We start from the raw sequence: 72,089 nt of genomic DNA on the forward strand, positions 1-72,089 counted from the left end.
CAGCATGGCAGCCACTGCCAAAATTATTCAATACAGTGCTGCAAATTCTTTCACCAATTTTTTTTTTTGTGAGCTAAATTATTCTGTTTTTAAGGAAGGTGGTGTAAATCGAAGACTGCAACAAACAATACACACACACCCACTTGATTTTATTTTGCTGAATGTAGCAACAAATATAAGAACTCACATCTGTGAAATATGCTACATGGACAACAAGAAATTGCTTTTCATTCTTTTGAGTCTTTAAATAGCCGTGAAAGAAATGGCACAATGGAATACACTGAATACATAGTAATCTACTTATTGAATGAAACAGCCCTTCCTGCCTATGTGAGTATATTCATATACACAGAGACAGACAGTAAATATATAAATAGATCTGGGTACAGGCAGAGCTATATTGGAGAGATAAACAATAAGTATATGTAAAATAGATCTGTATATACAGCTACTGCTCACCATCAAATAACCTCTTAGGTATCTCTTGAGTCACAGATGTAGCTACACTTCCTATAGGGCTGTGTATACAGTATGGGAACAGCAATCAATAGATACAGGAGGATATTTTACATAGTACTTGGGTGGCAGATAGTTTATATAGTTTGAAATTTAGCTAATGCAAAAATTTACTACTTCCAAATCTAAAATTATAACGTAGAAAAATAATCTGCCATAAGATTTGCTGGGTGGTCTGAGGTGTAAGGGTGATTATTTACAGTGGTGGTCAGTGCGGCATGTACAAATGCCAAATGAGGAAATAAATATACACATAAATATTTTTTAAGAAAAAAATGACTGACAACTTTAAGTTCCTATTAGAAGCAACAGAGTTAAACAGAAGCAGTGAGGATTAATAGGGGAAAAGAAAATGGAAGCTTTGTCCTCAAGTGGAAGGATAAGATGCAAAATTTCAAAATCGGATGGCTTGGTCGGTGATTTCTTTCATTTAAATGAATTGATCTGTTACTAAACTGCTGCTCTTGTGCCAAGAAACCTTTAACTCTTTCGGCTCAAACCCCATCATGTTTTCTCTTGAGCATGCCACTATTCGATTAGAAAGCAGAAAATAAAAAGAAGGGGGAATTAAAAAAAGGGGGGGATTAAATCCGCGAGCACATGCAGCACACAAAAGAGCGACAATATGGAGAGCACCCATGTTTCGTTAGAACTTCTACTGTATAAACAATGTGATTATTGTTCTTACAATGTTGCTAAAACTTGGAATGGCGACAAAAAGGCCTTCACAATTTATACTTACGGAGAAAACTTAATGGCAAACCCATCAGAAACGGGGTTTGCAGCAGGAAAAAAAAAACCAACAGAATCCTGACCTAGTCCATCGTAAACATTCACTTACCGAGAATGCCTTAAGCATTTTCCAACAGAACCCCCTTTTCTATACGTATTCACCTAGGTGGAGAAAAAAAAAAAGCTGTTTTGGTAAAATTTGGGTGAGAGTTGCTAGTGCTTTTCCGATTTGTTTTGGGTTTGTTTTTCCCACAAAAAAACAAACAAAAATCAAAAATAAAATAAAATATACTTGTTTTGTAAGTAAAGTTAATTCCAGGGGAAAATATATAAGTGCAGAACAGGAAAAAAAAAATATACATATATATTTCCCTCCCACTTTCCAAACTCCGTTGCAGTTCCTCCTAAACTGCTGCTTGCTCCAATCTGGTGCCTGCTTAACAACGGAATGACAGGCAACATCTGTTTGTATAGAAGCCAAGATCAAGCCTTCAAAATTTTTCTGGCTCGGTTTCCTTTTTTTCACCCCCCTCCTCTCTATGGAAAGCTTTAAAAAAAAAAAAAAAAGCGCAGAGCAAGATTTTGAAAGCAGCTCTGGTGAGGCAGCAAGAATTTTCCCTTGAGTTATTTCAAGGTATAGCATTTCTAGGGTAATTCATTCACCCCCCACCTCACTGAGTCCTATCTTCTCCTCATGCTATTAACACAGTAACACACAACTTAAAAAAAATATCCAACATACCTTGATCACTATAAGGGCATTCCTTCCTATGGGGGCGGGGATGGATTATTCTTCAGTAGTCAATCAAAATTTTTTACTGGGGGCAAGAGAGGAATGAGAGGACAATTTTGTCCCTCTTCTCTTTTGTTTTACAAATGCTGAAATACGTACATAAAAAAATGAAATTGAACCAAATAAGTTTCACTGTCGGGCTACTGCCAATTCTGTGGCAAATCAGGAGAAAGCACAATAATTCCACATGCTGAGATGTGAACAACTGGAAAGAGACCAACTCTTCAGAAGTCACAATGAAAACTACCAGGACATCCACTCCTCCCCTTTTACCCCCCTCCTGGTACCTTCCCCTCAATAAAATAAAATAAAATAAAATAAAATAAAAATCGTGCCACCAATTTAAACAATTAATTTAACAAAAGGAAAATGGAAAGAAAAAAAATGAGGCTTTTTTAAAACCGGAGGAACGTTTTATTCACTGGTGAACTGGGGCACACACACAACATTAAAAAAATTCAGACAAGTTGCTAAGGAGACTTGTGTAAACTCAGAACACAGGCACATTTCTTGGCCTTTTCCCCTATATTCCATCTTGTATTCTGATCACGCACCACTGCGACACCACTGCACCAATCCACTGCATTAATCTTAGCCTTAAACAGGCTGACTGGCAGAGCAAACTGTGTGTATATATCATCTTTCAAACTTAACAAGTTACAGGGCAAGAGGGTGGTGGTGGGTGGGGACGGGGGGGGCGGGGCGGGACAATTCGTTCTGAATATAAAAATATAGGACCTGAGCTTAGTAAGGGAATTTTAAAGAAGAAGGGTTACAGGGGTGTATGAAGAGAGCTGCAAGCCTCCCTTAGCTTTCTTGTGTGTGTCTCTCTCTCCTACTCCTTATAACAGAATCCCACATCCCCTGGCAGATGTCTGAGGCATCTGAATCCCTGCCAGATCTAACAATGTCGGACCCAGTCTATGCCTCCAGGTGACCTGTACCACAAAATACCTCATTTTGTCAGCTTAGTGGGGCCATACATACATATTAAAAAAAAATTTCTTTTCCAATGTGCAGATTCATACACAGCATTTTTAATATAATTCATTTTTATCCTTATTTTTAAGAGAAAAGAATGTTCATAAATAAATATGGGCATAGAAGGTAACTTTTCTCCTGCCACACAATCCATTCTCTTCTACCTTCCTCCTCCCCAATCCCATCACACACCTTAAACAGTAGTTGGCACATGTTCACATTGGGTTTGGTGAAATTAACATTCTAATTCCTTTCCATAGGTGCAGATAATACATTTTTTGTTATTTAAAAGACAATACCTGAAGAAATAGTTTCTTTGTTTGTTTTGAACCTGCTGCCTTATTAATTTAATTTTGTGACTCCTACTTCTTATGAGAAGGAACAAATAACACTTTATTTATTTTCTCCATTGTTTTATAAATCTCTGTCACATCTCCCCTTAGATGCGAGCTAACACAAGGACTCAACGGCTACGTCTACACGTGAAGCCTACATCGAAGTAGCCTATTTCGATGTGGCGACATCGAAATAGGCTATTTCGATGAATAACGTCTACACGTCCTCCAGGGCTGGCAACGTCGATGTTCAACATCGATGTTGCGCAGCACCACATCGAAATAGGCGCAGCGAGGGAACGTCTACACGCCACAGTAGCACACATCGAAATAAGGGTGCCAGGCACAGCTGCAGACAGGGTCACACGGCGGACTCAACAGCCAGCTGCTCCCTTAAAGGGCCCCTCCCAGACATACTTGCACTAAACACCACAAGATCCACAGAGCTGACAACGAGTTGCAGACCCTGTGCATGCAGCATGAATCCCCCGCTGCAGCAGCAGCAGCCAGAAGCCCTGGGCTAAGGGCTGCTGCACACGGTGACCATAGAGCCCCGCACGGGCTGGAGAGACAGCGTCTCTCAACCCCCCAGCTGATGGCTGCCATGGAGGACCCCACAATTTCGACGTTGCGGGACGCGGATCGTCTACACGGTCCCTACTTCGACGTTGAACGTCGAAGTAGGGCGCTATTCCGATCCCCTCATGAGGTTAGCGACTTCGACGTCTCGCCGCCTAACGTCAAAGTTAACTTCAAAATAGCGCCCGACGCGTGTAGCCACGACGGGCGCTATTTCGAAGTTAGTGCCGCTACTTCGAAGTAGCATGCACGTGTAGACACAGCTAACATGTCCTCCTAATATCCTGGGGCCACGAATTATTTTATTTTACTTTAAGTTAACTTCAATTTTGAAACATTTTTTTTCAAGAATGACTCCACCTCATGTAGAAAATGTTGAAATATAGCATTTCAACAATTTTGAACTTCCCTCCTTTTCCAAAATGAAACTGACATTTTCCTGCTGCATTTTGGTTTTGACAAATGGACATTTTCTGACAAAAAGTATTTTTTCTGCCCTTCCCACCTCTAGCAGCTCTACTTTGGATGCAGAGCTTTGGAAAGGGTACTTTTCACAGGGAAAAGTTTGCTGAGATAATCCCTCTGGCACTTTTAAAACCCTGGAAGGGTAACAAGGTAAAACATGAGCACATTTTGAAATGAATTCCTTGCAGGCAAAGAACTACCATAACCCTGCTGTAATATTTTACCTGTTTGGTTCACATGCCTGCAGTGGGGGGAGAGGAGGTCTATGGCTAAGCTTTGAAAAAAATCAAGTCTCCCTGCAATCAGATGCACGCAGAATGGATTCAGCTGTGTGTTACTGTGAGACAAGCTGACCCCCACCCCAGCCAATTTCTTGGGTTTGTGTGACAAAGCTGATGAAAACGCCAAGAACCCAAAGAACAAGGGCACTTTTCTTTAGGGATCCCAACTTACTACAGGGGACATGCACTCTGAAGGAGGCAGTCCTATCAGTGGACATTTTTGAAGATGAGAGTCAAGAGACTTGGCTTTCATTCCTCATTTTGCTGTTTATTGACTACTTGGTCTTGGGTAAGTAGTTTAACCTGTTTGGATATAGCTACACTGAAATTAAGACCCTTGGCATGGCCACGGCTGTTCCAGGTCAGCTGTCTTGGGCTCCTCTCGGGTCCCAGAGCTTGGGCTCCAACTTACCACAGCAATTTTACATACCAGAAGCCCCATGAGCCTGAACCCTCTACCCTGAGGAGGCACAGGTGTTTAATTGCTGTGAAGCTATATCCTGTCTGCCTCATTTTCCCTACACATAAAATAGGAATAATATTACTTACTCACCTTTGTAAAGCATTATAAACTCTATAAATAAGATTACTACCTAATCTTATGGGAAGTGAAATGGACACTCGACTTTCAGTTTGACTGCTGGGGCACACACAAGAGATGCATTATTTGTGAGCTCCAGCTGAGGACTGAGTTCCTTCTTTTCTTTCTTGTATTCCGGCTTTGCCTTCAGGCTCAAGATTTCCACACCCTGACATTCAAATAAGGTATCTCCTGTTAATTTCAGTTACTATTACTACTGCTACTACTTAATCCTTGTACTCTGTGTGGAACATAGGTCATCTACAAGTCTCCTCCACTTTTCTCTGTCTTGGGACAAAACTTCTAGCTGGCTCTAGGAGTACCCCACTTGTTGTCCTTCAATCTCAGTAAATCATCTCCACATTGTCTGAGGTCTTCCTCTTTTGCATTTTCCCTGTGGGTTGCATGCGAGAGCTTGACCGACTATGCTATTTGATGGTTTTCTGAGAGTGCAGCATAGCCATCCCCACTTTCTTCTCTTGATTTCAATGTAAATTGGTTCTTGTCCTGCTCTGTTCCAAAGCTCCATATTTGTGATGAGTCTTGCCATTTGATTTGAAGAATGTACCTCAGGCATCTGTTTCTGAATGTCTGTAGCTTTTGATTTGAAGACTTTTAGTACACCAGGTCTCGCATCCAAACAAGAGCACACTCTTCACATTTGTGTTAAAGAGACACAGTTTCATCTTCACAGATATTATCTGTGGACTCCACATGGGATGGAGAGTCCTGAATGCAGCTGCTGCTTTCCCTATCCTGGCATTGATATCCTTATCTGTTCCTCCATCTATGCCCATAATACTTCCCAAGTAGATAAACTGCTCCACGTCTTCCAGGTCATCTCCTCCCTGTGTGATGGTGGTGTTGTTGGACTGGTTGATCCTCATTGTCTTGGTCTTACCCTTGTTAATGCTCAGTCCAGTCATTGAGGCAGTTTTGTCTAATGTTGTGATCTTTTCTTTCTTGCTTTCATGTTGGTGTGAAAGAAGGGCAACATCATCAGCAAAATCAATGTCCTCTAGCTGTTTGAAAGGTGTCCACTGAATGCCTCGTTGGTGGCCATCTGCTGTCCTGTTCATAGTCCACTGTGATCAAGAACAGGAAAGGTGAAAATGGGTACCCATGTTGCACTCCTGATAGTATGCTGAAGGATTCTGTCAAGACACTATTGTGAACAACTTGGCATTTCAAGGGTTCATACGTTGAACAAATCAAGTAAATAATTTTGGATGGGATGTCATGGTGTTGCAGCAGTTTCCACAAAGTGTCTCCATCAATGCTGTCAAAGGCTTTTTCAAAGTCTATGAAGATTATGTACACAGGGGAGTTCCACTCGAGTGACTGTTGTATGATCACTCTGAGAGTTGCTATTTGGTTAGCACAATATCTCTCACTTTGGAAGCCAACCTATTCTTCCCTGAGCTGTCCATCGATTTCTGTCTTCAGTCTCTCCCAGAGAATCCGATTGAACACTTTCCATGGAATAAATAGCAACGTGATATCCCTCCAGTTCTTACATTCCTTCAGGTTGCCCTTCTTTGGAAGCTTGTTAAGGTAGCCATGTTTCCAGTCTTGTGGGATCTCTTCAGTGTCCCAAATTTTCCCAAATAGATTATACATCACGTTGACTGATATCTCACTACCTGCCTTGACTGCTTCTGCATGCATGTTGTCTGGACCAGGTGCTTTTCTGCTTTTGAGATGGGCAATGGCTTTTCTGATTTCTTCTTTTGTAAGTCTGCTCCTGTTAATTTACAGTGGTATATTTGCAGAGGTAACTCACGAAGTTCCATGTGAGCGAGGCGGTTCAGTATCTCTTCAAAGTATTGTATTCAAATTTATTCAAAGGGGAATGTTGAAAGGTTCAGGGTTTTGGCTCCCTTTGGCTAAAATATCTCCCCCAAAAGTTCTAAACTTCACTGGCCATGTTTGTTTTGTGAATCTTGTGAGATCAGAAGAGGCTGGTCCCAGCACTTTGATGTTTTTATTTCCTATTGTGGCTGACACCAGAAAGTCTAGAAGTTTGATTATTTTTATTTTTTTAAAAACATCACTGAACTTTCCTGAACTTCAAAAATTTCTGCATCCAATCTAATTCAAGAAACAGACACAGGTTCAAGACAGGTGTTATTTCCTTCAAACCATATTTATGAAGCTTAAATTTTAAGGTCACATTAAATTGTTATGTACATTTCCTGCTTTAGAAATGTGATGAACTGATCACTAGAGAGAACTATATAGTCTTTAATTCATCCACAGTAGGATACAACCTGGGCAGCAGCGGCTTCTCCCATATCATTCTGCTTGTGTGTCTAGACCTTAATCACAAAGGACCTTAGGAAATTATGGCAGTTAAGCTTCCATGTACATGCAATCAGTGGTATCATTGCCAGTAAGAGGGCCATTTGTGATGGGTGGTTGGACTCTACTAGAACAAGCAGACTTGGATTATCATTGTGCCACTCACACTCTAGAACTCTAAAAGCCTCCAGCTAGTAATGCCTTAGTGTTATAGATGCCGACTTCCTCACTAGCTGGGGCTGTGTGACATTCCTCTCCACCCCAGCCTCTGCTCACCACTCCACCCCTTTCCCCAAGCCTTGGCCCTGCCTCTTCCTGCCCATGACCCACCTCCTTTCCCAAGTGCACTCCCACTCCCTCCCAGAGATTTCTGAAGGCTCCAAATCAGCTGTTCGCGGCACTCCAGAAGTGCTGGGATGTCAGGGGAGGAGTTAGTCAGTAGGGCCACCAGCAGGTAGGAAGGGACAGAGGAAGGGAGCAGCTTGGCAGCCAGTGGGTGCTTAGCACCCACTAAGTTTTCCCTTTGAGTGCTCCAGCTCTAGTTTCGGTTAACATTTTCCAAGCTGTTCACTGCTCTTACCCCTTGCTCTGAAAACACTACCGCCACTTCCTCCTCTACAGGTTAGTGAATGCAGCAAAGGTGTAGTTCTTAGTCCAGGGATTTCAATGTGGTTTGGACCAGGACCCAGAAATAGGCACCATCTGCAGAATGTTTTAATCCCTGAATAGCTTTAATGACTTCAACGTTTAGTTTTTTTTGTGAACTTCATGATATTCACTCAATTCACAAGGATGTTTTACTAGTAATGGTATTCCACAGCAGAGCCCAGAGGCCGAAATAACATCAGAGACCCATCACAGGAGGCACCACCCATCACTTAAACACAGACACACTGAATTCTGGGTCATGTTTGTGTTGCACTTTCAACGCGGTGCTAGTGTTTCTTAATCTGTGGTGTGACTGAACCAAGACCATGTTTTCATTTCGGTTGTGAGCTAAGGCAGAACTTTTAAAAGCCACTCTATTCCTTCTAAAGGCCTCCAAACATCTGTTTCTATGCAGCTAGAGGAAAGCAGATGTTTAAAACTTCCTGTTATAGGACCTAGTGAGAGGTATATCATTATTTTAATGTTATTCTTTGCAGTCACACATATATTTTATTGTCATTACACGTATCATTAGCTACATGTTTGAACTGTGTAATTTGAAGATGAGGGGATAAAACCCCCACAGGGGGTCTCAGGAGAAACTCCTCATGGGCAAAGCTTTTGGATAATACATGCCATGCGGTGCAAGCTGATGCATTCCAACAGCAGACACAGAGATGTGTTTATTAATCATGGATAAAAGCCATCCAGCAGCAGAGAAGGTTTGCAAGTACCCAACATGGGAGGATGAGGGAAAGAGAAGTAGGGAAATACCCCCCACATCCCCAGCTTTGTTTTTAAGTTCTGATTGTCTAGAAATGCTGTAAAACGAGATCCCCTGCCTCCACCAGAAACAACATATAATTAACAAAATGTGTTCTAAAATGGGAGAAGAATGCAAGGCAACTCTGAATTATTCCATACAAGCTGGTACCCAAGTATTGGTGGTGCAGACCATTTACCAATGTTAAAGTGATCAGCTTGAAAGACGCAGGAGAACATGAAGGGTTTTTTTGGACAATGCTCCTCATGACAAGCCTAATTATACAAGATGCCAGGTGCTCCTGAATGGTCCCATAAAGTTGACAGGAATTGAGGGTGCTCAGCCCATCCTGAACACATGTATAGTTACAGGCAAGTTCTAGAGCCCCACCCAAGGTTTAGATCTTGAGCTGCCACTGCTTGCAATGTGCCTTGCGGGAAGAATGTACACACCTACGTGTGGAATAATGCAAAAAGAATGTATAGTTCCCCCTTCTGAGCGTTTATTCATTGGAACTCCATTAAAAAGAAATAACTCCATATCAGTGATATAGCTATAGATACAGACAGATATGGAAATCTGATTGGATTCAAAGAGTAGATTTAAATAATGTAGAAAAATCATACCCTAATGCTCTTATATTTCTGGATCTATAACAATTACCTAAAATTAGTACAACGGCTGTGTATATTATTCTGTATTCAGTGGGCTAAAACTAGTGAAAACTAGTGAAAATGGGAGTACAAATAGCCTGTAAAATTGGCCTCTACTCACTGACTTTTTCCCAAACAGCAAATAATTTAAGATAAATAATAAATATAACATCCATGTTATTTGTCTTCCGTTTTCTCATCTTTAGGCAACATATTTCCAAGACCACAAGGGCTGGAAACTTTATAATGCTTTACGTGAAAGCTGAGATTCTTGCATAATGAAGCTTCAAATGTTATGAGACTCATGATAAATCTATGAAAGGTGACAACACTGTTTTCAAATGGAAGCACAGAAAGAACAAGCCTCTTTCAGAAGGTCCAGGAAGTGTGCAACAGGTCCAGGAATTTATTCCAGGTCTCATAGTTCCAGTATAATGTTTTAATCGTAACATACCTCACATACTGACAAATGCTTCTATTCTTATGAAAAGTGTCCTGAGACCCTGTTTGGTAACCGAGATGATCTCTGATTGCACAGTTTGGATTTGGATTCAGATCTGATTGCCCCAAATTAAGGATGATTTAGGACCTGTGTTTTACCAGAGCCATCAATTCTAGTTTTTAAGGTCTTTTCTGAAAGTCCCACACACCATAAATACATGGCATTGTGCTTCAGGTGTATGCAAGACTATGTCAGTTTTTTGAGATTTGAATCATGATCTTTTTCTTTCTTTTTTACCTAAACCATTTCTTGCACTGCCACCTCACAACTACCTAGGCACAGGTGAAGAATTGTCTATGAAAACCTTTGCCCTCATATTTTAAGAAAATGCCTATGAAAAAAACGTGAACAGGATTGCTAAAGTTTTTGAAAAGGAAGGCCAGATTCCATATCAACTTTAAAATGAAGCGGAAAAGGGACTCTACTGATTTGAAGGTTTCTTTGGGTAGGTATAAAAATCATAGCCACTGCCTCCCTTTTCCACTCTGAAAGTAAAAGTGAAAAGAATGCGTTGATTTTGATAGCAAGAGTGTTGGCTGAGTGATCGAGTCACGTGCCTACACGTTCTATACCAAGACAGGGAGGACAGAAACAAAAGGGATGTTTTTAAAAACTACTTTTAGGAAAGAAAAAAATCACAGAGTCATTTCTACAGCTGCTCTTGGGACTGCAATGGAAGAGACAGAAACTGAGTACACCAAAGGTGAAACAAATGGGGTCAACAGGACTTAAGATAAGGAACTGTGTAAAGAAAAGGACTAAAATCTCTTTTTCTTCCATGCAGCAGGAAGAGAAATTGCCTCACTGCTTAGCTTTTGGCTTCGCATCCCTTTAGAAGAGAGCGCAGCGAGTGTCTCATCTCATCTCAGCTTTCGAAATGTAGGTCACTTCAATTTATGTCTGTGCTGCCAGTGACACCTTCACAACTCGTCTCATTACAGAAATGCCTCAGCCAGAGACGCTGGGGATGGAAGCACCAGAGATGCTGGCACAGGATTCCTGACTTCCACAAGGATCTCATCTAACTCCTCCTCTTCTCAGCCTACAGACTAATGACCTATGAACAACTAAACCACAAGTGTGCATATGAGGAAGGCATCCGTCACACTGAGGTGGGTAATGATCTACACCATGCTGAACGATAACACTCAGCCAGCACATGAATATTCTGGCCCCTGACCTTTGTCAGAGGAGACTATCTCAGTGAGTCTAAGACAAGGCTTCACCCTTTCCTCTGAACAGTAACCAGGCCAGACAGCCCCTTGCAGTCTGGATAGAGGATCATTCACTCTCTTTCCAACCAGATGTCACCTACTTAGGACTCAAACTGGACCACAGTTTAACTGGTCCCCTTTAGAATACAGATTGAACCTCTCTAGATCAGCACCCTCAGGACCTGACCAGTGCCAAATGAGACAATTTGCTGAACCACAGGAGGTCAATATTGTCCAGGAGCATTACCATCACTTCCACTGCCTACTGGGCTCTTAGAAGACATGTAGGGGTAAATTAGAGCTAAATAACAGCACAGAACACTGAGATCCAGGATGTGGTGGCTGTAAACAAACTTTATGGGTCCATGAGAAACTTGATCACACCCATGAGAAGTGGTCATCCAGCTAACTAAAATCATGCTGGATTAAGGATGTTGCTGGACAAGAGTGTGCCTGATTAGAGAGGTTCAACCTATACTTAAAGAAAAACACCACTGCCTGCACTACCTTGATCCACAATCTAGCAGTGACCTCCTGGGAAACAGGGGTCAATAACTTATGAAGTTCAGTCCTGGCGACAGTATTCACTACAGCAAAATACCAAGCAGTAGCATACACATCTTGCTGATTCCATGGTGGATACCGCTACTCAGATCATCAGTGAGTGACTTAGCTACTGCTGTTCAGATCTCATTTACACATGCTAGCTTACCTTTCTCCCCCAAAACTTTGATGAGATGCCTCCACCCTATTCATTGCACAGAGAGCTTTGACAGAGGAAAACAACCTGCTGTGCACAAGGTTGACACAAGGGTGTCAACAGGTGCAAATAAGCAACTGAACACTGCCCACAAGAAACTCCACCTGTCTCCAGAAGAAAAGACCTTGGGCTGCAGCCCATGGTGATTGCCACAACTGACTTAGTGCCCTTTTTGGATATACAATGGCACATTAGGGCTGAGAGCGAAATCCTCGCGAAGTACGATAGCACTAACTTAGAGAAATGGGCATGCTGAGGAACTTCAGAATCTCCAGTCCGGAATACAGATGCTGGACTAGGCTTAACAGACTGTTGACCGGAACGTGGATGTCAAAATGCAGAGATTTGCCTTTCCCCAAACTTCAGCCGCACTGCAGGGCATGGACGTAGATGGCCAAGTGTGTTGTAGAGGAGTGAACAACCAAAAGACTGGAGAGTGGACTGCAACACCTTGCTAGCCTTATGGCAAGCAGCTTGATGGCTCAGCATTCTATATATCAATGTGAGAAGCATTTGAAAGAAGAGCAAGTCCTGTGATGCAGCGTTGGTGGAAACAGACTCAGAAACAGTTTTGTCTGTGCTCTCATTTCAGGTAGGCAGAACCTAGTTAAGGGGGTGACTCTCTGCTCTTCTTGCAATGTAGTCCCTGCAAACTCTTCTCGTGAAGAACCACTCTAAGGAGATGAGCCTTTGACCCCATACTCAGAAGCCAGGAGAACTCATTTCTTATGACAGACAAAGTAGCAGGAAAACACTGCACCAACTCCTACTAAACTACTATCTGCTGCAGCTCTTGCCTTGCCAACTTTAAACGAGACACTTCTAAACCTGCCTCATTCCACAAAAAAACAAAACAAAACAACAAAAAAAACAGAGATGGATCTGATGGTCTTACGCAGATTTTATACTAAAATATCTCCACTGATGTCAAAGGAGTTACTCCTGATTGACACACTGTACAGAACATCAGAGCCAGGACCTCACAGCTGATGTATTCGGTCATATTGTCCATTTCTCCATGGGGCTAAGGAGGAACGCCCTCTTTAAAAAACAAATGAACAAACAAACAAAATCAATAAAAGCTCACGGTATGATGTCTTGCTCCCTCCTATGAAGCTGATGGTATAGACCACTGTTGGAAGCAAGTTACTGGGGTACGCGGATCGAACTGATCTGATCTACTATGGCAATTCCTATGAATGCAAACTGGAAGGGAGAGCAGGAGCTGGTCTGAAACGGGAAATAAACAAACATGGGATGCTTAAACGAGGAACAATTCAGCCACTGCAGTCTCTCTTATTTTAAATGAAGCAGATGTGAGTTACATTTGTTTTGCATTTGTAATTAGCTGGCAGAACAGATGGCAAAGACATCCTTTAAAGTGACAGGTCTGACAAAATCACCAGTGCCAATGCCTCATTTTTACTAGGGGCAAATGATACTTTTTTTCTCTCTTCTCTCCATTGAAATGAATCAGACAGAATTGACATGAGTAAATGGTTGTGTCAGTTCAGGGATTCCCCACAACAGCGAGCCATTGTATTCTGGAGTGTTCATTGCTGAATGGATGGGGAATAAAAAGGGCAATTGCAAACTGATTGCTAGAAGGAACACAAATGGGAGATGAAACTAGAAATCAGTTGCCAACATTATATCGAGAGATTCCAATAAGTATATAACCATCTCCTCTTTAGCTTGCGATAAACAGGCTTGTGATGAGGCACTGGATTGGAACTCAAGAGATCTATGTGTGAGAGAGCTTTCCTTGATCTGAGTGGTTGTAGCCTTTTACCACCATGGCATCTGTGGTGACAAATCTTTACGAATATGTCCTCAAAATACCTCTGTATCAGCCCAAATTCATAAATGGGCAACTGAGGTACAAAGTGAGTGACTTAGCCAAGGCCTTGCAGGGGGCCCATATGAGAGCCAGGAATTGAGCCCACTTTTCCCAAGTCCCAGCCCAGGAATCTATCCACAGAATCTGTTCCTGGCATTTTCCCAGTCAATGCAAAAACTGCTTTCTCACAAGCACAGCCAAGGAAGGAGGCTCCACTACTTGCCAAGCATTCATGTTAAGCACCATTTGCTGGAAGTATTGCCGTGTTGCTCCTGAACAGTCTGCTGATAGTGCAGCATTGCCTTCTGCTTGTGTGCTCTGCAATGCAAGGTGTGTGAAAACCTCGATGGAGGGTCTGGGTGGTGGCTGTTCATGAATTAAGAATTCTTTTTGCCAGCACCTGATGTGTTCAGCAATGCAAAACCAATTTGGTTCCCCCTAGTTAAGAGGCTCTCATACCCAGAAAAGCCCCCGTAGTCGAATCAAGAAACATATTGTTGGGAAGGAAGAGAGAGACACTAATACAGTAGCTGTGTTATATTTAATTCTCAGGAGGTGCTCTGTCATTACGGCGGTGGACATCAGAGAATGATCTTAATACACAGACACAACTGATCCATAAGCAAGCTCTGGCATAGATGACAGAGCAGTATCCAGAGATGGGATGAAAGGGCAACATTACAACAAAACTTCCTTCAGTTCATTGGCTGAGTTTAAAGAGTTGGCGAATGAGAATCCTTCCCAATACATCAGTGAGAGAACTGAAATTTAGGGGATGACCCTGGTCAGAAGGCTTCTGGATTTTTTTCTGGAACATGCAAGCCTTAGTATTATGCAATTGCATCTAGACAGCGGTGACTGTTTATAGCCCAGAACATCAGTTGTATATAAAGTATCTCATTATACCACACCAAAGATTTACTACTCCATAAAAAAACATCTCAGATACTTGGGGCCAGCAATCAAATTACTAAACATACAAATGTTGAGATGAGCTGAAAGCAGAACTCTGAACTCTCAGTGTTCAGGAAGAGGAGGTCTCAGATGTTAGAGCTAGATAGCCCAAAGTGGGTCAGTGAATGTGGATTTATGCAAATTTTGTGTGCACTGAAAAACCTACATCCTGATGGCAAAGTTATGATTAAGGCCTCTCTCTAGAGACCATCCTGCCTAGATAACCTTAGATATGGGACGAATTTGAAATACGGACCTGAATGCTGGATCCTAGAGCCTGCTCTAGTATGAACATTTTAACTAGTACAAACTTGAGCTGCTCCCAGATAGTTTTACTAGCAGATGCTATATTATTCTCTAGAGTAGCATTTCTCAATGACCAGTCCATCGACCAGCACTGGTCTATGGCAGCCTCTTTGCCAGTCCCTGAGGTTTCCCTGACTCAGTTTAGGAAGGCAACAAGCCAGTCTCCAGCACCACAAAGGCTGAGAAACACCCTTGCACTACAGAAAGAATATAGGGTCCCATACAGAATCATCTCAGTATGATTACCCAAAGCTTCTCCCGTGACGTGGGAGGGAGAAGCAAAGGAGGCAACTGCCCCAGGGCCCAGGGATTCAAAAGGGACCAGAGGTTCCAGCCACTGCCATTGTTACTGTGGCAGTGGCTGGAGACCTGGGCTCTTTAAATAGCTGTACAAGCCCTGCGTGGAATGCTGGGGGTGACTCTGAGAGCTGACTGAAGGGGGAGAGATAGTATGGTTTGGGCAGCACTGAGGGCTGGCTGCCCTAGCCCCACCCTTCCATCTGAGGTCCACCTCTTCAGGAAGTGTGGCACAGACCCACCCACATTGCCCAGAGACCCAACAATTCTGTCAGCCCCCCTGGCTGGAGTAGATGGTCTCCCAAGCTCCCCTCCAGCCAGGCATGTGAATCAAGAGAGTCCACTTGCTCTGTAAATATGTTTTGCTCAAGCCCCACCCATCTCGCAAATGTTTGTATTTTCTGCAGTTTTTCTCAGCCCATTCCCTTCCTTCCCAGTCCTTTTCCCGAAATGCTTAACCCTTCACTTGCTCCAGGACTCCACCTGGGGCAGAGTTAAAGCCATTATAATTCCATAGGCTCGGATGGTTGGTATTGTTGTGGGTGCCTAATAAAAAGGAGTGCATGGAGTACATCCAAAGCATTGCAGTAGGGGTTTTTGTTCCCCCTGTTGCAGCAAAAGCAGTACAGCAACTCTCTCATGTAGCCTCTGTGGATAACATCCCTCAGGAATCCATATCACAACCACCTGGATTTATGTGGAGAACTTTAACTTTGCCCTCCTGCTCCTAGCCACTGGGAGATGTGTTTCATCAAGAGTCTTCACAGGTTACTTGCTCTGGCTTATTTATACCTGGCCCTGCAGATTTCCAAGACCAGCATCTGATGAAGTGAGTCTGTGCTCACGAAAGCTCATGCTCAAAACTTTTCTGTTAGTCTATAAGGTGCCACAGGACCCTTCGTTGCAGTAATAGCATTGGCTGCATTTTCCTTATATCTATGCATATCCCTTCTTTTGTGATAACAGAGAAGTAGCCACGTTAGTCTCTACTCCAACAAAACAAAGCAGCAGAAATGCAGGACATTAAAGACTAACAACATGATTATTTGGTGACGAGCTTTCATGGGACAGACCTACTTCATCAGATCAATCTCATTTCCAGTACAGACTGACATTTATAAGTACATGGGCATTTATTTCATGGGCATTTTTCTTGTCTCGGGGTGCCAGTTTTGAACCAAAATACTGACAGAGATTAACTACTTTACCTTTTAGACTGATGGATTCCTGTGACCTGAATGGAGTTAGTCCAGATTATTACCATTTTCACCAGCTGAGGATTTGGCCCCTTATCTTTGGGAAATTTATAATCAAGCTACCAGTCAGTGGCTGATGCCCAACTTTACTATCCTTTATACTACAAGTAAAAAAGTTCTTCATCTTTAAAAAGAAATCCCATTGTTTGTCCTTCCTGTTTAAAATAAAATGCAACATACCATTGGTATAGAAAAAGGGGGAAAAATTCCAGCAAAGATGATCCTACATTACAAATAATTCCACAGGACTGTAATATATTATTCAAAGCACATTAAACTTGGAGTACTACAGAGACAGCCTAGTTATGGTATTTCATGGATGGAAGCACATAATACAAAGCAGGTATGTTACTGCAAGATATACCTAATTCATCATCATAAACCCAGCTGGTTCTAACTTTTTGAACACCTTGTTCGTATTTCCTCTATACGGTTGAGTTTTAATTTTGTATTCTTGCCTCCCCGACCCACCTTTTTCCTGCAATAATCTGAGAATTTACAAGCAAAGAGAATCAGTGAAACCCACGCACTGGGGAAATGTCAGTTTGGCTGAGAGTCAGCTTTGTTTGCGTTGAGCTCATGAACTGCTCATGCTCGATCACTAATCTTCATGACCCTGTGATCTGCTGACTCTTACAGTCAAGGATTGAACAACGACAACATTTGAAGGCTGGGGTTCTTCAGGGAGTGCAATCAGGGGACATGGTACAAAGGTTGCTTTATGACCTCCTGGTTTTGGGCTGCTCCCTGCGACCAGTATGGTCACTAGCATAACTTAGAATAGCCATCAGCTGCTCTAAATTACTGCACAGCTGCCCCACAACTGCTCTGCAGCTGCCAGAAATCCCCATAGCAGCACTGCAACAAAGTGGGAATTGCAGTGATTTGTTCCTTTTGTTATATTGCATGAGTTTTCTACTGTCCCATAGTAACCCAGAACGTGTGCCTCAGTTTCCCTGGGCACTGCCTCAATACCTAGATGGTCATGAGAGTTTTGGGTGGGATAGCTTCTTGCATGTTCACAATCGCCGTACCTTTCCTAAACTGAGTCTGGGACTGGGTGTGGCCAGGTGACACCTTTTGCCTGGGCAGCAGGACAAACGCCGGAAGAGGAGCCTGGCTGGGGCCTGTGACCAGCCTGGTGGGAGTGGGGCAGTCTGGGCTGGCTTGGGAGGCAAAGGGAGAGCCAGGAACCTGGCTCCCCAAGATGGACTGTGCCGGCTGCTTCCGGTCACTGTGCTGACAAGTCCGTTCTATGCTGTGTGTCTCTCAACTAATAAACCTTCTGTTCTACCTGCTGGCTGACAGTCACATCTGACTGTGAATGGGGATGTCAGGCCCAGTGACTCCCCCCCACACTCAGTGACAAGCGTAAGTTAAAGAAACTCTCCTGCTATTACATACGTGCCCCTGTCAGCTTACAGGCTTGCAAAGGAAGCTCCGAAAGACAGCCTCTAAGTGTGTCTACACTGCAAACAGAGATGTGACTGCCACATGCATAGACATCCCAGCTAGCTCTGATCTAGTGAGCCGAAGTAACAATGGCAGCGAAGCTGTACAACCCCATCCAGGGCCATGCCATTAACCCCACCTGGCACCTCTGCCCTCCTGGCTTCACGACTATTGGTATTCAAGCCAACACAGGTATATCAACATGAGCTGCTGTTATACCTCTGATTGTAGCGCTCCATACCCCACAGAAATTCTCACTTAGCACGTAAGGGGACTCTATGGCCCCTTTATACTGTGGGTCTATAAAAAGTCCACAGCAGGAAGCGAGAAACCTTTGCAGAGTGTTTCTAGAAAAAAGGCAGGAAGAAAACTTAGCCACTTGGTGTGTCTGTGTCTCTGTCCCACTCAGGTACATAAACACTGCCAATGGGAGAGAAATGGTCCAAATGACCTAACGGCTTTTCTGATGTCTAAATTCTGTGTTATACCTACGGGCCATGTGCCCAAAGGGAGGCCCTCACATCTCGTCAGAAGTTGGCTGCTGTAAGAAGCTTTTGAGTTCTCAGAGGAATCCATGACAGCAGCTGGACCTCTGAGCATCAAGCCACTTTCATTCAGATGTCTCTGAATTCAGCAGACTGATGTAGATTTCAAAATGCTTAGACATGGCACCTTCCTTCAATGTTTATTGAAATAGGGGTTTTCCCAGACATCAGCAGAAGCGTTACACACCTCTATAGAGTACATATCCACCTCATGTTAAAATTATACTGCTTTCTTACATTATTTATGTGTGTGTTATGCAGTAGGTATATATCTATTTAATATTTATATTGCAGTAGCACTCAGATCAGTTAGAAGGGATCTACAGATGATATATAATAGAGCTGATTCTCAAACATTTTCAGATGTGGGCTCAGTGAGTGAAGGTAAAATTCCCCTTTGTGTGAAAAGCTCATGAAAGTCCTGTGGGTGACTTGTGCATGGGTAAGTGGCACATGGGTACTGTGGGACCTTTACATACTGACTGAATTTCAAAAGATGGCTTCGTTTCTGCCCTTGCAACTTTGGAACTCCACTGGAATCCATGCATTTTAGCCTGAGAGGGAGATTTTTCAAACATGACAAAAGTATATTCAGTGCACAATTCCCACTCAAAAACTATTAATCAAGTACCACAGAACTCACTGTCAGGAAATCGGCTCGGCTGTTAAACCCAAACCTCCCTCTTTCTCCATTTCATGCCTGTGTTTCTAGTAGTACCTAAGCCCTTCATCTCTGCAAGATCTGAGAGCCTATGCCCTGGTTCCATCCTAAGTAATAATAATTCTTCATTGGGAGTCAAGGCTGAAATCCATATTCAGAGACAGGACAAGGGCCCAGCTCCTCAAAACTATTTAGACCCTTAACACCCAATGATTACAGCCCAAGTTGGGAGCAATGTTCCCTCTAACCTGTTTCATCCATGTGCAGATTTTTTCCATCCATGTGCTGAATGTGGTTTTATGTGCATCCAGGCATATCCAAATGTGCATCACCAACAGAAGTATACATCCTAGCTGTAGGCGATCTTCTCATCAGCAGAGCTTAAAGGGAACACTGCTCAGGAGCCTAAATATCTTTCAGGATTTTTGACCCAACTCTCACTGCAGAGATACCGACTGGGTGTTCTATCCTTTAAACAGCTATAGGTATTTATTAGATACCTAGTTCCATTGTAGTCATGAGAAAGAACCCATTGACTTCAGTTGGAGTTGTACTGGTCCCTTAAATTGTATGGGCCTTTAGAGCATGGACTATCTTTGGCCTACATTTTCACAAGCAACTTGTGAGTACTCACCCAGTGATACTCTCAAGGGGCCTGATTTTCAGAGGAGGGTGTTCTGAAAATGCACTTCTTGGAATTTCTAAAAATCAACCCCCTTTTAGGGTCTTAAGGTAAACAATCCAAAACCTGAAGCACTGAACATTGCTAGTCACTTTACAGAATGAGGTCCTGATCCTGCTCATGGCTTTTGGGTCCTGGTGTAATGCAAATAATAATAATAATTATAATAATAGCAACTAGATCTCACCATGAAGACAAGCTCTCTAATATTTAACTTTCATTTTGCTTCATTACACACTTCTAGTCAGACCCCTCTCAGGAGGTTACACTTGTAAATACATTCACATGTGTCCATGAAAAAATAAATAAAAAGTGTTTAGATAAAGGCTTTCCATCTTCAGAGTGCAAGGAAAAATTAATCAGCAGATCAGCATTAACTTATCTTTGGGAACCTATGTTAAAACATATAGCTAATATGAGAAATATGGTGAAAAAATAAAGTGAACAATGGTTTTAGGAATGGATTACAAAATCCAGATGTTCTGCCTCTCTGCTGATCAGTTAGGTCTGGTGTTGTCCTACCAAAAATAAAACAAGGAGCGGTTCCTCAGACTATACAGACATACTTCTTCACTGCACAAGACAGAAGAGCAGTGGAGCAAGATAAAATGTTGTACTCACCCTAAATAGCTGAGTGGGGGAAAAACAAGGAATACTCTCCATCTCTTGATCTCTTCAAGTACAGTCCTGTAAAAGACAGACAGACATGAATCTAATGCACTGGATCACAGACAATAATATCCCCACTTTGCCTCACTCTAGCGCCAGCTTCTCTTGGAGGTCTCAAACACAGGTCATGGGGTCATGATTAGAGTTCTCCGTAAGCTGAGTCCTTGGGCACATGCTTCAGCGCACATAACAAAATTTATTCCATCTGCTTTTCTGATGGTGCTAAACGGGAAGAAGAGAAAAGAATTCTTGACATGGGGAAGGATGACTCTAGGAGATTCTCATCTGGGAAAAGGGCAGTAATAAGAAAAATTTGAGAATTGTTGCTTTTGTTCATTCTGTCAGAGCACTCCAAAGGTACATCGTGAATAATGGGCTTTTTGGTTCATTGGCAATTGGGATGTTTTTAATTGTTTTGATTTGACTTGAAAACAATTTTTTTTCAGAATTTTTGTTGACTCAAAAAGTTTTAAAATATTCATTTTGAATCAAAGAAAATGTTTTGTTCTGATTTCAAACACTTTTGTAACTTTTTAATCTTTTAAAATAAATTGAAAGGAAAATAAATAAGGTAATTAAAAACCTGTTTTGAACCAAAAAAAAAAAAGGATTAAATGTCATTTATTTTACCTTTTTTCTTGTTTTGTTTTCCATGTTTCACTGTTTCTGAAGCTTCATTTTTCACTGGAAGTTTAAGATGAAAAAGTTTGCCCAGCTCTAATCTCAGCCTGTCCCCCAAAAGGAATTAATGCAAGAATTTAAAATGAAATTGACTTTTCATTATTTATTTTGTGTGCTTTCTTTGGGTGACATTCATCTCTGTTCAGAGGGGCAGCACAGGTTGATGTGTCACTCAAGTTCTACTTATGTCCCCTTTTGAGGACTTACATGGAGAATTGACATCAGGCTGGTGCCTCAAAGCAGAGCTGAGCTGTGCTCTTTTGTGAATTTCAGTGAATATGAATATCAGAAAGCTAGTCACTTTTACATTTGTAACACAATCACTTACGGGTTACCTGACACTATGTAACACCTGGGACCCAGAATCTGCAATTTATATAGCCTGGTCCAAAGCCCATCAAAGTCAATAGGAGCCTTTCTGGCTCTGCCACAGATTTTCTGTGTGACCTTGCACAAGTCATTTATGGTACAACTACCCAGGGAAAAAATCCACGGCAGTGAGTTTTGGCTCCTGGATCACCTGACTCTGGCTGTCAGGACTCACATGTCAGGGCTACACTTGGTTTTGTAGACATCTGGGCACTGGGCCGGCTCTGAGACCCTCCCCATTGCTGGGATGAAGAGCCTGTGTTCCAGCATGCACCCAAATATCTACCCTGCTGTTTTTAGCTCTTCAGCTGAACTCCACAAGTCTAGGTCAACTGATGGAGCTCTGGGATTTGCCATTGTGGGTCTTTTTTGCTGTCTAGACATGCCCTAAGCCTCTCAGTACCTCATTTCCTCCTCTGTAAAATGCAACAGGAGAACTTCCCTACCTTCCCCAGGATGTTGTGAGAATGCATACATCAAAAATGATGGCACACCCAGATACTGTGCATTAGTGGGAGCATTGCCAGCAGATTGAGGGAAGTAATGTTCCCCCTCTATGCAGAACTGGTAAGGACACATCTGGAGTACTGTGTCCAGTTTTGAGCCACCCCCCCCACCGCACCCACTACAGAAAGAATATGGAAAACTGGAGACACTTCAGCAGAGGGCAACAGAAATGATTAGGGGAGCTGGGGCACTTGACTTACAAGGAGAGGCAAAGGAATTTGGCTCAGTTAGTCTTCAGAAGGGAAGAATAAGGGGGCATTTGATAGCAGCCTTCAATGACCTGAAGAAGGGTCCCATCAGTGGTGGCAGATGACAGAACAATAGAGCAATGGTTTCAAGTGTCAAGTTCAAGAAGTCTAGACTGTATATCGGGAAAAACTATTTCACTATGGCAGTGGAATGGGTTGCCGAGGGAGGTGGTGGAATCTCCATCCATAGAGATTTTTAAATTCTGGCTTGACAAAGGCCTGGCTGGGATGATTTAGTTGGGATCAGTCCTGCTTTAAGCAGGGGCTAGACTAGATTGACCTCCTGAGGTCTCTTCCAACCCTAATCTTCTGTGATTCTATGAGGAAAGTACCTAAGCCCAACAGCAAACTTTAAAGGTCTTTGACTCATACGCTTCCTTCTCTTCTAGGGCACTGTGTCACTTTACCTCCCTGTTCCTCAGTGTACTTGGTTCTACTGACATGTCCCCCTGCACCAGGAGGGAGTGGTGAAAATTATTAAAATGATTCATAAAGCACTTGGAAGAAGAAAAGAGCTAAATGTTATTTCTGGCAATTTTGTACCAAAGCCAGAAGAGAAGACGCAAGAACGGGAAAAGAAAATGGTTAGCCAGAATTTTTTCTGCAAGACTTCCAAAAAACCCAGTTTAAGTTTAGCAACCACTTGCAAGTGTTTATTTGACTTTAATCACTTCACCCATTCCTGCCTGGAACAGAAAGCACAAGCAGATCATTATCACAGGTTTAACCCCTCTAGTCTGGCACTCTCTCATCAGGCAACATCCATAATCTGACATGATTTTAGTTAGCCAGAAGATCACTTATCGTGGGTGTGACCAACTTCCCCATGGTCTGATAAAGTTTGTTTACAGCCACTAGTCCTGGCTTTCAGTGTTCTGTGCTGTTATTTAGCTCTAATGTATCTGTAAATACCTTCTAAAAGCTCAGGAAGCAGTGGAAGTATTGGTAAAGCTGCTAGACAACAACATCCCATGGTCTGGCAAATTCTCTCATTTGGCACCAGTCATGTATCAGACTTCCTCGGGTCAGGAATGAAGGGTTAGGCCAAAGGTAGGTTTAAGACACCTTTGCGACTCCTTTATATTGGAATGATCCATCCTACATTCAGCTACAACTGCCCTTAAGGGCCATTATGGAACCCAAAAATATCCTGTCCTCTGTGGAACACAGGATATGGCCCAGGCCTTGCCAGCATGTTCATTATATCCCTATCCAAGTAGTGTAGAAACCAGTTTTTCCATCAGCTCCATCCATTCCTAATACCTCCCCCACTGCTGTTATGAAATCCTGGAGTTCAGTATGTTGAGAACTAAAGCACAAACCTCACCACAACCTGATTTCAAACTGAATCTAATTTGCTTTTGAGGCTGTGATGTGTCTCCCCCATTCTGAAGCCGCAGTGACTCACACATACACCACAAGGAGAGGGTAAACATTTCTGGATCTTTAAAGAAACAAAAGATACAATTTTATGGGGCAAAAAAGGCATTCAAGATTCTTACATTTCTTAATTTCCATATCAAGAACCAAGTCAAATTTCTACCTCACTGGGTGTTTGATGAGTGATGCGCTATATTTGTGAGTCGATCCGCAAGCCAAAACATGTTCCCGTTCATTCATAACACTGAGCTGCTCTGCGTTAAACAGCCGATTATCCTGAATGAAGTGGGTGTAACTTCCTTGAAATCCTCCGAAGATCTGTCAAAGCAGAGCTACTGCAGCTCAGTTTTCTTCTCAATGTGTACAGATCACTGATGTAATTGTCTCACATAGATCCTGAAATATGCCCCCTTTTTATTTTGATGCAATGAATTGGGCAGGGTGCTTTTTTGAGGTGGGAAGGGGAAGGTCAGGGAAAATGGCCTGGGGATAAAAAAAAAAAAAAAAAAAAAAAGAGAAGGGGCTCTACCACTCAACCACCAAATTTAGATTTTTGGGGGGGTAGGGGAAACCTAAATGAAGCTTCATCCAGATTTAGTGTGGCAGATAAAAAACAAACTGTCTGCTTTCCGTGGCTATATAAGATTCCCTGGCATTTTTATATGATTTAACGCTATAAAGGAGGGAAATGGTTTTATGGTTAAGGCAAGGGACTGGAACTCAGGAGATACAGGTCTGAACCCAGCTCTAACACAGCACATGACTTTGGAAAAGTAACAGGGTCAGATATTTTCCAAAGGAACCTAGGCATCCAGTCTCTCTGAATTTCACCCAGCTCCCTGAAGACCTACCCTTAATATCTCTGGGCCTCATTTCCCCAGATATGAAACTGGGATAATGATCCTTCCCCTTTCTCCTGCCCTTTATCTCCTTCATCTACCTAAGGGGAGATAGAAGTCTGTCACCTAAATTTCATTTCCAATCAATGGGGGTCTGGGGCCTACTTGCCCCTTGTGACTTAGAAATTCTTCCCATTAGATGACGCTTTTTGGTGCGGGACGATTCCAGGCTACATATATGTACATTGTCTAGCATGGGGGGAAATAAGCAGCTCACAGGCCAGACATGGTTCATTAGGGTTTGCCCTGGTGGGCCACCTGTCCTTTATTTACTTGCATGTCCACAAAGATGACTGCTTGCAGACGATGTTCCTGGCCAATAGGAGCCAGGGCAAGTGGCAGGGACTGGGATACTTCTTTTTGTAGCTCCCATTGACTGGGAACAGCAATCATTGGTGAACAGGAGCTGTGAGTGGCCCTACCTGTGGGTGTGCAGGTAAATTAAGTGCCAGTGGCCCACCAGGGGCTAACTCTGACAAATGGCATTGCCCACCCCAGGTCTAGCCCAATGGCAGCCTGATACCAGCTGTTCTAGATGTTTGCACCATACAAATAATAAAGAACAATGGCATTGCCCTGAACCTTCTTTCCTCATGCCCTGTAAAGCTGTATTATTATTATTATAACAAAAGACTATATTCCTGTTAGGAAAATCATAGACATTTGTGGGAGCTCTCAGACTGACAGCTCAATGCAAGGTATTAAAAATAAAAATTGCAACTAAATCCACGAAGCATTTGTTTAGTGGACAAACCTAATGGGAATGGGAATTGGTTTTAGCAGCAACAATCACTGCACTTCATCAAGTGTTGGCTTCTTTACAAACTTCTTTGAAACCCATGAAGCCATTTCCTCAGCTGGGATAAAAAGACAGTGCCTCAGGGATTTGAAAGTATGTACATTAGTTTACACCAGCTAAGGATATGTTTCATATACTTGATTTCTTCTGTAAGGTTTTTTGACCTCTCAGTACCCTAGGAACAAATACATTGATTGGAGTGAATTGCACCTCCTGCCTCCCCCCGAATCTGTAAACTCTGGGGAATGTAAAAGGAGCCAACACTTACCAAAATTTGATTTTTGACTCAAGGTTTTTCTGCTGAAATGTCACATTTTGACAGTTTTCATCTATAATTTTTAAAGAAAATTCTAAAAACTTTGGAGCTAAAAGAGTTTGATTTGGAAAACAACAACATTTTTTCAAAAATTTGCCAACAGAGTAAAAACAAATTAGGGTCATTTAATTGTTTTTCCAACCCACTCTATAGAAATCACGATCCACTCCCCACCTATCCTCTCCCACCACCACCAAATTCCATTTCTCACTGGAAATTTGCACTTTGCAGCTTTCTCACAGTCCGTGTGCCTTCTAAGTTCTTCCATCCATGGGTGGAATACGTCTCATTATGTGCACTGAGCCATATGTGGATGCGCACCACCAACAAAAACACATGCTGCCCACACTGAGTGATTGTGGGTGCTCTGCTAATCAGCTGAACTGCACCTGAATATCTCCTGGGCAGCTGCTCAAGCACTCAACTGACAGAGAACACTGCTCACAGTCTCTCAAACAGAATAAAATCCAACAGCATTTAAATCAAATTGAGGCATGGGCTCTCAGAAAAAAAAAAACAAAAACAAAAACCAAACAGTTCTCCTATAGTTAGGACTCAAGTGAAATAAATTTAACATACCACACATAGTGCAGGAAATACATTAGGGGCCTGATCCTGAGAGGCGTTAAGGAAATTTCAGGATTGGGTCCTAAAAGGAAGCAAGTAGCATTTCCATTCTTCTTTCTGTTACAGGCCGGAGCATTCATTCCTCTATCTTTGGCTGGCATTCTGTTTTAGATTTAGAACTGCTTCTGTGGTTGCATTGCTGTGAAATGTATCAACATTTATGAGTCACCCAGTAAAGGACACAGTTGTAAACTGACCCACCATTGAAAGAAAAAACAAAAAAAAACCCCTCCTGTCTCTCTTCACTGGTTTGACGGGAGATGAAGCAAAGGTTCCTCTTCTCTGATTCATTTCCTAAGGAAATATACACCCTCTAGAGTAATGGAGTGATTAATTCAAAATGTATGTTTGACACATACTGGAAGAGGGATTCCAACTTTTATATCTAGCACCTAATTACTTGCTTAGTACAACCACTTATTGCCAAAAATGTTGGGGTTTATTGTTTAGGGGGAGGGGGGTAAATTTTTGGTCTTGGATGAGTGATTGAAGACACTGGCAAACACAGCACCATAAAAGCAATAAATGTAAACAGGGTTTGGATCCAGTTTTCATGGAAAACATTAGGATGCCTTTTAGTGACACCAAAAGACTCAAACCTGCAAAATGCAAGATTGTTTCTGAGGTTTTCAAAGGAGCCTAACTGAGAGCAAGAAAGTTGTGTGACTTCCTCAGAAAATCAGTGGGCATTATCTACCTCGGTATCTTACATACTTCTGTGATCCCCACCACTGCCGTATCTGAGTGCCTCACAATCTTTAATGTGTTTATGCTCACAACTACCCAGTGAGGCAGGGCAGTGCTTTTAGCCCCATTTTAGATTCGGAGACACTAAGTCACTTACCCAAGGTCACGCAGGAAGTCTGACAGAACAGGGAACTGAACTGGGGTCTCCCAAGTCCTTCCTGTGAACAAACTAACTCCCTCTCTCTAATTTTGAAAGCCCAGACATTGCCTGGCAAACTGACATCGGGTAAAACAAAATGCCATAATAGTTACAAGGATGTCACAAAGTGTTGGTTCTGAAGGTCGAACTACCTTATTCAGACAGGACTAGCCTATGACATATAGTTCAGTTCAAGATCTGAATTGGATTTTCCCTCGAGTTTGGAAAGTTGTTTGCATCTGGGACTGAGAGTTACTGCCATATCTGCTTTGGCAGTGTATAGTGACAGCAAAAGAAATAGGGAAAAAAACTAGCCAGCCCTATCTTGTATTTCTCCTCTCTCCACATTCATTGTTTTTTCCTGTTGCCTTATGAGCAGCTGAAGGTTGAATGGATTTTTTTTCCACATTGCAAGGAAGTCATCTCTTCTCCCCTCTCCCTGATTTCCAGCTCTTCCTCCTTAAACCCTTCTGTTCATTTGCATGCTACAATCCTACTGGAGAAACTAACCCAGCTGAGCAGACCACTAACCCCATCAAACTAAATACCCAAAGCACCTCAGACTGGTTGGTTCAATTCACCTAATGTCTTCTTACCAGTGGCACTTTCAAGTGCATTTTGGAATGGTTTTGTTTCTGGCACTCACAATAGCCAAGCTGTTGTTTAGCCAAGGTAAAGTAACCTGTGTTTCCTCAGATGACTCAATTGCCTTCAGCCGGTAACTGAATTTGAGGTAAGTGCAAATTTGTTTGGAAGGTTTCACTTTGGCTGTGCTGATACTTACCATTCTGAGCAAAATTCCTGTCAGTTTGTGTCCTTTCAATGCAATGTGTTCAGCCCTTTGATTTATTATCTGCCCCCATGCAACCTCAAGGGTTCCAGACATGGTGAACTGAAGACATACACCTTCTGTGTGGGGTAGAGAGACATTCAATTAATATATTCCATGAACTGTAATAAACGGGTGGCTGATTATCATGATATTGCTAAACACCTGCCATGAGCTGTCTGGTAGGGGATTCAGAAGAGCATTAATTAAGCTGGCTTTTTTGATGCAGCCTCTCGCTTTGCAATCCTGGGCATGGGAACTCTTGCAGGTGAAATTCAGGGCCTAGAGTGTGACTTTGGGCATAGCCACGAACAAGGGATGTGTGTAAACTGTACCACCCTTGGAGCAGTGTACACTGTGACTCAGTCACATGCCTCTGAGTCATAATGTTGTCCTGCTTCCTCATTGTGAGGCATATATGAGAGAGAGAGAGAGAGAGTGTGTGTATATATTGATTCCCAATTAGGGTGACCATCCGTCCCATTTTAGGTGGGGCAGCCCCATATTTGGGGTGCCATTCTGGCATCCAGATTTATTTTGCAAAAGGGGCTAATTGCCCCATATTTCACAGGGTTCACCAGCTTCCCCCAGCTGGGGGAGCCAGGCGCTAAACCTGTGCCACTGCTGCTCAGCTTCCCCCACTTGGAGGAGCTGGGACCCAGGAGCCAGACTGTGTGGTGGCTCAGCTGCAGCCTGGCTTCCCCCAGTGGGGATTGGATCTGAGCTGGGGTGCCAGGGGTTGGAGTGGGAGCTGCAGGAGTGTGTGTGTGAACCATGGAAATCAACAAGAGTGTTTCCGATGGCTTCTACAGACACTAGGTTGGGCACATATACAAAAGAAGACTTACATTCTGAAGCATCCCAAAGCATTTTGCCAGATGATCGTATCACAGACTGGTGTGTTGAGTGAATCACAGCAGCTAGTGATGCTACAAAACGACTTACGGATTTGCTTACAAGATGGTGCAATACCTCTTTCATGGTGTACTCCCCCAATGTGGACAAAAGATATAATACCAGCATAAATCTTACTTACTTCAGCATGGGAAGTAGAATAAGGCACCACTATAACTGCACCCACAATAGGGCTTGTACCCTGGACACCATGACACTGGGACAAAAATCGTATTTTGGCCATAATTTCAGACTGGAACTGAAGCATTGCCCCTAACAGCCATTGTAGGAGCAAATTTTGGGAAGGCAAAAGATAGCTGACACAGCTGGAAGGTTGGCAAAACTCCCAAGTCACCTTTTCCAGGTGTGGAAATTTTTAAATGAGCACAAGTGGGCAGCAGCTCCATTGGACCTCTCCTCTAAAGATGACAGAGAGCATGGAAGTTGCAAAGATTACAGTGGGGTTCTAGCAATTACGTGGAGTACAGATCTGTAGTAGTAGAGGACTCTTATTGAGCACACAAAGGTGTCATAAGATACAGTGGCTGGAAATTGAAGCTAAACAAATTCAGACTAGAAATAATGTGTAAAATGTTGACAGGAGGGTAATTAACCTTTGGAAAAACCCACTGAGGGCTGTGGTTGATTCTCCATCAGTGGAAACTTTTAAATCAAGGCGGGATGTTTTTTCTAAACCATCTGCTCTACTTAAAACAGGAATTAATTCAGGGAAGTCCTATAGCCCATGTTTTGCAAGACGTCAGACTAGATGTTCACTTTCTGGTTTATAATTTATGAAATTCACCTCCTGAATCCCCACCAACAATTCCAATGGTATCAACCGCGGCTGTTCCGAGGAAGTCTGCTTCCTAAAGGATGACTTAGCCTGACCCTGCCTAGCTTGTGAAAAGTGTGTGGATCAAATAACAGTAGCTGTTTAGTAAAATGAGAAACCCAAACAAGGCAAGTCTCGGCAATAGCATTCCCTACAAAGATCCAAATCTCAGTTAGCAAACATATGTCTCTGTGACATCAAAAGGACCCAGCTCTTTTTAGATGGAGGCTATATTTTTACAATTTCCATTCTTGTTTCTGTTATCTGGCATGAATGTTTATCCAAGTTGTGATGTTTTTCCTCCTCTCATGATTGTTCACTAATGAGGCGGGGTAACCTACTATCCCTACCATCCCAAGTGCACTCTTATAAAATCTGGTCGTGAGGGTACAATTTACCTGGAGCAGAGAGCCAGCTCAAGATTTGCGCAGCACATAAATGCCCTTTCAAAACTGGGGTTGAGCAGGGCACAGACTTTACCTTGGTATCAGCAGGGTAGCCATGTTAGTCCATATCCACATAAACAAGAAGTCCTGTGGCACCTTATAGACTAACAGATATATTGGAGCAAAAACCCCATTTTGTCAGATGCGCACATATTTTATATGCATCTGACGAAGTGGGTCTTTGCCCACAAAAGCTTAGGTGCCAATATAGACTTTACATCGATCCTTTGCACTGAGGTGAATCATGATGGCTAAGCCCTGGTGTAATATTTACAGGCCTGCCAACAGCAAGGACAAAGGGAACAGTTGCCCTGGGGCCCAGCATTTCAAAGGGCCCTCTGGGCCCCTTTGAAATATCATGGATTGCTGTGCCACTGTTCCATGTGTGGCAGAGGGAGCGCTGGGGGTTCCCAGGGCTGACAGCCCTGAGCCACATTCCTGCTGTGCTTGGGCCCATCCTTTCCAGTGGTCGGAAGCTGGGCCCCCCGCCCACCTTGTGTTATAGGTGAAGTGGCTGTCAGCCCCACTGACGATTTACTTATGCATTAATCACCAAGTCTGGGGCTCAAGGAACTGAAAACAAGGCTCAATTTGGAAATGATATCTTAGTACCTAGAGATGAGTCAGGGCAGAAACTTCTTTTGGATGAAAGTTCATTAATTGAATATGATTTGCCAAATTTCACTAGCTCTACTGCTCACTCAATTTTCAAGTTTGGCTTTGAGGTACATCAGAAATGTTCAGGAGATATTCACAACTAGTGACAATAGATGCAGCGTTCCATTCCAAACTTAGCTTCTGCTCATAGGTTTGTATGGGATTAAATGACCAGAAAGCAATTTGGTTAGATACTCCCAGATGATCCTAGCAAGTAAACTATGTCCACATTGCAGAGGCTGGCAAAAAGACCCCAAGATCCCTGACAATGTGAACTGGTGGAATATTCTCTGCTGATTACAAAAACAGCAGTCAGTAGGAGCCCTGGGTACGTGAGCCAGACCCACCCACTAAACATCTCTGTATAGCCTCAGCACTCCAGCACCCTCTGCCCAGTGTCTCCTTTCCAGCCAGGGCCATCTGTGATGCTTCAGAGGAAACAGAAAATCAAACACAAACAGAAAACACTGGGGGGTGGGGGGAAAGCTTCCATTCTGATGGCCACAGGCAACTGTCTGCAGCTTATAATTTAGGACCATAAGATATAGGGGACAAATTGCCACGGTTGTGCCTCAAATACCTACGGAGAAGCTAAATGGTTTATATCTTACAATGGCACAGAGAATAATGGAGGGCCAAGCAAAAGAAATTACTTCATGGTTAGACACATCCATTATCTCTGTGGTGTTCAACATGCTAGCCAGATGTGGCTCTTTGATCAGGTGAGTGAGGCTAGCTGACTTGAACAATAAATACGTTTTCAGAATCATGTGGCTAGTTCACTACATTGAACTAGACATATTACAGTGGCTACTGGCTCAGAACTGGTTGGACACCATGGACTAGTTGTTAACAAAGGCAAGAGATACTTCGTGTATAGCCATTTGGCTATGTGACTGCCAAGGCCAGATTCTCATAAGTCCATTGATTTACACCAGATGAGGATTTCAACTTCAGTTTAGAGCTGAGTAAAGAAGGCCCAGAAGCATCTCATAATTCTTTCAAACTTTTGAATAAATTCACCTCAGCCGCATTGTTTCTAACTTTGTGAGATAAATTGTTCACTGGGACTCATTCGCCAGTCACCCCCACTGGGCCCCATGGGCCAAAAGAATCCCTTATGTAAGTGACTTTCGGGGAGTTACATCAGAGAAGTGTTGATCCCATAAGCATAGCTGGCCATGGTCAAACAGTGTTATCCCAATCAGCACGTCACTTTGCTTACATCATCAAGTACAACTTTAACCCTCCTGCACATGCTCCAGGTGGCGTTGTAATGAGTCATGTATAACTTTATTTATTTGTGTTATAGGTTGAATCTCTCTAGTCCAGCACCCAGTGCTGGACCACAGGAGGTCAATTTTGTCTAGAACATTACCAACACTTCCACGGCTTATTGAGCCCTTAGAAGACACTGAGAGGCAAATTACAGCTAAACAACAGCAAGGAAAGCCAGTACTGGCGGCCGGAAACAAACTTTATGGGACCACGGGAAACTTGGCCACACCCTTGACAAGAGGTCATCCGGATAACTAAAATCAGGTAGAAGTTGCCAGAGAGGTTCAAACTCTACCACAGAGCAAAGGAGCACAGACCCGAACTCTGCTGAGCTAAGTGCCTTACGAATACAGAATAAAAAGATGGGCCTTTCTTCACAGAAGCTTACAATCGAAGTATAAGCCAAGAGATGATAAATATAGACAGATGGGAGAATACAAGTGAACCATGAGACTCTGTTGGTTTGCATGATAAGCCAAGCTACTGATGGGGGAAACAAGGGAGGCAGTTGCCCCAGGGCATGGAGATTTAAAGGGGCCTGGAGCTGCTGGCTGCTGCTGCGGCAGCCGTCAAAGCCCCACGCTTCTTTGAATTGCTGCCAGAGCACTGCTCTGTGAAGCTGAGTGCTAGGGTGAACCACGGTCTGGGCAGAGCTAAGGGCTGACTGCCCCGGCCCTGCCCTGCCCCTTCCACCCTCAGCCTTGCCTCTTCCAAGGATGTGAAGCCAGACCCTCCACACCTGGCCCTGTTGGCCCCATTGATAAGTAGTGGCCTCCTAATAACAAACATAATGACCTTTAATAGTTAAAGTCACAGCCCTCATGTTTTACAAGCATCTGAGTTTTTTTTTGCTCTGATTGTTATATGTGTCAGAGGGTGTAAAAGTAAGAGTGCCTTGAGGTTAAGAATTACTCATACCCATAGTGGATGAATCATGCAATGCCACAGCAGCATCCTGTGTAATTGACTGGAGCCTCTCTTTCTGGCTTTGTGCTCCTGTTGTATGTCAGGAGTAAATGTTATTTGTGTTCTACTATATATAACCCAAAACAAACAAAAATTGCACAACACTACACTGTTCTGCAGCAAAGATCTGCAATCATAAATGCTCAACTGTACCTTCAGTTGCCTGGTGCCAGTGATGAGCTGTGTATTCCAGTGGATATGGTCGTCGGTATTCACCCTGGAAATACATGAGCAACTCTGCATGTCTCTCCTATTACTGAAGTCATATACATATGAGGATTGCAGGAGTCGGGGCTGTATCTCTGCAGGACAGTGTGGTGTGGGAGACGAATCACTGGACTGTAAGTCAGAAGATTTGATTACTAATTCCTGCAGGATGATCTTGGGCAAGTGACTTCACTTCCTCTTTTCCTCCCTTTATTTGTTTAGGCTAAGTTCTTTGGGACAGAAGTATCTTTCACTATGTCTTTATATAGCCTCAGAGGGGTAGCTATGCTAGTCTGTGGCTTCTTAAAAAAACCAAACCAAACAAAAAATGAGCAGTCCTGGAGAACCTTAACGACTAACAATGGGGTCTTATCCATAAAAGCTCATCACCTAATAAATAAAATTGTGAGTCTTTAAGGTGCTACAGGACTGCTTGTTTTTTTGGGGAGCATTTATACAGCACCAAGTGTAACAGAATCATAGAATCCTCAGGCTGGAAGGGTCCTTAGTTAGTCAACCTTAACTAAATCATCCCAGCCAGGACTTTGTCAAGCCAGGACTTAAAAACCTCTAGGGATGGAGATTCCACCACCTCCCTAGGTAACGCATTTCAGTGCTTCACCACCCTCCTGATGAAATAGTTTTTCCTAATATCCAACCGAGACATCTCCCTCTGTAACTTCAGACCCTTGCTCCTTGTTCTGCCATCAGATTAACTGGGGCCTGATTCTGCTGTCATGGGAGTGTACATACAAAGGAACTCCTCTAGAGTCAGAGTACTCTGAACAAAGTAAGGGTTGTGGATGAGGCCTGCTTCTCACAGCTGATTCCACTATGTCTCTTTATCAGACCTAAGAGGTTTAGCTGTACAGTCAGGCCTAGATCTTCAACTGGTGTAAAACCAACATAGCTCCACTGACTTCAATTCACATCTATTGAGGACTAGGCTCCTCAATCTAACAGGTGCTTAGCTTAACCAGACCTCTCAGCTGGTGAACCCTCACAGTTTGTATCCATATATCCTATGAGCTGCTAAATCCTATGAGTTTCAATCACTAATTATCAATCACATTTATGCACAAAGATTCCTCCCATTTTTCTAACTGCTCAATCCTTTGAGAAAGATGAATTTTAATGGCTTGGATCATTAACTTAAAGGTTGATCTAGAGTGGCAGGAATGGAACAATTTGTTAATCATTATTATTTATAATTATTTAACGTTGGGGAGAAAAATATCACCTTAAATGTCATCATGATGCCTTTTAATTGCTACGGATCAGATTCAGAATAATCACTGTTTCACAAATGTATACAAATCTAATTTTAAATACATTAAGATGCTGGATATTTATCCAGAAAATTCAAAGTGTTTCTGTTCAGTACTAAATATGGGGCTGAGGGGACAGAAAAATTGATTAACAGTTTCTTAAAAATGTGTTGTTTTCTAAATTCACTACTGACCAGACCTGACAAGATGACTAATATACAATGGAAAGAGTGAGCTGCAGTCACTGATGGGAAACGACCCAGGAAAGGGAAGGGGGCTGGTTTCTCTTTGCACATTGTAGTTTCCAATAATGAGCTTTAGGGTCTATATACGTTTGCGGGGGAAATGGGGGCAGGGTGTGATGGCACATAGTGGCATTGCTAGGGAGGGGAGGTGGGTAGCAAGTGGGACCCCATAGATGTCTGTGTATGGCGTGATTGTGCGTATATATGGAGAGGACACGTGAATGGGGGGATTTGTGTGCACGTACATGTATATATGGGGACAATGTGTCTGGAGGGTATATGTAGGCTTGTGTTTGTATGGGGGGCATATAAGATTTGCGTGCCTGTGTAAGACAATCACAGGCAGGGGTTCAGTGTGCATGTGAGTTGGCATTTTGCAGGAATAAGCTGCTCATAAGTTTTTATTTGATTTTGGAGGGTCTGGCACGTGTGTTTGGGCAGTCTGAGGGTGTACAGGGAGGTTTGGTGCTCATGTGTATATGCCTATGTCACAGTTTAAATCAGCAAGAGTCAACCTTGTCTAGTGAGCGGGCTGCATGAGCGGTCCTCCTTCATCTCACTGGGCCACAAGAGTGTCATAACTAAGACTGTCTCATAGAATCATAGGACTGGAAGAAATCTCAGGAGGTTATTGAGTCCAGCCCCCTGCCCAAAGCAGGACTAACCCTCACTAAATCATCCCAGCCAGGACCTTATCTCCTTGGATAGGATAGTTTTTCTAACTACACCCGAGTACCTACAGTTTGCCATGTGCACTGATTGAATATTTTGGAGCACTTTGGATGCAGAGGGAGCACATGACTTTCACAGTCTTTACTACGCGTGCCACTGCTCTATGCAAACACCACTTTTGTAACACTGGAAGGAGAAAAGCTCCATGGACAACAACCAGCAGAATCTGGCAAGCCTGTTCATGGACCACAGTAAGCAAAATATCTTGTGGGACACATACAGAACCCCAGTGAGCAGCAGGTTGCCCACTAGTAGTTTAACGATTATGTGCACAGAAGGACTTACTGCCAACTCAGGTAGAAAAACATTTTTCCACTGGGTGAAGAAATGCAGTTTAAACCATCCCTCAGACAAAGAAACAAACCAAAAACCCAGCACCCTTCCTATTTTTGGATAACGTTTAGTGGCAGTACAAGCCGCAGAGAGGGAAATGGACTATCTAAAGCCAACTCCAAGTTTTACTGTACTTTTGATGCAGTGCATCACCTGGATTGTGCTGCATCTCGTCTGGACTAAGCAAACTCATATCCAACAAACTGGACCAACTCAAACATGAAGAGTGATGAGGCAGCCGACAGGAATTGAAAAGCACCAAAGAGATTGCATAAGGAGGTGGAAGAGGGGAGTCAGAAGGATGTAGAGATCAAACAGCAGTTTTTGAAATGTCTGCACTCTACTGATTATGCCATCTCTAACTGACAGATAACCCATCCACTGGCGGAGATTGTGGCGTAGTACTGTAATCAAAACTCCCAGTTAAAACTGAGCTCCACCATGGGATACTGATGTGAACTTCCTTAAAATTCAAGGATGTTTGGATCCAGGGTTCTGGTTGGCCTATTATGGAGGAGAGGCAGCTGGGGAGCTTGGGAATGAGACTAGACTAGTGAATATAGCAGGGAAGAGGTAAGCACAGGACCTAAACTCTAGTCCCAACCTCATGCATGACTTTGGATGGGTCACTCTTCTTCTCTGAGTCTCATCTGCTCTTTCTAGAAATATGGGCTAAGCACATCAGCTGCTGAGCTCCTCCTCAGAGATGTGTAAAGTGTTGTGAGCAACAGACCAAGAAAACCTCCATGAGGAAGAAGAAAAGATCAATCATGTCTAAAGAACTCAGTTGTCAAAAACCAGCAACTAAACCTGATATCCCGGTACCACAACGAGGTGCTCAGACAGGTTGCCTACACATTTTCTGCAAAGGACTCTATAGAAGCAGTGTCACCAATTAATCCTGCAACACTTCTGAATGGGAGGTAGTCTTACACCTCAAAGATGTGAAACACAAAGCTTCATATAATGTGCTTGAGGCCACACAATGAATCAATGACAAGGCTGGGATTCAAACTCTAGGGCACATATTCAGCCCATACTGATTCTTGAGCAGCATATGCTGTAGTCCCCATTGTTCCTGCCCTTCAGTTCTCCATGGACCCTGGCTGATATATATCTACATAGTAACTGATACACCTGCTTCAATCCTGCCCCCTTGATCCCACCTGCACAGAAACTCCCTGCGGAGGTAGGCTCTTCCAGAAACAAGAGGTGTAATCCTTCTGCCCTAGTTCTCCAAATACTACCTACTCCACGCAGCAGCGCCACACTGGGTTAAATGCACCAGGGCTCTCTGTAGCTGTGAAAAAGGGAACAGAATTTGGTTATGAATGATCAAAGTGTAAGAGAAGAAGTAGGGGGAGTGTGGCCCAAATCAATACTCACAGCATCATTTATGTAACAAAAGGAAACAATAGCTCAGAACAGTAGGCACCATAAATCAATTTATGCCACAATTACAGCTGTGCCACCTGCTGATTTCAAGGACAGCCAGTGAGTACCAGAATCCGATCTTGTCTATTTCCCCTGCCCTCATATCCCACTTCTATCATTGTCATGCTCACTGGGCCTTACAACACTAACCCAGACTGTAACCTCACTTATTCCAGTAAATCTTCATGGTCTTTCGTCAGTGGAACTGAGACCAGAATTTGGTGCCCAACATGTCCACATCAGAAAGCCCCTGCAATAAGTGGTTTCACACAGAGACAGAGCTCCCCCTTAAGTTAAAAAAGAACCTTAAAAGCAGTGTGTTGAAGCTGTCCTTCACTAAGGAGAAGTCCCTATTTTCAAGGGAATTCCAACAGAATTTTCACCCTTCTCTCCATTATTATTTCTTTACTTTCCACAGCTCTTTGTTTTGTTTTTTTAAAGCTGCACTAGAACAGAGCCTACCCGTCAGATACCAGTCACCATGCCCTGCTGCTGCTATCAGAGCTGGGCTTGACCAATGTGAGAGCCTCAGTCTAGGGGAAACATTTGCATTTTCATTGGCACAGGTACAGCATTCAGAATTCTTTCAGGCTGGGCCAATTAAAACAAGCTGAAAACTGCTGAGCGAAGCAGTTTCATCTGGGATCTGCTTACATTCCCGCTCTGAAAAAAGCAGGGGGCCCACTCTCTGCAGCTCTCTCCTTCCCTGCACAGTGTGGGCTTTTTTTTTTTTCTCTCTCCTCCTCTTTTTTCTTTTTAAGGTGGAATATCTAAAGCTGTTCACACAAAGGCCAAAAGAGAGGGAGGGCAGCACAACTGAATCTGTCTTTATTTTATGCTGGTGCTTGGTCTGTATTATCAGGCAGAGGGAGGAGAAAGGAGCTGGTCGCCCTCCCTAGGTTGAAATTTTCAGCTCTATTGAAATCCTTCCTTCTATGATTTTTAAGGGACCGAGCCACATAATTGGCAGTCTGAGACTAAGGACATGCCGCCAGCATTCTGATACCCAGTGCCCCAGGGGGCAGCAAATACAACCACATTACCCAAGTTTTCCTTTCTGTATCCACTTTCAAAGGGATATTGACAGGTTAAAAGACACCAGCGCCCCATAAAACATTTTCCCTCGCCTGCACTGCCAGTACCACACACGAGGTTATATTAGTATTCTGTAAAGGCTAGAAACTGCCACAAGAATATGGGACATGACAAGGGGAGGTGGATCACCAAGTTTGTATCCCAGGAAAGGAAATGCAGCTCCAGGAATCTAGCCCCTCTGAGAGTTGCAAAGATTGACATCCCTCTATTAGCTCATCTAGTCTGTCCAGAGCATAGAATCATAGAACAATAGAGCTGGAAGAGACCTAAAAAATTCATCGAGTCCGGCCCCCTGCTCTAAGCAGGACCAAATGCGGGGATAACCAAGACTCTGTCAATTGCCCAACCAACTGGTTGGTATGCGTATGGTGGGAATAGCAGGTGTTCTGTTTTTGTTTACTCCTGAATGGCTGGACACAACATTAAACTAGACTACTTCCCCTAACTCCGAAGTCACACGGTGCATGGTACAAGAAACTATTGAACACTGAGTACTAATTCAGTGCAACAAGCACAGGGATTCTGATGTGAATTCTGAAAATCTGAAAGCATAGGGGAGTTTTTGGATGCTGGTTCCAATGATCATAAATGCCTGAGACATATGCAAAATATGGAGCCCGGGTTGGTTTGGAATTTCAAACACCCCACAAAAACCAGGAGAGTTTGGATCCAGATTGGCATGGGCTGGGTCTATTAACAAGAAATTCCACAATTAATGTATTACTTAGATTGTAAGCGCCTTGGGGCAGGGACTGTGTCTTGTATAGCATCTAGCACAATGGCATCATGGTTCATGACTGGGTCTTCTAGATCAGTGGTGTCCAAGAGGAATTCAAAGACTGCCATGCTGGTGGTGGTTGTCTTTCCATATTCACCTCATTAGTTCCAATCCCAGCCCCGCACCCGCTGCTCTACATAAATGCCCTTTTTTCCCCCAGAGACAAGTAATCCCATCCCCCGGCTATATAAATGCACTCCCCCTCCCTTAGAGACAGGCACCCTCATCCCCCCTCGCAATGAATGCCCTCCCCGAGAGCCAGGCACCTGTAGTCCTCTTCTTTCTAATTCAATTCTGGCTACTCACCAGAGCCACCACCAGGGCTGGCACTGGAGCCACTTTCTAGGCTGCTGCTGCCACACACTTCTCCTATCAAATGGTGGGGGCATGAGCAGAGCAGGTGGATGGCATTCTCCACATGTGGCTCTCAGGAGGAGCCACATTTAAAGGCTCCAAGAGCCACATGCAGCTCAAGAGCCACAGGTTGGCCACCCCCCGTATTCGCCACAATGCAGTATTCTATTCTCCACATGTGGTGAGTGGCTAACGTATTGTACACTGTAGTTCTCGGTGACACCATAATATATGTAAATAATAATGATAATGAAGCACTGACAATACATTTGCCTAATCATCACAAGAATATTAATATAAAGAAAAAGTGCAATAGAAGGGAAAATTGGTGATAACCATAGTATAAAGTAGTGTTTGAGGCAGCATAAATACCCATTTCTCAACCCATGCCTGAGACAAAATAATTCTGTTTGTGTTTTACTTGCAGGGTTAGCTCCTTTTTGATCTGCCTTTAGAATTCTATCCTGTGGAAGAGTTGGCCTGACGGAGAAACAAACTAAGATATTGAGCCTTGTCTATAAAGAATCATATTTTCATAGGCTGACAATATGCCTTATTCACTGACTCCCTCTGACTCATTATGCTCATGAGTGTGACAGCCCGCCACCAGAAGAGCCCTGAACTGCTCTGAATGGGACAAAAGAAGAAGATCAAATTGAAATCTAAAACAGCTGAAATGTATCACCAGGGTCCTGCATCCAAAAGTCCACCTGGTCAGAGAATGTGGGACTATTGATTTTAAAATACTGATGCAGACTCCCTAACATTAATACTAAGAATAAATTATAACATCTTGCATTATATGTGGTGCCTTTTATGTGGAAGAATACCAATATGCTTGAAAAGGCATTTATCTATCTATCTGTCTATCTATCCATCTACCCACCCATCACTCCTGATTCTCTTGTATTACAGTTCATTTTCTCTTTCACTCTGTGCCCCTTTGCATACCTTCTCATGAAATTTCCAAGCCTAAAACAATCTTCACCAAGAATAACCTCTCAGCTTCTGGACCCTGTTCCTATCCTCCTTCTCAGTTTCCGGACCTTGTTCCCAACCTCTTCTCCTCACCACTTCACACACACAGACGCACACGTGCGAAAAGCTAGGTATTGGAGACAAGGATGTCAATGACTCAGCAGGGCTTTGGATTGGCATGGAACAGGGTCTCAGAAACAACATGAGTTCAGATGGTTTCAGTTTGGAGAACTAGAGAGCCATTTTCAATGCATCTGAGATGGGGCAGATGTAAAGTTTTGAAAAAGTCACAGCAAAAGGTCAGAACCTCTTTTAAACAAAAGAACTATCTACAAATGAGCTGCTAGAAAACTTCTGCGACCTGTAAACTTTGATACCACTTCCTTCGGACAATAGTTTGGAGGGAACACTTGGTCGTTTGGTTGGTGCATCAGCAAGCTGATATTCACCAATGTTGGTGGTTTACAGTCAGCTCGCTGGACCTTCTTTTTATTGCTGATCTGCAGAATTTGACTATCACCATTCCCACCTTTTCCCTCCTACTCAGCTCTCAAATTGTCTTTTACCTCAGTCAGGCTTAGTCAAGCAGGACAGATGAGAAGCCCAACAGTGCAATCTCAGTCTGAAAGATTTGACTCCCACAGAGGGGCAAGAAGAAGATAAAAACAATGCGCCTAACACTCTTCCAGACTCAAGGTAAGAAAGGTGGAGCTTTCAAAAGGGTCGAACCATGTCAAGTGCTGTGCTTGTGGCATTTCAGCAATGGAACTGCAAGTATCAGAGGCAAAAGTCACACTTTGCTATGAGTTCATGCACCCGGCCCCCAACAATCAGTCCAAGTGGACGCAGAGTTTGTGCACTTTGATCTTTGGAAACCCAGCTTGAGACACAGTGGACTTTATTTTCAGAGCAACTGTGTGTCTCATTGATGCTCACTGACATCCATAACTCTCATTCAAAATCAAGGGGTGCATTTGAAAATGCATGGCAGGCTATATAAAACCTGCGCAGAGATACAAATTCTCTCAACTCTTGCTCTCTCTCTCTCTCCCCCTCCAGTTGTAGATATATGAAATCACTTTGGTCACTGTCGAAAGACAAGCATGTCAAGGATGGAAAATGAGAGTGGTTCAACAGTCCATATGAACACTATGCAAAGCAGTTTAACACAAGAAATGAAGACTATTGTAACCATTTGAAACTAGAGGGAGAGTTTGTGTGAATTTAGCATCTAATGACCCCATCTGAAAAAATGTGTGGCCATTACTTATACAAGTTTCAAAATACCAGCACATACTTGTGGAAGGAAGCTTTGTCCAGCTGTGCATATGCCAACCAGGCCACATGCGCCACGTGGTTCTGTCATTCCAAGATGTATCATTTTTTTCTCTGTAACAAGGAGAGAACATTGGCATTCACCAAAGGAAACTAGTCTGGTAGTAACGTGCCAGTCCCTTCTGTGCGCCTCCAAATGACTCTGAATGTAGAGGTGCAGAAAACATTCCTTTTGGCCCATCTCTAGTTACATGATAAGAAATGAAGTTGACATAACAATATAAACAATATTATTGACAAAGTCAAGATAACCAGCGGGTGCGGGCCAACGGACATAGTGTCATATGCATTGGTAGATGTCATATATTTATCTCAGGGTTCTTTGGAGCCAGTTCAAGCACAGAGTACACAAAGAACTATTCAGGGCAGTACATGATCTGAAAGAAAGCAGATGTCTTTTGGAGTTTGCAAGGTTCCTAGCACAGACCGATGTAGATTCCTGCTCTGTCTTCTTGGCATCACCAAGAAAATTTGTGTGTCCTCGGTGCTAATGCTACTAATTTTTGTATGAAGGCCGGTATAGACGATGATGTGTTCAGTTCTTGCAAATTCAATGGAAATGAAGAACTGACATGAAAATTAGAGGGAGTCCCAATTTTTAAGTCCTGTTGCTAATCTTTTTGGGGGTAATTACTGAGCAGAGTAGAAAACCATGAGGCAATGAAGTCTGGTGCTGGGCCTACAGCTTGCTTTACTCCAGTTAGCCTGAAAAGGTTGTGTTCCAAAGACTGGATGAGCAATCGTGTGCCAGAAACAGCAACCCAGGAAGGAACAGTTTAGATGCCTTTGTGATAGATGAGCTAGTGAACCAGGAAATAGATTTCAGGTTAAACTGGACAAAATGGATGAAATTAAGTTGCTTCAATCATAGCAAATCCATCACAAATTTGAAATGAAACAGATCTGTTCCAAGACCTTTTAGGTCTGAAATAAAATCATGGCACCTGGTTTATGGACTGGGGACCCTTTGGATTGGGAACAGACATGATTTGTCAAGCACAATGGCAGTCCAGACACATGGGTTGACATTAGAGAGTCTACCAGCTGTCTGATCATTTTCAAACTTATACTCTTGGAAGCAGAGCAAAGGCTTGTGAGGTTTGCGAAATCTGTGTTCTGAGCCAATTCCAGTAGGTGGAGCTAGACGGCAGGAACAATCCTCCAGAGTGGTGCATTCTGATATAAACCAGACAAGTCTCTGTTGCCTCTGACTTTGTCTGGTTTCTGGCACAAGGACAGCAGCAAACGAGACCAAATTTCAGAACAAATGACAAAAGCTGTTAAGTGCTGCAGAAGTAGATTAAGAACAGTGACATGAACAAAGTTGAAACAATGAAACTCAGGAGCAGGCAGGAAACAGCACAAGATCTTGGTAAGACGCTTGCTGGCCTTTGACAGAGGCAGGCAGAAAAGGCAACATCTGAAAGACAAAAGGGCCGATCTGCAGAGGGCATAAACCAGCACTGTTCTGTTGACTTCACTGAAGCTCTATTGAGTCACAGCAGCTGGAGATCTGACCCTCTAATTTTTAAACTCCAGTCTGGCACTTGTGATTTCATCCTGCAGATGACTGTAGAGCAGTCTGGGCAACGTAAGCTAGTGAGCCTCATGAGTGCCCTGCCTTCATCCCAATGGACTGCAAGGTTGTTGTAACCAATATGGTCTCCCAGGATAAGGTAGTTTTGCTGCCTGCACTCATGTACCTAGAATTTATGGGCTGCACTAACTGAACCAGAGTGTGCGGTCCCCACAGTCAATGTTGTGTGCAATCAGCATGGACCTCACTTCATGTACCCTTGCTTTAAGTGCTTGTCACATCTTTAATACAGGTAGGAAAAAAGCCTATGAGGACAGAAGCCTGTGGAATCTGGTCAACCTGTGTATGAGCAATGGTTAACAAAATGTCTTGTGGACCACTCATAGTACCCTGCTGGGCCATATGTGGCTCATAGGCTGCAGGTTACCTACCTCGGTGTAAAGCGTTGCACATATAACAAGCAGGGCAGAGGGCAGGGGAATCCAGCCTCGCATTAATGAGAGTACTGCCTAGTAGCAAGAGTAAATCCTACAAGAAGAACGTACAAGGCTACTTACTTCTTCACCCTCCTTCGAATTTCTCCTTAAATCCTTGCCATGTCTGGTGAGGCCTCCAACATACTTACCACATTAGGCAGCTAGCGTGCTGTGACTATTCCTTGTTGCTGGAATCTTATCTGTTTTATTGCCACAGTGTCCCCTCTTCCATCTGCTGTGGTTAGACTTACATTTGGATTGTAAATTCCTTGGGGCAGGGTCCATTGTATTGTTATATGTATATACCATGCCCAGAAAAATACAGGCTAGGCTGACCAATTTTCTCTCCCCTCTACCAGGGCTATTCCCCTGTCTGTCTCCATCTGTATCTCTGGTCTTCCATTTACATTATAAGGTCTTTGGGGTATGAACCAGCTATTTGTTGTGTGTCTGTGCAGTGCCCACCACAACAGGATCTGCTACCGAAGTATAATCAGAATATAATATTATATTATATATAATAATATATATACAGAATATAATACATTATGGGCCTCTGGTTTCTACCCCAAATGCAACTAATAATGCAAACATCAACAAAAATATTACCACCACCACCACACATGGTGAAGATTACAGTTAAGCTTATATCTTTACTCATTGCACATCCCTTTTTAAATCATTCTCTGCACACACAGAAGGCAACTTTTAGCACTCAGCGGTACCTGCTATCCATGCCTGCTCTTCACACACACTTTCTCTTCCTTGATGTGCAACTTGTAATGCCATAATGTAGGACAAAAAGAGCAAGGTCTCTCATTAGATTTTTGGCATCTCCATTTCTAGTCATGCCTGCGAACACTGCAAGACCACCTTCTTCCTTGGTACTCTGGGACTTCCAGCTGATCACTGGAAATTTAGTTTATTGACTAGGTGGAGTTCATGTCTTGGAAGCAGTATGTTGGCTAATGAGAATGAAGGAATAATGACAGTTGTAATGATGGTTGCAATTTTAAAGATGTTGCAATCAAGTACACAAAGAGCAAACAGGCTATGAGAAATGTCAGGAGGGACGTGTATTCCAACTCACATTCTAGCCCTAACTGTACTCTAAGATCTTTGACTGCTAATCAGAGTCTGAGGTTCTCAAATGATAGGGAAAAACTATACTTACCACAGTGTCTTCTGTATGGAAAGGTCAGGGGATGTTGCTCTCCCATCCACTCTGGCTACTCTTCTCATCCTGATGGAGTACTGTAGTCAATGGGAGAGCACTCAAAGATTGATCTCATCTAAGCATACAGATAAATCAACCAGTGGTGGATCAATCTACCACATACTGAAGCCAAGTCCTAACTCACAATGTTATGCCAAATTCTTACACAGTATTTATTCATTCCTTCCTCAGACCTCAAGGAAGTAAGTTTGGCAGCATTTGGGCCAGTTTGAGATACTCAGTATGGAGATCATGGTCTGTCATGCTTGCACATATATGTACTTAAAGCCTGTGCACATGGGGATAGGAAAAAGATGGAAATTGCTGTGTGACTTTCACCTTATAAAGCTGTGCATTTGTTAAGTGTTTCTGCATACAAAATAAGCCACAAATGTGAAGTGCGAGAGGTTTATATTGGCACCTTATCACCTCAGAAGCTGGCGTACATAACCCATGTTGAAGTCAATTAAAGGAATGATCAAAGCTATAGACTCCTCAGATTAAAGCTTTGCCTTATTATTAGAACTGTAAAGACCTTGTTAACTGTGAAGATACTTGTGCAAATATTTTCTTCAGCTCTGATCTCAATGAGGCTTGTGAGTCCTGAGCTGGGGGCTGTGCTTTGAGTGAACTCCCAGAAACAAAGGGCCAGATCCTTAGCTTTTGTAAAGGGATATCATCAAAAGAGACACTTATGTACACCAGTGAGGATCTGGCCTAATGTCTAATAAAATGGTAAAAATAAAGAAGTTTCATCTAATGTCACATCAGCATCAAGCAAAACTGAATTGTATATGGCTCATGTGTGAATTCAAAACATGCTACAAAGCTAACACGCAGCGGTCCTTTGAAAGCAGTTCTTTGGAAGATCTCTTTCGAAAATACTTTTTTGAAAGATCGCAACCACACACAAAAATGCAGATCGAAAAATCAATCTGCTCTTTTGATAGACAGAGGTCACACCCTGGCCACTCTTTAGAAAGAATGGGCCAGGAAATGCTGTGGATTGAAAAAACTGGTGCCATGGAGGGCTGCTCTTTCGAAAAAAGGGCTCCTGGGGCATCTGCACAAAGGAGTGGAAGAGGGCCACCAAAAAAAGTTTTGCGTTCTTCTGATTCACTATCGAAGGAACACATTTTGTATGTGTAGCCTCTCTGCAGGATTTTTCAAAAGAGCCCTGGCTTTTTTGGGGAAAAAAACAAAACAAAAAAAAAACACCTCCCTAGTGTAGACTTGGAAAGACATTTTAAATTTTGGGTTTCATATAGGATTCAATTTAAGAGCACATTTTTAACCTATTAACCAAGTACTAATGTAGTGCATTTCTTTTTTAAGTTAAAATGACATTTTGCAAATTATCTAATTTTTTTCTTTAGTTTTTAAATCCCTACTTAGGGTCTGATTTGGCTCCTTTTGAAGTTAACAGCAAAACTCCCCATGACTTCAGCAGGAGCAGAACTGAACCCTCAAATGTGACAATGTGATGGATGACAATATTTACCTGTGTATTCAACTGTGCCTCTATGATCCTTCTCACCTGGTGAAAGTTCAGTCCACCCAGTTGCCAAGGGAGATCTAAGACAAACAAAAAATACCCATTGGTTGTTAATTTCTTCTTCTAAGCAGCTAAAATTACAAGAAAAATCATTTGGATAGAAACGAATCTGAACCAAAACCCTGGATCCAAACAGCCCTGTGCTTTCCTGGATCTAGAACTAGGGGTTGCGATCTACTGTATTAAATCTAAAATCTTTTGGATACACCCATAACCACGGTGTCTGTGGCTCTATCCATACAAAAGGCTAAACAAAATCCTTGAACCTGGTTTTGGGTGTAAATTTCCCACCCTTTCTTTTAAACTCCTGCATCCATTTCTCAGAACCAGTGGTTTCATTTGAGTGCACGTACCTCACACCTTCCATTTGTTGCTTCACAATGCCAGCTTTCCAAAGCAGCACCATCTGCAAGGCTGTTAACATGTGCATGGTATTTCAGTACTTACATGGCACAACCTTTCTCCTGCTGACTTGCCCTCAGTGCTACAACGTCTAGACAAGGCACAGGATTTATTGTGGCCTCTGGGACTGGCATCACAGACCTGACCCTGAAGTGTACGACAACAGGAGGCTGCGAAGCAGCAACTGGGCTGTCTCACCTTCAGAGCTTCTATTTCTTCTGAGTGCAAATTTTGGCCGAGTGAGACTGATTAAAAGGAGCCAATCCTCTGAGGTTTCTCAACAGAGCTGGAGAGGAGAAGCCCATTCACATGGTAGTACAATGTACAAGGGCAGAGCTCCACATGTTCATCTGACACAGGGATCTATGTGGCATCCACAAAGTGAAATCCAGGGTTTCCAAGGGTGATCTGAATCTGGCTTACAGCCTTTAAGGAGAGCTGTATTCTGTGGTGCAGATGGTTTGCATTCTAATTCAGAAGGCACTCAGGAGGGGTTGAATGACTTTTGAAACCTTTGATTACTGACCAGTGTGCTCACTTTAGGAGACACAAAAGTACAAAACCTCACCATGGAATAACTCTCACTATTTCTTTTATCTTTTCTCCCTGGACAATTTTTATCAGGTTGGCATCTGGCCAATACATCTGTCCTCGTTAATGTGTGCAGGCTGTGAAACGCTGCCACTGGGTGGGCCAAATCCACCATTTGTATGTGGAGTAGTTACCACTTACTCTTTTGTTTTCTTTTGGCTCATTAAAAGGAGAGTAATGCAAATAAAAACAAAAAAAATCATCACTTAAACGATGGCGTCGTAATTTAAGATCACCTGAACTATTCAATTGGAACCAGTTCAAGATACTTGGTCAAATGCTCAGCTAGTGGGAATTAGCATCATCCATTGGAGTCAGTGGGGCTGCATCCTAAGCTATTGTAAATGGATGCAACTTCAAATAATATATGCCAATGTCCGCCTGCAGAACACCTGGATCATTCGATGTGACCAGCAGTATCTGCATCTGAATGGTATGTCTGCATTAGTTTTTCTTGCATTCCTTTTACTATGAATGTAACTAGCAGGAACTCTGAAGAAACTTTCCCTCTGGGCATGTTACAATTGTAACTGCCTGTTGCAGGGCTCTTACATTTTCCTCTGAAGGATCAGGTACCAATCACTGGTGGAGACGGGATCCCTGAACTTAGAAACCTGTCCCACTTCTGATCCTGTATGGAAATCCCTAGTCTCCTTGGTTTATGATATCATTGAAATATCTTCAATTTTCAGCCCAAGAGAGGAAAGCTTTCTCCGTGGCACTGTCAGCAGCAGTGCAGGCCTCTCTAGCCACCTAGCCAATAAGGCTCAAACTTGACCTCATGGGACTTCCCCTAAAACCCAGGCAATTGTACTGTCACTGGGTTTAAAGCATCACTCTGTGGAGGGCCTGTGTTTCTTGAGCCCTGCTTTTGCCTTCAAAATGAGGTTTAAGTGATGAGTACGCCTCCTGCTGGTCCTCTGCACAGGGGTACTTTCCACCATGAGAGTTCTGTGGGAGCAGGAACAGCCTACAGAGACCAGAGGCAGAGGCTCCTATGCTGAACAGACCATTCAATGTAATGGGCTACTTAGGCTAGTGAGTGGATGGCATGAGTGGTCCTCCTTCATCTCAGTGGCCGCATGATTGTTGTAACCACGACTGTCTCCGAGGATAGGGCAATTTTGCTAGCTGCAGTTATATACCTAGAATTTGTGGGATATGCTGCTGGACCCATAGCAGTACTTCAACTGGATGCAGAAGGAGCATATGATTCCCATGGTCAATGTTGTGTGCAATCAGCAGGCACCTCACTTCAGGTGCCCTTGCTTTACATGGATGTCAGTTTAGTAATACTGGTAGGAAAAAATAACTATGTGGATGGAAGCCAGTGGAATCTGGCTACCTTGCACATGGGCAACGGTAAACAAAATGTCTCAAGGGCCACACACAGAACCCCATTGGGCTCTATGTGACCCCATTACTGTTCCTCAGCTTGTCTGCTAAGACTGCCACATCTGGAGCATAAATGGATAAGGACGTGGGAGGGGAGGGTTGTGTTCTAATCAAACCTTCTTCTTTAGCTGTGAGGTAGAGGAGACATTTACCCCAGCAGCCAAAGCCACTTCTGCACAAAGTGCAATGTAGCAAATTTGTTTTAAAAAAAGCCTGTTTCCACGAGAGACTGCCACATGTTCACTCTGCTGTCCCGAAGCTTGAAAATGGAAACCTGCTGCCAAACACAGGTCTATTTGCATTTTTAATCATTTAAGAGTTTAATTAGTATCATGGCCTTAATCAGGAGCTGCAAATACAGCTGAAGTCATCAAAGCTTAATTAGTCTGAAAAAAGTTTGGTGCCATCTGAAAATGTCTCCACTGACATGATGATAAGAAACGTCTAGGGTTCCAAGAGAGACTCTGTTGATTCAGTGGTGAAAGATTGCAGGAGTGTTATTTTCTATTTTTGAGAATGACCTGCAGTGGAGGAATATTAACAGACTCTCTTTAAGGTCGACATTGGATCAAATATGATCCAGGGGTTAAATCAGGTGACTTGGAAAGAGGCAGGAGGGCTAGTGCTAGCATTGCCACAGACAAATTACTGGACAAATTACTTCAGCTTCTACACTGGCCACTGGATGTCCAACATAAGATATCTAGTCAAAACAAAAAGCAGTCAAGTAGCACTTTAAAGACTAGCAAAATAGTTTATTAGGTGAGCTTTCGTGGGACAGACCCACTTCTTCGGACCATAGCCAGACCAGAACAGACTCAATATTTAAGGCATAGAGAACCAAAAACAGTAAGCAAGGAGAACAAATCAGAAAAAGATAATCAAGGTGAGCAAATCAGAGAGTGGAGGGGTGGGGGGGGAAGGTCAAGAATTAGATTGAGCCAAGTATGCAGACAAGCCCCTATAGTGACTCAGAAAGTTCCCATCACGATTTAAACCATGTGTTAATGTGCTGAATTTGAATATAAAAGCCAGCTCGGCTGTTTCCCTTTCCAGAACGGTGCGATAATTCTTCTTCAGTAACACACATACCTTTAGGTCATTGACAGAATGCCCTATTCCATTAAAATGTTGACTAACTGGTTTGTGGATCTGGAGTGTTTTGATGTCTGTTTTGTGCCCATTGACCCTTTGTCTAAGGGAGTTAGAAGTCTAGATATCAGCAGTGCTCAGACCCCCTAACTCGGTGCTTCTCAGACAAGGGTACATGTAGTCTTGAGGATACACTGAGGTCTTCCAGGGAGTACATCAACTCATCTAGATATTAGCCTGGTTGTACAATAGGCTACACAAAAAACACTAGTTAAGTCAGTACAATCTAAAAGTTCATTCAGACAATGACTTGTTTCCACTGCTTCATATGCCTTATGCTGAAACATAAGTATAGTATTTCTTTTCCAATCCATTTACTTGACAATAAGATGGTAGTAAGTCACCAAGTTTTCAGTTGTAGTCTTCTGCAGTATTTTTGAATGTTTTGGTAAGTAAGTAGTTTTTAAGAGTGGTGTAACTTGGTGGTCAGCAAAACAAATCTGACTCCTGAAAAGGGTACTGTAATCTGGAAAGCTTGAATGGCACTTGTTTTAAAATTTCAGATTAACTTAGGTCGATGTTTCTCAACTGGTGGTACGCGTATCATAAGGGGTATATGTGACAGAAGTGTGGGGATATTTATAATTTTTTTAAAAAACAGGTACTTTATAAAAAAAGGTTGAGAAACATGGATCTGACTCAGTTGTAGGCAAACTGTGGCCCATCACGACTGAATATGCAGCTCACGAGACATTTTGTTTACTGTTGCCCATGGCAGGGTTACCAGCTTCCACTTGTTTCTGTGTGGGTCATTTTTTTCCCATCAGTATTACTGAAGTGACACGAACTTAAAGCAAGGGCCTGTGACTGATCAGGTGTGTGCTGACTGAACACATGAGCTGATGGGAATAAGGGGACTTCGAAGTAGGCAGGGTCCTTTCGAAAAGGAGCCCGTCGGGATGAGACGCGCGGCGGCGAGGCGCGTCAATTTCGAAGTGCCGCGGCCGCCCGCATGCTAATGAAGCGCTGAACATGCATTTTAGCGCTTCATTAGTAAACTTCAAAATGGCCATTTGCGTGGCCATTTCGAAGTTTGGGGCTCGTGTTGACGTAGCCCATGAGGGCATAATGAGACAATCTTTATCAAGTGCTTTGAGATCCTCAGATGATGTTCAGAAACACTCTAGAACAAAACTTGAACTCAACTTGTTTAGGTTCTGAAATGTTTTCAGAGTTTTCTACCACGCTCAACTGGTTTATCATAAATTTGTCATCGCTCTGCACCAAACTAGATGACTTTGCTTTCCAGGTGTTGTGTGTGAACCTTGACATGTAGTTTCGATCTACTGGTGTTAATGCATCTTGAGTATTAATTTGAAGGAACGTAAAAATCTCAAAGCAAAATTCAGTCAAAACCAGTTAGCTTTCTCAAGTTCCTCTGTTACCTCTTCCTTATTTCTTTGACTAGGGGACCTGACAAGTGCTTAGATTGAAATGGAGAAGGTGCTGGATCTCAAAAAATTGTTGGCTACATTCATAACTGACATGGCAAGACCAGAGAGGCTGAAGCTATGAACTGCCATGCTTAGAAGGCTCAGCCCTGGCAAAAACTAAGCACTGGGTCAGATTCACTCCAAAGATTTATACAATTAGGAAAAGTTGCAATGAACTGGGGGCTAAATTTCCAGGCTGTGCCTGGATTTCCACTGTAAAGGAACCATATCTCTGTCAGGAAGGATGCCAAGTATCCTAGTCTTGTCACCTTTTGGCACATAAACAACCCAGTGAAGTTGATGGTTGCTCCATGCAAAGTGGGCTTTCTAACATGCTCGGCCACAGAGAGATGCCCAAACCTGCCTCTGCCAGTGGTTGAAGATGGTCTGCTCCAGCTCAGCTATACAATCCCAGCTTTATGGGGCCAGAGGACACTGGGTCTAGTCCTGCTTCCTCTGCTGACTGTGGAATACAGTGGAAGTTGTGCCTGCTGTTTGCACCACCTGGATTTATAGAAGCTTGCAGATTTGGGTGATGGTCTGACAGTCCTGGAAATTAGCTGGCTGACTTATAGGACAGATAAGAGGGCTACTGGCATTGTGGATGAATGACAGCAACCTGGATGGAGTTGTTTCACAATATTAAGTCTCCACCTTGAAGGTCAAGGGAAAGTATTTCCTGGGAAAACTGTGGCGGAGTTAAGAATAATGTTAGTTCTTGTTATACACACTGTGCTTCAGTTCTGTTTCTTTAAGGAAAGTATTTTAGGAGAGGTCCCCCATGGAGTAGCCGAGTACTGTCCTCACAATGGCAGGAAAAGCTGAGAATAGATTCCAGACAACTGGTGAGCGCTGTGCATCACACCCACTCTGTTTTAGCTGGCACAAGTGGCAGCCCTTCTTGGGATACACGAGCTGACAAGTGGTTTCAGTTGAAAGTGATCTCTGTCTGTCTGACTGGCCAAAGGTTTCAAGGAACACAAATAGCTATAAATCCATGTCACAATATCTGCTTGGATTAAGAAGTAGCTGTGGCTGGGATTTTCAACAGAACCCAGATTTTACCAAAATTCAGTGAGAGTTGAGCACCTAATTCACCGAGGCTATTTTTAAAATTCCCAGAGTAGAAATGAATTGAGTTGAGCTTGTGACCCACTGTGTGATGTTAAGTTACATTACCTGCTGTTTGTGTTTTGCGGGAAAGAACTATCTGGTTCTCTGTGCTTGTGCAGTGCTTTGCATGACGGGGCCCTGTTCTTTATTGATTCCAAGGTGCAACCATATTAAACTTACTAAATAACAGTGAGAGAACACAAAGGGACAATTTGCCCTGATATTATGATTTACTTTAGTGAAATTACATGAGGGATTGAATTTGGTCCCATGTCAAACTGACTTGCACATACATTTTCTTTGGATGTAGGTAACAGGTCAGATACATGTTGGGCATGATTCTCTTTTCACTTGCAGTGGTGCACAGCAGGAGTAATTTTCATTCTTGTGTAAGTATGATTAGAATCAAGCCTCATGTAATTCCATCAGTGATGTATTCATAGGAGCAGCAGCGAGAAAAACCTGTTCCTTGCCTCCAAATTTTAATATCTCATCAGACAATATCTCTCTCTCTGCTTTTTATTTTTGCTGGAGAAGAGGAAAGGGTGATGCAATTTCATTCAGTAAACATATTACAACACATTATTTATCTCTTCTGAAATTCTGGGCCTTTATGTAACTTCCCATCTCACTGTCTCCTCAGGAGTTTTACAAGGAAATTAGTGAAACCTGCTGCAAGGTGGTAGCAAGCAGAGATATTGTATTTAATAGGAACTAAGGAATTCAATCAGTTATGGATAACGTAGCAACTGCCTGACTAGATCAAACTGACAGTCCAGTCGCTCTCTGACAGCACAGTTGCTTCATCAGAAGGAGCAAGAATCCCCATAGTGGAAAATAATGGGTTAATTTTCCCATCAGTTTCTTCTTAACTCCAAGCAGTTATTGTTTGGCTTATGCCCTGCAGGATGAAAGTGGACATCCCATAAAGTTAGATAGATCTAACCCTCCACTGATTCCTGCTAAACTTTTGGTCTCCATTGCATCTCACAGCAACGAGTTCCACAAGTTAATTATGCAGTGAGTTAAAAGGCGTTTTCTTTCTTTAAAGTTCTCTCTTTAAAAAACTGCCACACTGCCTTTGTACCTGCTAAGTTTATGCATGCCGGCTCTTTCTTCGGGGTGAGGGGGTGAACCGTTGGTGAGAAGAGGACAGATGACAAATGAGTTAACACACAGCAGTGGAATGCAAGTGAGGCTCTGCTATTTTTAATTAAGAAGTGATGACAGCTGACTAAATTCCCTGAGTCTGCAGTTAAAGGCTCCCTGACCTAGACATTATTGGACACGCTCCTGAGACAAGGCCAATATATATCGGTCCCGGCGGTGCTTCTATTATTGTACCCGCCATCTCAACAGATGCAGGACTAACGAAATCTATGCTTATTATCGGCATGAAAATTGTGAGATAAACGTGCAGATGCTTATGAGCTGAACGAGGCAGCAGGTGAGAAGAGGACAATGAAGGTCATGTCCAGAGAGGACCCAAAATGCCTAAGATTAGTTTCCAATACATGTTCAGTTTGTTTCCATTCTTGACATTTTCTTAAACTGTCCTTTGCATTTTCACATGGTTTACCCAAACCTCTCACCACAAACACCCATTACTGTCTGAGGATATCATGCACATATAATAAGAACAGACTGTGTCATAAGCAGACAAAACAGGCAGAAGGTTGAAGAGAAAACAGGTGTGAAGAGTTGCAGGGTCTAGGATCATAGAGGTTAGAAATGCTGCTGGGCTCAGAAATCTTTTCTCTCAATTCCCAGTCCAGTGACCTAGCAAATAGCCCCGGCTGGCTCCCTGTATGCTGTATTTGCAGTAAGGGAAACTGAAGATTTCACCTGTCCAACATTACAGGCGTGTCCTTAATATGGAATCTTATTGTTACTCAGTGGTATTCACCGAGCACCAACAGTAAATTTTATCTTAGGGAATCAACATGTTGTACACACATTAAACTCGAAGACAAGTACTTAAGCACCAGCCACAGTGCAGGCTGATGTGGCAGGACAGACCCAGATGAAAAACGAGGTGCAGAAAAGTTTGCCATCATTCCCACACCAAGTCATTGGGAGAGCTGTGCATACAAACCTGGGTTTCTAGCTCAAGGCACGAGAACTGGCCAGCTTCCTCTGTATGCAATATTGTACCATAAAAATCAAGTCATGCTGGAACGGTGAGTTTTGCACTGCTTCATCTACTTTGGAAATGCATCCAGAGTAAGATTACAAAAACAGCAAATGTCACAAAACCCGCCTTAATTTTTAGCCCATGATGCTCACACACAGGGATTTCAAAATGAAGGAAATGGAAAGAATGGGTGCATCATTTTACCTGGAGATCTACATTGGGTTTTAATAAGATTGATCATGACAACAGAAACCCTTTCATTTTTTCTACAGGGCTATGCAGTGACCAAGTAAATGGGCACACTCTGTGAAACACACCAATCATGTTCAAATAGGGCTGTACTGAAACAAAAGCATCATGGAATATAACCGGGAACTTTCCAGTGTGGTTGTACTGTGGGCACAGAAGGGGAGGGGGGGAAAGAGTTCTTTTCTGCTGTTGCTAAGACAGTTCCCCCAACCTTAGCTCTATTCTAACCCAATCAGATGGCTCTCTCTCCCCACTGGCTCGCCAGCTGCATCGAATGATCATGACAGGTTTTCTTTCTCCTCATTCTATTGGCTTATTCCTGTGGCCTATTACCAAGGGAAAGTAAATCAGACACCTAATCAATAGTTTGCAAGAAAGGCACTGAGGCTGCTAGATGCTACATTTGCATTACATCTCGTCGTCTATGTCTCTGCATGCAGATAAGCACTGTATTATCCAACAAGTTGGAGCACTAGCTGCTGCTGTGCAGCCATATTGGCCGTGCTTGCAGAGGTTTTTAGATGGCAGACATACATATCAAAGCAGCACAGCGGGCAGCAACAGTTGAAAAGTCACCCTTCTCTCCCCGGGTCACCAGGGCACCTAAAAGCTGGAAAGAGGGCTGTGATTTTGCAGGAGGCTACCAAACTCAACTTCCAAGCAAATCAGCAGGAGTCAAGGACATCCTTACCTTGTGGGACTGGGCTAATCTATTGAGCTAAATTGAGTCAGATTCTCCCTGGAGTAGCAGATTCAGGAAATAGGATGGAGGAGGTACAGGAGGTTGGAGGAACAATAATTTTCCATGGCTTCAGTAAAATGTTAGTTGTTCTCCTCAGCCAGCTCTTTCGGGGATTATTTGGTATGGTGCTCTGCCTCTTGCAGTCCTCGTGAGGCTCTTTTAGGATGGGCAGGTAGCTCATGTGTGTCCCACAGTGCAGTGGGAAACACTCCTTGCTCTAAACAAGGCCATGGATGCCCTACTGAGCCACAGCAAAGGTGGTACCTCATCCCTTTCAGGCTCCAAGGACGGACCTGACTCCAAGTGTTCCCAGCTCTTGTTGCATTAATGTTGGTGAGGTGGTTTCTTCTGCCTCGGGAGAAGACCTTTTCCAGGCTGAGGAACATGTCAGAGAGGGTGTGGCTTTCTGAGGCCCTTGAAGACCAGGGTGGAATGTGAAATAGGACCCCAGAGTGGGTGCGCAGAAGAAGGCTGGCTTGCAAGCATTTTTCATTAAAAACAAAACAATTTTGAGCAAAGGCATTGAATGCAAGCACTTTGTATGTCTTCTGCATAAAACTCACATGACATGCAGAAGCAAAATGAAGAGGCCCATCTTTTACACAGCTCTCAAACTGACCAGGAATTTTGCTCATTGACAGCCAGCGGCCCAGAAGAGGAACCTGTGACTGGAGGCACATGGAGACTGAACTCCCCTCAAATCTGCAAAAGTAAGCCCTCCTCTTGGGCCAGGATCAAGAGCACATCTATGCTTCAATAAAAACATCTTGCATGGGTCTGAGTCAGCTGATGTGGGCTTGTACCTCCTGATGGGGTCCCATAGTGTAGGCTTCAGTCTGCGTCCCGATGTCTACACAGCAATTTTACAGCCCTTGCTGCCCAAGCCAGTTGACCAGTGTTCTCTTGGGAGGCTGCCCAGGAGATACTGATGGCCATACAGCTAATTAGCAGAGCACCCACAGCCATCCATAGTGGACAGCATGTGTTTATGTTGGTGGTGCATATCCACACATGCCTTGGTGCACATAAAATTTATTCTGCCCATGGAGGGAAAAAAATAGAGGGAACACTGCAGCTGACCCTGGGCAGCCCCAGATGGTCTACTGAAGCTGACACGTACTAATGCACATCAGTATAGCTGTTTGGGGTAAGCTTGCTACGTGTCCTTCATATTGGCCAGAAGCTGAGTTGAGAAGAATACTAACCAAGACTGGCTGCAGAAAACACAAATAAATAAACTTAAGAAATAGAGAAATGCTCCTATTTCCTCTTCAATGCCACTTCAAATGCTTGGGTTCTGTTTCCTTTCAACCAAACAACGGGACTGGCGTAGAAGACGTCAAAGAAAGCAAGCTAATGGCCAAGGGAAAAAAAATCTCTCTTTTTAATCCTGTAAGACAGGTAACTTTCAGACTGTCCATGTGCAATTAGAGAAAAGTAAAACATCCCATTAGAAACAGCCAAGATGACAGGAGTCAATACAAATAAGGGCTCCAAATCAAATCCTAGCTTATTACAGCCATTTTTTTAAAAAGCTATTTGCCCTAAATCCCTAAATGACCCTCTCAATGACTGAACTCACAGTCCTAGGTTTAGCAGGCCAATGCTGAAATGAGTGACCTATCCCTCCCCTTGCATCAGGACTTGTAGACATTCCTTGCAGCTCTACAAACTCAAGACCAACATGGCAAGCAAATTTAGGACTACAGGCCTGAGAAGATCCAGAACCTGAAACTATACAGAGCCCATGTCTGGGGTCTCCTAAACCTTGTTGGTGCTGAGCTATAAGAATGGCAGGTCCATTATAGGAACCACTGCCAGAGAGTTACTGTAGACAAGCAGAATCTTACCTCAAAAGAATCCTGTACAGATCTCCACTGCTGGGTGGTGAATAAGGAGACAGTGGAGTTTACAGCCTACGGTGGTCGGTTAACTCTTTTTGGCTACCATTCATTTTGCTGCACTAGTTGGAAATATTGTTTCCTTACCTTGAAAATGTTTCCTGCTCTCTTCCCCAGGCCAGTCCTTTGACAGGGCTGTAATTGTGTTCCTCAAGCAAAGGAAGATGGAGAGGTCTTGAGCCTGTACCACTTGAGCTTCCAACTCTCAACAGCTGGGATCTACGTGCACGAAAACAGATCATTGTGAAAACCCATTTCTTCCACACTCCTCTGCAGGTCAAGAGTCAGAGGGAAGATGGTACAGAAGACGGCCAAGGAGACCTGAACTGAGGCATGACCTGGCCGAAAATATAGAGAAGGAAACAAAATGTCCCTTTCCCTTTAGAGTGGAAGCACCAAGAGAAGCAGGTCTCTTGTGCAACTTCATCTTCTTCTGTTTCCCTGCAGTGTATTATTTAGCCACTAGATGTCTCTGTGGGCTGTGCAACGTTTTGTGCAGGGTGTGGTCTGTGATAAACAAAGGAGGCAAAGTTAAGAATTCAAACTGTGTGGTAATCAATATCTGTTGCCGTCTTTGTTTTCTGGGATTCCCTTCATCATGACAAAACCTGCTTCCTGTGATGCCTGAAGTACCACGTGCAAAGGCTTTTTTTCTTTTTTCTTGTTCTTGGTCAATGATCCAAAGTTCAGACACCATTATGAAAAGAAAAGGCTCACAAACAATTCTGAATTAAATTTTAGATGGAGTTTTGGTCTGGTTAATATTTTGTTCCCACCAATTCATCCATCCTGAAACAAAACAACCAACTGCCTTCTTTAATGAATAACTTGGAAATTCAGACACTCTAAGAGATATACATGTGTGAGTTAAAACCTTTAAAATCTTCCAGGGGTTTAAAATGGTAGCTCCCCTTAAAGTTAATGAGTTATACTATCAAATGTCCCACACACAGAATAGAAAACAGCATCTCAGAATGCAGAAAAATTCTCCAATACAATTGAGTACCTCTCCAGAAAACATGTCAATCTGCTCTACATTTATCTATCTTAGACTGTAAGTTCTTTCAGGCAAAGAACGTGTTATTTTGTGTGTGAGAACACAACTGCAATGTGTGCCTTGGACAATTTCTCCCACAGATAACAATGAACTTTATTTACATTGGTTCTATCATTGGGCCCCAAAATTCTTTGCCCTGACACTACATGCCCAGAAAGCGTACCACTGATATTGATGAGAGCATCGTGGCTTTTAAAAATACTTTAACACTACTCTTTTGCGCTAGGTCACCAAAGGGTTAACAAACAGTAATTCAGCCCCAACATGCCCCATTCCAGGGTGGCCAACTAGTTAGGGCTCAGTACATGGCTCAATGCCCTCCCTCTCCCCAAGAAAAAGGCATCTCCACCCTCCCTGCTTTAACCCAGTCCCACTTCCCTCCCCCAGCCTTCCCCAATCTAAATGAATGCCCTCCCCTTCTCCTAGAGCCAGGCACCACCAACCCCCCCTCTAAATGAATGCCTTCCCCCCAGAGCCAGTCACCACCAGCTTGCCCTCCTTCCCACTGTAATTCCATGCCAGCCACTCACCGGAGATGCCGCTGAAGCTGCCACTGTCATGTGGTTCTCCTACCAAGCGGTGCGGCACGTATGCGGAGCAGGTGGGCAGTACTCCCAATGTGCGGCTGTGAGGAGGAGCCACATATAAAGGCTCAAAGAGCTGCACATGCATCTTGGCCACCCCTGCCCCATTCAAAGCACATGAGTTTTACTAACTACATTTTACAAGTAAACTGAAGCACCGAGTGACGAGAGGACTTCCTCTGGGTCACGGAGAACTGAATCTACGTCCTAACTCAGACATCTTTGCTGTGATTTCTCAATAATAATTGCCTCCCTTGCGATCATTACAGATGCTATGGCCATCTTTGCAGGAGCACGTGGTGCTAATTTTGAAGTCTTGGCCAAATTCCAACTTGAGAAATTATATAACTGAATTATTGAATGTCACAGTCTTCCTATGCTGTTCTAAAACATTGCAAAGTACTGCTGTGTGCCATTAAACAGCAGCTGCTGCCACCGCGGAGGTAGCTGCATCTCAGAAATGGGACAGTCAATTGTTATGCTATGGCAGTTTGTACAACCAGACATTAGAATTAGAAAGAGCTTTGCTATACCAAGCAGAGTGGTCTGTAGAAACAAGCCTGGGAATAGGAGCTTCTAGGATCCAGGAGTGCCTTTGTTCTAACCCAACCTGACTCACTCATGTAGCCTCAGGCAACTCATTTACCACTCTCTGCCTCAGTTTCACCAGCTGTAACACAAGATAAACACAGTACAATCTTTATTATCCATCATCCCTAGGGAACCAGGGATGACAGATAATTAAATGTACTGGTTATTTGAGCTGGGGCTGAGCTGGCCTCCTGTGCCCCCTGGCCAGGTACTGGTCAGCCAGACCTGCTCTGCCAGCCCCAGATGGGCAGCTTGGCCTTCTCTTTTGGCCCTGCAGCAGCCAGCCCCAGATTGGTAACCAGCTCTGTGGCAACTGGCCCATGGCATGTCGGTTATATGGGTGCTGGATAACTGGGCTTTTACATACTTCTGCCTATCTCACGAAGCAGTTGTGAGAATTAGTTGCCTAATAGCTGTGCTGTGCTTTGAGCATTAAAAGCACTGTATGTTATTTGGATGAAAAGTGAAGCAGGTAAAATTCATAGCTTAACTTCCTCCTCAAAGGTCACACCTGTTTCCTCCCATGATATTCAATTTCTTACATTTGTGGCTATTCAGGTTTCAGCCTGTCTTTCAAAAATGTGTCTCTCTCCAACTTAGGTCAATAGCCCCATGACATCTGATTACTTACCCATTACATTTTTATAACTGAAGTGCAGACACACAAATAAGCTGTGCTGTAACGACTGGATGGCTTTGGTACTGATTCCAGCCCCCTGATGAATGCTGACTCTTAAAGCAAAAGCAAACAACAAATAAATGGACAAATTTTTAGACTCATTTGTTCAATGTGACAGATCAGCAGTCTTTTTTTATTCTCTTTTACAAACAGCTTTTTATAACACACAACCAAAATTAAGCCCTGACCTAGCTGTTCTGTCATGTTAAACAGTAATTACTCTATGTAAGGTTTACCAAATGGGAATATTTGTGGGCCAGCGGGATGAAATTATTTTAGGACTTGCATAAACTTTCTCTGGGAGTGGTTATGCGGTGTGCCTAAGAAACAAGGAGACACAGTTTTTTTTTTCTTTCTATTAAAATTCACTGGTTTATATAAAAATACCTTACTAACTTAGTGATAAGGGGAGGGAGAAAAGATTGGTTTTACTCTTCCATAAAATAACCCTCACTACAGCACTGTATATATTGTGAGAGTGTCTAGATCTGGACACCGGCCATGCCCACTATACCACACTGAAACATGCAGGCCAATGCAGAAAAGCAGAGATGCATAGCAAAGTCCCTGTCATGTTTTACAGTACTGGGAAAAAGAAAAAAAAAAAACAATTGGCTTCATCTCCATTTCTCACATACCATGTGAGCTGCTTCACCCGGAATTGCTGAGACCTCAGAAGAGGCCTGTGTCCACTGTGCCTGAGGAAAGTATTGCATTCAAATTCGTATGCCTTGCATGCATTAGTGCCCGCACTGGCATTGCGGTACCAGTGCAAGTCCCAAACATAGATTAAACTGCACCTTGCGGTGGTGTAGTTCACCTGGTCTTGAATGCACGATAAATTGCATTGGTGCAAACTGCCTTTTTAACAAGCTCATCTACTCTAGAGGTTTGCACTGGCCATGACATCAGAAGCTGCTGGTGAACTGAAACTGGGGCAAATGCACACACAGCTTTGTGGTTGGGCTGACACAGCTTGTGGTTGGGCTCTTCCGGGAAATACCTTTGTTATTTGAAATATTGTATCATCCTGGTGAAAGCTATAGAGGTCTACAAGAGGGAGAAGCTGTAAGTGTGCACCCCACCTTCTCTCTCCAGCAACAAGAGTCCTACTCCCTTCTGAAAGCTTTTAATACCTCAAATTACATATGTATTCTCTTGAGCCTCAGCTGTCTCAGTGTGGTCCTCAAGAGCCTATTTACACTGTCTGTCCACAAAATGCAGCACTAACATTCCATCAGAAAGCATTGTCCACACCTGTCATTGTTACTGAACTCTTGCATACAATGGTCTTATGGGTATGAATGGAGTTGTAACTTCATATACTGATATCTATATCTAAATACTGACAGGCAGTAAAATTTTCAAAAATACCCAGGTGGGTTATGAGGAGAGTTGTGTGAATAACCAATTTTTTGGTTAAGTGGCTGAACAAAAAAGTCAAATAAGTTGAATTTTAGGTTTAAAAATATTTTTTGGACCAAAATGAAAAATTTCATTTCAGTTTTGTGTTTTTTTTCAACCTTGGGGAGTGGGGAACAAACCAACTAAAAATTGTTCCAAATTGAAGTAAAAAAAAAAAAAAGGCATTTTGAAAAGGTCTAAATGAAACATTTTGACTTCTGAATTTGTACTTTTTTCTGACTAGCCATTTGGTGAATTTGTGAATTATTTCACTTGACCCAAATCTGCATTTTTTTTTAAAGTTCTATCTGAAAAATTTCTCCCAGCTGTACTTAGGAATTGAATTTCTATAAGTGATCTAGGCTCTTCAGCTCAGATTTTAAAGTTGCTTAGGTATCTAGAGATTGAGATAAGTGCCTTGTGAGATTTTCAAAAGCACCTAGGCACCCTTCTATGTCAATGGGATTTAGGCACATCATCACTTTTGAAAATCACACTGAGTGCCTAAATTCATTTTTAGTTACCTTAATACCTTGAAAAATCTGATCCTTAGATGCCTGTACCCCACTGACTTTTAAGGAAGCTTGGATGCCTATGTGCTTATTGAAAAGGTGACTTCAGTATCTCCTAAGTAACTCAGGAGATCCTGAAAACTGTACTAACAATCCCTACCATGAGAATATTGTGTTGTACGATATACCTCAGAGTGGAAGCTGAGTTACAGAAGGAAGTTTATTTCCTCTTTCTATCTGAGAACATGCAACCCTCCAGTGGGGTTTGTCACAGGTTAACTACTACTACTACTGAACCCTTGTACACCGTGTGGAGCATAGGTCATCTACAAGTTTCCTCCACTTCACTCTGTCGTGGGACACAACTTCTAGCTAGCTCCAAGAGCGCCCCAGTTGTTGTTCTTCAATCTCAGTAGACCTTCTCCACGTTGCCCAAGGCCTTCCTTAATTGCATTTTCCTTATGGCTTCCATGTGAGAGCTTTGCTGGATGATGGTTTTTTGAGAGGGTGGCCTCGCCATCCCCTTCTATTCAGGACATAGGTTAAAGGGGATGGGAATTTTTGTGGGAGTCCTGTATTAAGAAAAGATCATCACCAAGATGAGGATTAGTCCAGGAAAGCGACAGAAATTAGCACCAGACCACACTAGAGCAAATGGCCCTTTTCTCTTTTCTGAAATATCTTGAGTCCTTGTGTCATGGTAAAAGAAGCACAAATGGAAAGTGGTTAACTGAGTAACATTGTTTAAATTTAAAATGTAAACACAGGGGATTAAAGCAAATAGCCTGACAGTCCTATCTGTGTTTATCATCCAAATACAATACCAATTCCTGTTAATTTCAGGGGGTTGTTCCTGTGCTATAGCTGTTGTGGGGTTTTGGTTTTTTTTTTCATTTTTTGTTTTGGTTTTTCCTGAGGTGAAACTTGGCCTGTGCTATATATGAATAATTTAATGGCAGTCATGGAACGTGTTGTAGGGCTCTGCAGATGCTGGGTCATTGGCAATATATCCGACAACTTTGTTGCCTGACACAGTTTTAACTACAAGGGTATGACATAGTCGCAAAAAGTACTCGGAATTTTTCATGTGTCCCATGTTACTGAGAGCTTCCAATGGGACCATTTTTGCAAGAGTTCCTTTTGTGAATGCACTCAGAAAGACACTCAATTTCCTATTCAAAAGGACCCACTCTGAGAAATTTCCTTTTAAAAATTTCAGCTATGGCAACTGACAAAGCTTTGAGATCTACAGAAGTGCATTATTGATTGCCCAAACGAATCCTTGGCAGAACTCGATGGCCTTGAGTGAAATAGATTAATTGTTTACAGGGTTGGTTTGTTTTTAATTGTAGATGCTTTTCTGCATTCCACTGATGTAAAATCATTAGTTAAATGATGGATGAGTCCCACTGGGCTGCAGTTTTATTTCATTTAGGAGAGTAACTCTTCCAAAAAATCCTTTGTGTCCTGTGTATAGAGATTGGATTGAGATGAAGTGCACTCTCAGTATACAGACATGGAATAGGTAATAATAATACATGGGTTGCTATTACATCCTGCTATACACAAGGATTAAGACAGTCAAAAATTTCTCTCAATCAGAAAGCATCATTTTCACAAAATCAAAACACTTTGTGAAATTGTATTGTTTTCAACAAAAACAAATATGAAAAAGAAATCAGGGGAAAAGAACATGTCAAAAATGTCAAAACGTTCCATTTCAGCATTTGCAGAATGAAGAGTTTTGGTTTTTCGTTTTGAAATGGCTTTTTATCTTGACATTTAAAACTTTACAAAAAATTAAAGTCACCATATAAACAAAATATTTTGAAAGTATTGAAGCCAAACATTGCAAATGACATGAAACAGAAAGAATTCCACCGTTCTGTTTCAATGAAAAAAATATAAACCTTGGTTTTTCATCCTTGATTTGTGATGAATATTTTTTTCCAAAATCTAATTTTTTTCCTAGGACGGAAACCATCTCTGTACATGGACAATAGACAAGATACTTGGCTTTATAATAACCTTCAACATGCTATTGCTCATATATTGTCTGGCTGATGTGGCTCATTTTCTTTAAATGACCCACATTCTAGCATTCAGCTCACATGCCTTCACTGCAACCACCAGTGCCTTTAAATACTTGGTGTGAAATTCACAGATGAGAGAAATTCTAGCCACATAAAGTCACACGATGTTACAGCAGGACGTAATTAAGAGACAGATAGAAAAGAATAAAAAAAGAGAATAATGGCAGTGAAATGACACTTGTGAGACTGGCAACAGGCTATGAGCTTTTGATCTGCCAGTCACTGGTATTAATCTGAGTCAGATTTATAAGGTATAGACTCACCTCACATTCAATGGCTGTTTGGTGTCCTTTGTGAAAAAAGATGGTACCATGGGCTCAATTCCTATTAGATGTAGCTCTATATCGTAAAGAAAGAAAACCTGTCACATTGCCTGAAGCAACATGAAACATGAACATCTGACGACTAGTGCTGTTTTTTTAAGGTCATTAGCTGAATGGGGTGGGAGTGGGAAGAGGTCTGCACAGCTACAGCTCCTGTTTCGGAATTAGGTGGACTTCACTGGTGTTCTTCAGTCCTGGGAGACAGCGGAACTCAAACCTGAGGTGGTGGAATCCAAATGCATTCTGGAACTTTCATCAGCCATAATGGGACTGGACAGGGTCTGTCCAAGGAAGCTACTAGACAGTAAAAGCTGGATTTCTGCTTGTACTGCAGCCCTTAGTAAATAAGGGCATGCTGCTGTCTTAGGGGCTGTGGTGGCTGGACCTCTCGCTCTTGGGTGCTTTGCTAATCTAGATGTATTTCCACTAGAGAGACACTCTGCAGTGATTCACAGCAAGCCTGACTTTTTTAAAAATCTGAGCATCTTCTGTCCACCTCATTCTGTTGAGGGAGGACCAGAAGATGATCAAATGGGAAGAACTGGGGATCAACTGGCAATAATTTCAAACCTTTACAGGCTGCACTCAATCAGACTAGTTTCTAAATGATAAAGAATATTCAACCTAATCCAGCACTATATTATATACCTGTATCAAATTTGTGATTTATCTCTTTTCCATAAATTTCTCAGAAAGAGCTATGCTTGGAGATTTTCCCTACTACACAATTGTTTTAGATTAATGGCTGTAACTCAGGGAAGCTTACTCACTATGGTCTTTGAATCAGGTCCACAGCACCTTTCAGTGTGAGGCCCATCAAGTCTCATAGTTCACAGTTCATCAAAGCATTTAAGCGCATAGCTAACTTTTAGCATGTAAATGGTCTGGTTGACTTCAGTGGAACTATTGGTGGACTTAGAGCTGGTTGAAAAAATTTCAGCAAAACTATTTTTCATAGAATACTAGAACTGGAAGTGACCTTGATGTCATCAAGTCCATTTCCCATTCCCACAGCAGGACCAAGCACCATCTAAATCATCCAACATGCTCTTAAATATCTACAGTGATGGAGAATCCACAGTCTCAACCTACAATCCTCTGAGGCAATTTATTCCAGTACTTAACCAATCTGCCAGTTAGGAAATTTTTCTTAATGTCCAATCTAAACCTTCCTTGCTGCAATTTAAGACCATTGCTTCTCGTCCTATCCTCAGAGGTTAAGAAGAATAATTCCCCATCCAAAAATGCCATTTTGTCAAAATGAAAATGTTTCATGGTTGCAATGAAAATATTGGGAATTTTTTTTTCCAGTCCAGGATGACATTTGAGAGACAGACCCAGAGCAGCCAAATGATTCAGCCTACAATATGGAAGAGGCACATGCAAGTCCCTTTCCCAAATCAGGCATGATCTTGAACATGTATCTTCCCCATCACAGGTGAGTAAGCAAACCACTTAGTTATTCTGGGTAGGGCAGGTTCCCTCTTCTCTTCTCAGATAAAATCATTAGGTCTCAGGATTACATTTTGGAACAGAAGAAAATGCCCAAACCTTGAAATTTCTAATGAAACAGAATGGTTATATGCCAGGCAGCCCTATTTAACATTCCTCATAAGCTTAAGTACCTCAGTGAATTACGGATTTTGCTTTCAATCTTGCTGGGCCTGATTCTCCTTTAGCTTATGTTAGCATAAATCTTCTGAAGATCGTATAGATACACCAGCACAAAGGTGATGGAGGTGAGCAGAGAATCAGATCCCATTTTTCAGATGCAAGCAGCTGTGTCTCTTCTTTAAACATTAATGGTATTCCTATATGAATATTTCACTTTATCCCCTATTATATATAACTAACGTGCCACAACATTATTACAGGACATATTTACTGGAAAACCGGTTTATTTACAATTCATTCCACTGGACAGCTTAAATCACACACCTACCTTTTTCCTTGAGTCTTTGCTTTATGTCACTGAAAGGTGGCAACCAGCTAAATGGAGGAAAATGAATAAAAGTTAAACTCAAGCACTGTGCATGGTTTATAACTGGAGCTGAAATAGTTTCATGACACAACCTAAGGGGCAGATCTTCAGAGAGCACAAAACGGGAAGCGCCAGAGAGGTCACTGATGTTATAATAATGTGCACAAGCTACAGACGATATCATTTTCCCAATCAAAAACAATCACCGCAAACTTGTCATGGGAGATTGCATGTGCACATGCATGCATACGTATATGTGTGTTGCAAATACTGAATCTACAGCAATAAAACACAGCGTTCTTATAACATCGATATTTGTTCACAGCAACAGATGAAGTGAGACAGGTTTCTAAAAGAAGTGAAGCAGAAAGCTGAAATGGCCTGCATGAGGCCAGTGCGTCTACAGTAGAGCCAAAATTAGTCCTCAGAAACTCATTCTTTAGCTCATGTTGACTTAGTTTTAAATCACGTGATCTTTATGCTATCTTTTAGGTTTTGATCCAACACCTAGTGAAGTCAAAAGAAAGATACACACCAACTTAAACTGGCTTTAAGTCAGGCTCAAAGACCTGAATTAGTACCGTATGCACACAACTTTGAAAAAAGTGCTTGGTTTCAATTAGCCATATACATGCGAACAGCAGCTAAATCAAATCAATATTTATTTAATTTGACTCTGAAAAAGTATCCACCTCCAATGTTTCAGCTGTTTTTAGACTTCTGTTCTTATAAAACTTCACACATTTATAACATCAGTATAGTTCTGTTCTGCAGATGTCACTATTTAGTCTGCCCAAGCAGAGATAGAGGTATAGCTCATAGTTTAAGGTGTGTTTTACAGTGAATAAAACACCTGGCTGAAGGAAAATTATTGCATGCTTATTGAATGGCTCTATATGGACTTTCAGACGATGTAAATCAGTATAGTTCCAAAGACTTCAAAAGACCTACACCAATTTACAACAGCTGAGGATCTGACCCCTGGTATACAAACTCCCTGAAGTAAGAGTAGAATAAATCTGTTTTATTTAAAATGTAAAATACATAGTACCAGTGCTTCTCTTTTAAACCACAGACAAGCAAACTCAGGGTGCAGATGCATTTGGATGCTCTCAGCTGGAAATCATGTTCTCTCAACACTCACAGCTGATGTACAAATTGTTTTTACTCATGCTTAGCCTTTCAGATGGCCCAGTGCCTACACACAAGCTGATTAGACCCTGCCCTGGGCTATGAGGCAAGGCAATGGTGTATTCAGATCATTAAACTGTAAAACAATATAAATGTCATCTATTCAGCAAGAAGTCTTGGCAGTATCACTACCTTGTGCGTGGTTGTATCTCTGTGCCAAAAAGAAACTTGAAGGCTCTCAGGAGAAAGGAAGACATGGGATTCACCACCAGCCCTTCTGGCTCCTGACACAATTTGTATAGCAGTAGGTGCCTTGTTAATTCCAAAATTATCCAGTGAATGCCAGATTGTATGTAGCAAGAACACAATGGGTGCGTGTGTGTGTGTATTATATATAATACACACACACACACTTGTTGAACAGCCAAGCTCAGAGCAGAAAATGAACCACGAACAGTGACAGTGCGTCTGGCACAGTTTGAGACATGAGCTGTACATTTGCCAGAAAAAGATGGCAACCAGCCCCACTAGAATACCCATGGTTGTGCATTAACCATTCTGAAAAGCAAACTTGAGTCATGCACAACAATTATTATGGGCAATCGGATAAGCATACATGTTATAGGACACGAGTTGGAATCCAAGCCACTCCTATAGATAGCCATTACCACCTGATTGTCCTGGAAGCCTATATGAAATAAAATGATGGTGTCATAGCATCACGGAATACTAGAACTGGAAGGACCATTGAGAGGTCACCAAGTCCAGTTCCTAGCACTCACGGCAGGACCACCAGCTAGACCTTCCTTGATTGATGTTTGTCCAGCCTGCTCTTTGAAATCTCCAGTGATTGATATTCTGCAACATCCCAAAGCAATTTACGCTTAACCACCCTGACAGTTAGCAACACCATTTCTAGTGAATAGAGGTCAGCACTATGATTTGACTTGAGACAAACTGATAGGTTGCAGAGTTATCCACACCACAAGTCACATTTTAAACAGGGAGAACAATGTGTGATACAAGTTGCAGAACATGCAATAAAATTATGACAATAATCTAGTTTATACAGCTCGTGGGAGAGCTTACAGACCAGCTCGAAGCATCACTGCATGATGTAGCAAACTGCTTCGTGAAACATGCAGCAATAATTGCAGGAGATCAAGATCAGAGTCTATTGACCTGCAAATATATTACAAAAGAGTATTTTGTTTCATAATGAAGAAATGGTAGCTAGGTCTCAGACGTCTCTCTCTAGATTCATTGCGTTTGTATCTCGACCATACATCAAACCATTCAAAAATGGTTTTACCATCTTCTTTAATCGTACATTATTATGTTTCTAACCAGGAGATTGCTCCTCCTCCAAAATACAGGCTTCCAATCTCACTGCATAAGCTAAAAATAGCCCCCTTTGATTTCAACTAAAGCCCCTTGTGCCTTGGAGTATGTCTGAGACTAGGAGACATGAAGTTCTGCGGATGTTATTCAAAGGACAAATAATCATTTCCTGGGAGCCCTAACAGAACCACTAAGAGCTAGAAGGTCATTATTAAAGGTCAATAAAAAGTCAGATATCTATCATTTAATTCAGTGATCTGTGGCCCAACTCCCTATAATTTAGGGAATCCTTCCCTAATTATGGCAAATACGCTATTCCTCCAACATACATTCCATCCAGCAAACATCAGATCTTGTATAAATTCAGGACCAAATGATGTACCTCTACTATGTTCTTGTAGTGAGCTTTTTAACGCACAGATGGAAGAGTTGGCCATTTACTGGTATTCCAGAGGCCAAGGCTGATGTGCAATTTCCATTAATTTTCCCCATTTTCCCATATACTTTCAACGGATTTACACAGCCATTGGCAATTCCTGAAGGAGTCACCATGTGGATTCTCTTCCTACGAGAGGCTTCATGAAAATTTTCACTAGACAACAGAATCTAATGCAAATCAGTAGCATTATTCTGGATTTACAAGTTTATAATTTCGACCTTTTTTCCCCCAAAGGTTCCTCCATCAGTCATGCAGATCCATCACAAACTCATATATATAATTTAACCGCCTCTTTCATCTTTGAAAGCAGAAATCTGTCTGAAATGCTTCTGATAAGCATCATCCAAACCCATTAAACTGTTATTGCCAAACTGGATTTGGAGTTTTTTATTTAAGTTTATGGCACAGAGATGTTTCAAAGTTTATGAAATGTGCTCAGGAAAAAAAACAACAACAATGAAATGAGTATTTCCATCAATATTTCAATCTAATTTGTTGACGTGTCAGAATTACAAGGTGCAATTATCTTTTGGAATGCCTGGCTCCTAGGGGTGGGCTTTATGTTTAAAAGAAAAGATGGTTTAATACGTAGTAAATGAACGCTAATTAAAAAGCTGGGAGAAAAGTCTGTCATAGCTCAATAGTGAGACGAACGCATGCTGTGCGTTTGTTTAAATAGTCTCTGGTATACTGACAATATTAAGCGAGCGTGGCCCTCTATAAAGTGTATTTGCCAAAACAAATCCTTATGCCTGGTATGAAACTCTGTGACTCTATACACCGAGAGCCAGATTCTAATATTTCCAGTAAGCAATTCCTTACTCTACATGAAGTCCTATTAAAGTCAATGGTACTTAAGGTGAGTGATGTTAGCAGTGTCTGCCTCCACAGAAGCATTATGCAAAAGGACTTGGACACCGCTCTGATTTTTTTTTAACAAATTGGAAACAATTCTGCTAATCTACTGTATATCTGAGAGAATCTGTTTCACTTTGAGTGTGTCTATCTGTCTGTCCCTCTGACCATGTGTTTGTCCAAGAACTCCTCCTAAACGGTAAGTGCTAGGACCACCAAATTTGGTATACAGCCTCCTCTTATAACTTATAGCAAAGTGAAGGTTTGGTTGGGTTAGGAGAATGGGTGTGCCTGGAATGTGATTGTCTGGGGCCTCTACTAGTGGGGACAGTATACTGTATAGTGGCCATAGGCTACGTCTACACGTGCAGCCAACATCGAAATAGTCTATTTCGATGAATAACGTCTACACGTCCTCCAGGGCCAGCAACTTCGATGTTCAACTTCGACGTTGCTCAGCCCAACATCGAAATAGGTGCAGCGAGGGAACGTCTACACGTCAAAGTAGCACACATCGAAATAGGGATGCCAGGCACAGCTGCAGACAGGGTCACAGGGCGGACTCAACAGCCAGCCGCTCCCTTAAAGGGCCCCTCCCAGACACAGTTGCACTAAACAACACAAGATCCACAGAGCTGACAACTGGTTGCAGACCCTGTGCCTGCAGCATAGATCCCCAGCTGCCGCAGAAGCAGCCAGAAGCCCTGGGCTAAGGGCTGCTGCCCACGGTGACCATAGAGCCCCGCAGGGGCTGGAGAGAGAGCATCTCTCAACCCCCCAGCTGATGGCCGCCATGGAGGACCCAGCAATTTCGACGTTGCGGGACGCGGATCGTCTACACGGTCCCTACTTCGACGTTGAACGTCAAAGTAGGGCGCTATTCCTATCTCCTCATGAGGTTAGCGACTTCGACGTCTCGCCGCCTAACGTCGAAGTTAACTTCGAAATAGCGCCCGACGCGTGTAGACGCGACAGGCGCTATTTCGAAGTTGGTGCCGCTACTTCGAAGTAGCGTGCACGTGTAGATGCAGCTATAGAGTGGCAGGAAAGAGGTAGAGATGG

The 72,089-nt window shown here is 42.7% G+C and overlaps 2 long non-coding RNA genes across 2 annotated transcripts in view; both read right to left on the reverse strand.

Annotated features, from left to right (window-relative positions):
* The window catches only part of LOC142001687 (uncharacterized), a 24,932-nt gene extending 23,420 nt beyond the window's left edge, over positions 1-1,512 (reverse strand). The window contains exon 1 of the long non-coding RNA XR_012642557.1: positions 1,358-1,512. This is a non-coding gene — a long non-coding RNA (uncharacterized LOC142001687). The remainder of the gene's footprint in view (positions 1-1,357) is intronic.
* Positions 1,513-13,209: 11,697 nt separating this feature from the next.
* Positions 13,210-26,677, reverse strand: LOC142001647 (uncharacterized). Its single transcript, XR_012642540.1, has 3 exons — positions 26,544-26,677; positions 20,718-20,783; positions 13,210-13,333 (listed from the first exon to the last, which is right to left on the reverse strand). It is a non-coding gene; the product is annotated as an uncharacterized LOC142001647 (long non-coding RNA).
* Between the last annotated feature and the right edge of the window lie 45,412 nt (positions 26,678-72,089).

This window comes from Carettochelys insculpta, chromosome 25, assembly GCF_033958435.1.
Source record: "Carettochelys insculpta isolate YL-2023 chromosome 25, ASM3395843v1, whole genome shotgun sequence".
NCBI lineage: Eukaryota > Metazoa > Chordata > Testudines > Carettochelyidae > Carettochelys > Carettochelys insculpta.